This window comes from Quercus robur, chromosome 1 (assembly GCF_932294415.1).
Source record: "Quercus robur chromosome 1, dhQueRobu3.1, whole genome shotgun sequence".
Lineage (NCBI taxonomy): Eukaryota > Viridiplantae > Streptophyta > Magnoliopsida > Fagales > Fagaceae > Quercus > Quercus robur.
The window spans coordinates 22,834,332-22,906,420 of NC_065534.1; the positions used below are offsets into that span (position 1 = coordinate 22,834,332).

The following is a 72,089-nucleotide window of genomic DNA, read 5'->3' on the forward strand; positions in this document are numbered from 1 at the left end:
ATTACAATTAGTGACGTATATAATGGAACATAATATTCAAGTGAGATTGTATTAGGTATGCTTTGTTCCCTCAAGGCGAAGCAAACTTGTGCACAATAAATTAGAGGTATTTTATCATTCTCAACGAGCTGAGTCGTTAGTAAAATACCACTCCAAAGGATAGTTTCAGGTAAACAGTTTCTATGAAATGTAGGCCTCCCAAAAAGTAACAGAATCATGCAAAGTTTTTATCGACTTAGATGGAGATTGACTCTCGAGTGTAAAGGCAAAATGAAGCTTTAACTGCAAGACCCACTTGTCAAGTAGGGAAGAAAGTTAGTATTAGCGATCCGATGGTACTAAGTGGAAGGGCCACGCTCAACGGATTGATTAATATTAATGCAAACAAAAAAATGTTAGGAGATTAAATTATATATAAAAATAATTTAATTATGTATACAAGGGTGAGATGAACTGAACTGAACTATGAAATGGAATAGTATATTATTTTTCAAAAAAGAATATTACTTTTTTTTCGGATAAAAAGAAAAAAGAAAAAAGAAAAAAGAATATTACTGGTCACATTCTTACCTCAAAAGAAGGAAAATGAACATTTTTATTTTAGTTTTTCAAAAAAAAGGAAAAAGAAAAATAGAGATGTGCGGTGATTAAAGAGAGCTCACATGAACCCTAATGTAACCTCCTCCATCAAAACTTTACTCTGTCTAGTCTCTTCAAAAACAAAAAAAAAATAAAAACCTAAAAATTCCCAATCTCTCAGACACAGACACAGGCACACACATAGGTAGATAGATAGATTCATTCAGAATCATATCCCCATTTTCTCTTTCACACTCTCTCACCGCCACTTCATCAAATGCTTTCTCCTTCTTCATCTTCATCTTCATCTTCGTCTCTTTGACCCACATTTCCAGTCACTGAAGTTCTCAGCTCCCTCATTTTCATGGATTCGCTTCCGATTTAGGGTTTTCACCAGGTTTCATTCCCTTTCTCTTCACACCCATTTGCGCTCTCTCTCTCTCTCTCTCTCTCTTTTCTTCTTAATTTAAATTTTAGTTTTGCTTTTTTACTTTAAAAAAAAAAAAAAAAAGGAAAATGGCCCAGAAAAAAACTAGAACAGTTGAAGTGGTTTCAAAAAATTGAAACTTCTTCCTGCATTTTCTCACTAACCAAACGGCCACTTTAGGATTTTAATTTATTATTTATTTTGAAATAATAAAGTAATTGCAGTTATGAAGTTTATTATTATGAGTTATAACCGTTAATTAGCGTAGGTAACGTCCATTGGTTTTTAGAATGGGAAGTTTAGTCAAACCCGAAACCATGTTTGAGAACGACGACTTAACTGATTTTCCGGAACACCACGTGAATTTGTGTTTGTTTTTGTCGTCGTTTTCTTAACTTGTTCGTTTTATTACCAACTTTAAACCATTACAAGAATATTCTCTCACTTTTATTTTTTTTAAATAATTCAAGAGTCATTTTCTTATTCTGGGTAAATCTCTGAATTTTTTTCCTTTAAAATTTTTTTTACCAGATTTTTGTTACTGCATTGCGTGTTATACCATGATTTTGATTGCATAATCCATAAGGTAACTTTGTGCTCATCCAATCTATTGGATATAACCCACATTCCCTTTTTACTCGTATTGGGTTCTTTCTCCTGTTGTTTTTGTATGTGTATATATATGTAAGTGTTTTCATGGTGGAGATTATTATGTGTATGAAAATTGAAGTGACATTGTTGTTTTATTTTGTTGTTGATTTGGTCTAAGATGTTATGAAGAAAAGCTGAGAATTATAAATAAAAATGGCCGGTTCTTCCCTATTCGACGACAATATCAATGGCGTTCTGGATGAAAATTTCGATGACATTTTTAGGATTTTTGATTTCCCTTTAGAAGATGTGGAAGGAAATGTGGGTGTCGAGGACTGGAATGTGAAATTTCAAGGGCTCGAGCAGCCATCGTTAGATTTTTTGACAAGTTACTCATATGGGCCTTCCCCTAAAAACGGCAATGATGCTTTAAAATTTCCCAACGGCAATGATGCTGTAAAATTTCCCGAGGTTGTGAATATCTCCACTCTGGTCAGTTCTCTTGTTTCTTTTTTTAAAATTACTATTTAATTGATGCCCTGCAATATTGGCTGTTATATGATGTACAATACTATCTTGCTTTTGCAATATGATTTTAATTTGATGTTCAGACACCGAAGTTACTCCTTAATCTCTTGCATTAATTTATAATATGTGGTTCAAGTTGCACTCCACTGTAAAATATTAACTGTGCTTAATGAAAATGGTGTACATGGAAGGCTTCTTACGTTTTTTTGATGCAAAAATATGCGCAATTATGCTCCATGCCACACTATCAAAGTGTGCATTGTACATATATATGAGTAGGTTAGGTTTTATCTTCCTCAAGGGCTCAATTCATAAATGGATGACTAAAAGACAGATATTCATTTTCTTACAATGAGCAAATATCAAAGGAGATGACAATTTTGAATTGAATGATTTTGGAATAGTGAATATGCCCATGAATTATGAAAAACTATTTACACATTCTAGTATGAGAAAGTATGAAAAACTATTTACACATTTTAGGATGAGAAAGTATGAGAAAACTGATGACTTTTTAGGTTTTTGGTATTGAAAACTGGATCAACATAAGATTTCCTTCCATATTCCTTTTTTTTTTGGGTCCAAAGACTGTGCTAGACAATGGGGTAGCCCTTCCCCTAACCATGCATCTAGTTCTCAAGGTTCTGTGAAATTTAATTCCTCCTTCAAGGTGGAAGTGAACGTATTTTTTTTGAAGTACAGGAATGTTCTGAAGAAGCCGAATATGGTTACTGACAAGGGTTTCACTAAAATGCGGGTGTTATTAACCAATGTCCTTTGGGCCAACTGGCACATCCACCTCCACTAGTGGGGCACATCTAGGGGTTGAACCCTCAAAACCTTCACTTAGTCCAAAAAAAAAGAGTTGGGTGTTATTGTTTTTGAATGTGGGTGGGGTAGAGAATGAAAGTACATACCGGGGTTGAGGTACGGTTCCGTTGCTCACTTTAAAACTTTATGCACTTTCACATATACAATGGGCCTAGTGTATACTTTTGAATTTGTAGGCCTGCATCATGCTTGTATTTCCAGAAAAATTGTTGCCTGAAATTGAAGATGTGCTTGACAGCAGAAGCATGTGTTGTTTCTGAAAAAGTAGAAGGCCTTGCAAGCATGTTATCTTTGTTTATATGATTCTCGTTTTCACAATCCTTGAGAAGAATATATAATACAAAAGACAAATCACAAAAACATGATGAATTACATCAGCCTAGCAAATAGGTAATGTAGTGATCAAATGAAGCTTAGGAGTGTGTCCAAGACTATCTGAGACTTCATAGACACAGTGCAAGATACAAAGCAGTGTACAGTTTCCTCTCTACTGTGAGTTATTGAATGTAGAGGCTTTCTTTTACACATAATTCTTAGATATTTGGCACTTAAAAGGAATTAGATACTAGTGAAAACTGATTTTATGATGAACCAATTAAAAAATCATGCTTCAATAATTGTATCAATGATCTGAATGAAGGTAGAAGCTTTGTACACCCTTCTTCATATGTTTGATAAAACTGCGTAGTGTGAATCTGGATTCCTTTGAATTTAGTTGTAGTATTGCATTGATGGTTGATGAAGATTATGTAGCTGCATATACACACCACCATATAATTGAATCTGTGTGCATTTGTCTTTTGTGCTTTTATTTATTCCTTTTAAATTAATGAGTGGATAGTTAACATTTGATCAAGTCTTCTATTGACAAATGCAACAAACATTTCTTTCTTGTTATCTGATCTTTGTTTGGTATTTTGCCTCTAGCATGATGAAACTTCTCCACTAAAAGGACTGCCAGTTACTGTAGAAGCCACCTCCAGTAGAAGTGCTCTCCTTCACAAATCTTCGGATGTCAAAGGTTTGCGTCTCTTCCAAACCTCCAGTCCAGTCTCTGTTCTTGAAAGCAGCAGCTCTTGCTCAGTTGAAAATCCCACAACTGTTGACACCAAAACTACCATCCCTGTGAAGCGTGCAAGAAACAAGCGTCCACGTCCATCAAAGTCTAACAGTCAATTCAGGGTTCCTTTCTTTTGCTCCACTTCCTCTGCTTCCAAAATATCCCATCCTTCAGCTGCTTTTGAATCAGGTTCAGAAACTTCTGATCTCTCTGAGACAGCATCAAACCCTTCGAAGAAAAAAATGAGGAAGAAAAAGAACCTCTCAGTGCTCTCAGGTGCAACAGAGATGGGGAACTTTTCCTCGGAGGAACCAGTTGCAACTAGGAAATGCATGCACTGTGAGGTAACAAAGACTCCACAATGGAGAGAGGGTCCAATGGGGCCGAAGACCCTTTGCAATGCATGTGGAGTTCGTTTCAGGTCTGGCCGCCTCTTTCCTGAATACCGTCCTGCTGCTAGTCCTACCTTTGTTTCATCGTTGCACTCCAACTCTCACAAGAAGGTTGTTGAGATGAGAAAGAAGGGTAGTTTTGGGGCAAGAATGGCTGACATGGACACTTTATCATCGTCCATGCCGACAGTATCTACCGGCTAGCTATTTGTTAGACCTTTTGTTAGACTTTCTGAAATGAGAACAATACTTGTAGTTGGGAGCTCCTTTGGTTCTGTGTTTCTCTTTCGTAGTTAATATTTGTTAAATTTGTTTTATGTACATTAATGGAATAAGAGGTAGGAGTTTTTGATTGCTGTATGTTTTCAAATGGGGAAAAGGTAAGTAAACAGAAATTTTGTAACAGGTGGATAATTGGAGGTCTGTGTTCAATCAAACTAGGATTAGTGATGCTTCAGCCATTGGAGATGCTGGACATGGTTTCTATATTTCAAACTGAGGGTTCTCTTAAGTGTTTGTTTCAGTAACGCATAATTCCCACGCGTGGTTTCGGCCATGGCATTGCCTAGAGCTCATCAATTCAAAGGGAGCATTGCCAGAACACAATGCATTGCTCCTCCCCTCTCCCAATTCTGTTTTTCTCCTGAAGTGAAAAGACAAAGCGAAATTTGAGAATCCAAATGAGTCAAAACAATTACAGATTTGCTTGGAAAATTTTTGGTCACATTATGGTCAATTACCAACTGAATTTGGAAATTATTATTTCTATAAGCTTTAATTACATACCTCTTCCGATCAATGCCCACTTTTGCTTAGTACCAATCTATCTTTCTCTAACATGCAAGCTTTTTTTTCGTTTGAAGTTACATGCCTTTCCAGTGCTATGCCTGAGCTCACTTTTCTCCAGCTCAATTTCATGACTTTTAAACAAAATTTTTATCAGTTACTACTTACTAGACTATTTACGTCAATGGATGATAATATATATATTTTTTACTCTTTAATTAATAAAGAAAACGTAGAACTTTAACTAGTTTACAAATGGAGTTCAATGCACTCACCCTTTCCTGATGGCCCTCTCCGTGTCTCCTACAACTAGAATTTCAGCTTATTCATCAATATAATGACATTTTATATCAAGAGTTTCAATTTTGGAAGGTCACGCCTCGCATGTATGGGTAATTATATTTATAATAATTTGTGTACAAGGAAAAATATGATGATTTTTACTTTATTTATTTTATTAAATGAAAAATAAAAATAATTGATGAGACTTGGTGTTAGTCCTAAACTGTTTTTAAAATGATGTGATTATTTTCTAATAAAGTATAATCGATACAATATATTGTATTTTCTAAAAAATTAAGCTATCTATATTTGTTACTTTAAAATGTTTTAAATTTTAAAAAAAGAAACATAATACATTTTATATTCAATTATTATATAAAATGAAATGCTTTGTAAACATAATACTATGTTTCAGCTGTTCATAAAAAAAATACAATGTTTCAGCTTAGATATTATATAAATCAATTACAAACTTTTCGATAAATTTCAAGAAAATTAAAGATCAATAACTATGTTATCAATAATTTTTAAATTGCAAGTTTTTGTAATTTAAAATTATACATGAAATATAAGATTATAGATTATATAGTAAATAATATCCGATTGACACAAAAATTGACATGTGTATTAAAAGCGTAAAGAACATGTAATTCAACGGTTAGATTTTCAAAATATGCAGTAATATTTATTTTATTGAGTGAATTTGTAGTTTAAGACTACAACCAATTTTGTAGCTAAACTTTGTCCATAATATAATCACAAGTTATACATACTAAGAGAACAAGAAAGAGAACGGAAAAGAAGAAGGTTGTATCGTGATAAAGATAAACTACAGTAAATATGGAATTGACTAATAAGAAAATACGTGTTCTTCTAGTAATAAATGGATGTTTGCCATATCTCACCTAATGTTACTAATAAGTCAAAGAATACATGAATGGATATTTACAATTAATTATGAAAGTACACGTGTATATACAACTTTTTGACAAAAGATATATATTTCTTTCTTCTCTTCGTGCAATTATTTAGTATACAACTGTCTTTTTATTGTCTCTTTGCTATATATGAAGAATTCATAAAAATTTTACATGCTTATCTTATTCCTCCATATGGTTGATGGGATTATAATAATATTCTATATCCTATATCCTAGGCAAAGAGATAGGGTTAATATGGCTTTGACTTTTGTTAATTTGACATAATACTTCAATGCCACATTTGTACTCATATGGTACATTAAGATTATTATTATTATTATTATTATATATATATATATATTTTTTTTTTTTTGAGGCAATTTTTTTTAGCAAATCTTCTATCTGTCTGACTTGATCTGTTGACGGTGCATAGCCAATTGATAATAGAGTAACAAATAGTTTTTCACCTCTAGGTTTGCTCCTTTAATTCTTTTATCTATCAAACAAGTAAAAATGGCTTTGTGCCACATAAGATCCGTTTGTTACAATTGTTTAAATAACATTACACGTATTTTCATACATTTTTTCATTCATACATATTTCCAAAAAATACAAACAACGTTACTAAAAATCTCTAACCAAATGGGCTTATAATTTGCTTCATCAACTTAGGCTAATTCATGTGAATTAACTATTTCCAACCCAAAGAAGAAGCTAGTTTTAAGGCTGCAAATTTTTGCGAGGCAGCCCATGGCCTACCTTGCACACAATAAAACTTGGGCCAATATTGCCTTTTGCAAAATATGGGCTTGTGCGAGGCCCGAGCTGGACCATTTATTTGCACTGGACAACAAGGCTGTTGGATTTGGACCTACTTGTAATAAGAATGGGGTAGAGAAAATCATAGAACCCCGTAAAGATTAACAACATACTTTTTACCACGGATTGTTAGTCTAGTGGTCATGAATTTACTCCTAATGATTTGAGAGGTGAAGGTCTCAAATTTGAATTCTGCAATAAAAAGTACCTAAGTAAATTGCTTCATGTTCCCGGCTTATGTTTTACTTCCACAGGTCCGGGCCCAATAGATAAAGTGTTGCTACGAGATTGAAGCCGTCAAAAGTAAAAGAGTATACTTTTTTTTTTTTTTTTTTTTTTTAGGTTTTACCAAGTATGGAGTATCATATACAAAAGAATCACGTGAAATCCGAGAGTACCCACACCGACTGAATACGTACATAAATACATTAATTAATGCATACATACATACGCTACTTTTTGAAACAAATTAATAAATGATGTCGTAACCAAAATACCATAACCAAACCAACAAATTAAGGAGAGAGAAAGAGAGAGTCGGGCAAGCAAGGCCGACGGATCGGCGCCTGAGCCGCATCCGCATACGTGTCTTCACCGATGACCACGCACGTACGCATGCACGAACGATTTTCCATTAATGAATGAACCAAGAATGAAGATGGTGACCCACATTGCACGCTGATGATAGATGAAGTTGCAGCTGCATGCTTTTTTTTTTTTCTTTCCTGTCGAATAGGTGAGCTTTAATTTGTTTGTCACATTAATTTGTCCTCTTGGCAGTTATATCTGTATCTGTATCCATTGTATGTTCACGTGCACTACAGTACTAAAACTAAACTATTGGTTGCTTCGTTGACCACTCGAGTCCCGATCGATGATACTTCTTTTGGAACACTCTCTCTATGGTCCAGCCATGAGCCACCAGCCACCTTATTAGCTCGCTATACATGTGTGACCACTATGCTCTAGAATCGGCCTAGTATATATGTACTTGTGATTCTGTGTGCTGTATGGGCTCACCTAGCTTTGAGAAATAATTTTGATTCAGATCTCCCTCACCATTTATCGTCAAGAAAAAGAAAAAGAAAATACCGGAGAATTGAATTATGAATACATGTTCTACTTCTTCTCTTCTCCTATGGTTATGGCTAGTAGATTCAATAAAGTTAATACCACTAAGGATGTGTTTGTGTTCGGATGAAAAATTAAAATTATTTCACTATTCAGCTTATTTTTGTTACTATTCATGACCCACTATACTTTTTGGTACTATTCATAGGCTCCATTGTACTATTTCAACTAATTTTTACATTTATCTACAGTACTTTCAATAATAATTTTCAGTTTCAACAAAATAAGTGGTATCCAAACACATCTTAACTATTTCGGGAGCTCACAAAGTCAGTAATTGAGCTTCTAAAATATCTATGCACTCTGGGTCTGTGATATATCAGCCCATGCTGTTTCCTAATGACGAGGCTCTAGATTTTTGGTCTTGATATTAAATTCTCATTAAGCCCTGCATCAAAACCCATTTAGTATTTTTCACAATTAGTGATTAGGTTGTGAATTCAAATCCCCACATGGAGGAAAAATAAAAAATTTGAGTAATTTTTTTAAAAGGATCACATAACTGGGCTCAAATTTAGAATTTTTTTTTTTTTTTTTTAAGTAGTATCTTTATATATTATATTAAGACTTCAATTATTGTTTCTCCAGGGTACTACCTTCCCAAAACTAAAAAAATAATATATATATATATATATATATGTGGGGCCAGAGAGTTTGTGACCCCAGCCCATTTCATGTTAAGGCCCAAGGCCTGCGCCGAGGAGATACAGGGCCGAGGACGCATCATGAGAGTCATGGACGGCCTAAGGAAATGGCCGAGGACGAGCTCCTGCTCGGCATGCCATAAATGCCCCTAAAAGGAAAAGTAATCACAGTGCGGGAACAGCACAAGTAAAAGGCTGCCAGAACTGCAATAAAGCATTCTGCACCTGACAGAGCCATGCTCTTCAACTTTCCCAACCACTTTGGATATGGGCTGATGGGACAAGTATCAGTCTTGGAAAAGTCGATCCTACACGTGGACGAAGGATAAAGAATACAGGCTAATATAAAAGGAGGGACAAGCAATCCGGGAGAGGGGGCTGAGAAAAATGGCCAAAAACCAGAGCCTCCCAGCCTACCTCCAGGAAAAAGACTCCTAGATCGAACACGATTTAATTATGTATGAACACCACGAAAAACCACCGTTCGGTGACCAAGGCCTAGCCTTTCAAACCCACGCTCTATAAATGATATTGTTTGGGCCTCTTTACGTACGAGTCCAATATTATTTTGGGGTCGTTACAAATTATGTCCTTACAATATATATTGAACTAATTAAATTTTATAAATTCCACACGTTAATTGAGACATTTGGTAACAATTTCTGCAGACAATATATATACAAAGAATTACCCAAAGTTTTCACATGATATAGTGATTCTTGTGACCCAATTTTCTATATAATTTTCGTTCATTATGCCTAGACTTGTCCATGAGTCGGGCCGGGTCGGTTTTGGACCCAACCCAGACTCGACCCACCTCCGTCGAGTGGAGGAATCCGAAACCAACTGGTACTTTGGTGTAGGCTAAAATTGGGTCAATGTCGGGTGAATTGGTCAGTTTTTCAGGCTCCAGTCCAGTCTGGACACCCCTAATTGTGCCACTCAATTCATTACTCTTAAATAAAGTAAAATGTGACTTACTTTAAAAATAAGAAAAGCCATTTTAAACTTTAAAGTTCCACATACTGACTTGTACGGCTGTTAGGCTAACTAGTCGCTAACCCGTGCAATGCATGGGAATAGCTACTGAATGAGTTTCAAGAAGAAGAAAAAAAAAACCATTATTTTTGAGTTGGAGTAGTAAGTAAAAATGCATGAAATTAAAAAAAAAAAAATGATATTGAAAGAAATAGCATAAAGTTTTATTTGTTAGGTAGAAGAAAGTAATGTTGTTTTATTTATTAGTTTTTTTGTGGGAAGGAATAAGAGACAGAATGTTGCGTCTCTAGTTTAGTTTGTGTTGTATATATAGGTATATAAAAGATAGGTTGTAATATATATTTCAAAAAGTGTCTATTGGCTGAAAATATGCTTGTTAACCGAAGAAGTGTCTATTGGCCGAAAATGTGCCTATTGAATGAAAATGTGTTTATTGAATAAAAAGGTGCCTACCAAAAGATTCTTATTGAAATGCCATAACTCTTCATATTAGATATATCAAAAGGTACCTTTTGACCAAAAATGTGCCTATTGAAAAATGAAACATCATCTAAATTTCCAACAGTTTGGGCAGTTTTTTTTTTTTTTGGTTAAATAGTGAAAATGTCTAGAAATTAAGCCATACCAAATTCAAGTAATTGTAAAAAAAAAAAAAAAAAATTTGAGATAAAAGATTAAAAAAAAACAAAAACAAAAACACTAAATAGAATCACACTGAGGGTTAGAGTTGTTGTTGGAGAAAAAAAAAAAAAAAACTAAACAGAGTCACGTTGGGGTTATAGTTATTGTTGGAGTAGAAGTTATAAATAAATAAATAACACATATTTTATTAAGACTATTGGGAGACAATTGGAATGGTATTTACATATACATTGCCAGGAAGTTTCTCTCTAGCTGTCACTCCGTATCGCTCTCCTATCTTTTCCCTTTTCTTAATTTTTCTTTTCTTTTCCCTACAATAGAGCCACATCGGACTGACCGAGTCAGACTCAACGATGAAAACCCATCAGACCCATTTGGGTTTGAAGAAGCTAGAACATGAAAATTGGGTCTGTGGTGGAAATTTTTGGACCTGGGGTTCATAGGAAGCTTGAGAAGAATGAGAGTTTGAGAGTTGTGTGTGGTGGAGCTGAAGAAAATAAAAGTGGGTTTGGTTTGTATAGGACTGTAAGCTCCATTGGTGGGTTTTGATTGAGGAATCCGTGGCCATGGGCTAGATGAGACCCAAGGCAAATAGGGCGTCGTTTCTGGGTACTAGAAGTTGGATGTGGGTGGTTTGTGGCAAATGGGTGGTTTGAAGAAGGAGATCGACCTCTATTCTGAGGAAGAAGATGGCTGTTGGTTTGTGGATATGGTGGGTATGGGGTTATGGTGGGTTTTGATTGAGGAATCTGTGGGTCTTTATGCGATGCAATGCTTTGCTGTTGGTTTGCTATGGGTCTGATTGAGGAGGAGCTGGTAGAGGAAGGCAGAGAAGAGAAGGCAGAGTATCGGGAGGCAGAGCATCGAGTTTAGAAATGTTTTATTAAGTTTTATTTATTTATTTAATATTGTGTTGACGTGGAAAATTGTGAGAGTTTCAGAGTTTTAGGTTATATATATATATATATATATATATAGATTAAGTAGGGTCATAGGTTAGGAGCAATATAAGTTAGGTGTGTATGATTTGACATTCTAAGAAAAAGAAAGTGTTACAAAAAATGAAAATGAAATGATGCATGTCACATCAGTGTTGCATATATGTCCTTTTGGTTCTCCCATTTCAACCTCCCTTTCACACTTTTACTTTGTCCTAAGTCCCAACACAAATCGATTGGATCCATGTTAGTGGCCAGGCCAGCTTGTTAACATCCTAAAGTGCATTATTGGCTACGACATAGGTTGTGGATTTGCAATGCCAATCTAAGGTTACTTGATATTTCGAGTGGAGTTCAGGGCCCTAGCCTAACATCATTGGGAATGAAAAAATCTTGGGTGAGACGCATGCGCCCATCTCACAAGATAACATCTCCATTGGGAATATACAATAACCTTCATGTGCTTGTGTGTGCAATTTTCGATCTTAATTTAAAAGAAACCTTATGACTACGGCCATTAGGTACTTGACATGAGCTTGGGGAGTACACCACCAATAGTGAGTTTTGGTTCAATTTTTTCAAACAGTGCTTTTTGAAAAAGTGGCTATTTTAAAAAGTACAGTATGAAATTCTGCTTTTTCTTAAAAATTAGAGTGTTTGGTAAAAATTGTCAAAAAGTAATTTTTGAAAAAATTGGATGTTTGGATAGTATTTATAAAAGTTGCGATTTGAGTTGTAAATTGCCAAAAAGGATAATATATATATAAAGAGAATTCTTTGTTTTAACTACCTCTCTTAATGCAAGTTATGGACATAATGTTTTTATAAAAATTTTACAATAAAGTCTATATGACAAATTGTTAATTGTAGATAAAATAATAATAATATCACTAGTAGGTTCAGATGAGAACCAATAACAACTTACTACTTAAACTATATTATGAAATTGTTATGAAACTATTGTGTCAATAGCACTATTTTTTTCTAAAGAAAAATAACACTAATTTAAAAAGTTTAGAGATACAATAAAATGTGACAATATTTTCACAATACTCTTTGTTTTTAGTTGTGGTCAATCCTAGTCTAATATTTTATTGTTTTGTTTTGTTTTATTTTGACATATGAAAGATTTGATAACTCAATTGTTATGAAAATTTTATAATTATTTGTAGTGTCCTAACACAATTGTAATTTTTATTTTGTAAATTTCCTTGCATGATGGACACATATCCCACACTCGATCAAACCACCTTTACTTTTGTTTAATTTTTTTTTTTTTTTTTACTTCTCTTTTTTTTCTCAGCCACATGTTTCTTTCACTCTTATCTTCTTTCACCTTCATCTTCTCTCATCCACCATTATCTCCTTTTCTCTAATTTCACCAAACCGAACTCCTCTCAAATTTGTCATCCAACCTCATGCATGCCAATTAAAAATCATTAAGATTGAGTTAACTTTTCATGTCCTTCTTTGTCTATTTTGTGGTTGGTTGGTTAAATTTAAAGGAAAGGAAAAGAAAGAAGAACCACTACTACCGGCATGGTGGGATTCTTCTTTTGGGCTTCTTGCAATTGATGAGGAGGAAGCATAAAGTGTAGAGAAATTCTTCTCTGGCTTCATGACGGTATTTTTTTTTTCGTTTTTTGGGTAGAGATTTGGGTAAAATTGGGATTTCAAAATAAAAATAAGAGTAGTTTAGGTATAATACTTAAAATGAGCAACAATAACATTACAAATCAATTTGCGTTTTTGCATCACAGCTCCAAGGTCCAATATGAAAACGCAAGAAATCCTACGTATTTGAAAAAGCCACTTTTGGACAACACGAGATGACAATAATTTATCAAACACGCATTTTGGGTTTTTGGCTTGGAAACACGCATTTTGGGCTCTAAAAGTGGAACCAAATGTACCCTAACTCAAAGGTTAGGCTAAAGAATAGGAGTTATCACCTAATTTAAGTCCAAGAACCATTTTGACCCTATATAGAGACCTAACGAAAACAAATTTTGAGTTTGGAGTTATAGTATGAACTAAAAAATGTGTTAGGCACCCAATTTTGCTTAATTGAATGGATAAAACTCCACTTCATACCTCCCCATCATATTTTAGTAAGGATTCCCTTTAGCAGGATATTTCATAAGGATGCACATTATCTTGAGAAAGCATCAATCAAACCAAGCATACATGAGCACCATTCATTCCATGCATGAGGTGGGTATCCTATCTCTATGATTTAGCCTAAACACATGTTTTCTAAAATATACTAGAAAGAAAGAACAATCAAATATTAATTGAAGAAAAAAAAGGGAAAGAAAATAAGAAGTTTTATGGTTTTTGGAAGATACTAGACATGCATGACTAAGACTGTGTATGTAGAACTTTGGGATGCGTATGCATGCTCGATGTTGCATACACACCTTAGAGGTAAAAACCCTAATATAGACAACATTTCTACCATAGGAATGTTTCTACCCTATAAATAATTAAAGACATAAATAAAAAGCTCAAAAATTAAAAGGCAAATTTAAAAATGCATAAAAGGACAAAAACCACCAGAAAGAAATGAAAAGCTACCTAGAATGAAGACATAATTCTTGAAACTTGATTTATCCCCCTCAAATCTTTAGGCAAAATGATTCTACCATAAAAAATATAACAGCTAGCGCTGGCAACAATTTTGACTAAAGTGATCAACAGCTCCTAAATAGTTATTTATTTAGGATAAATTATAATGACACTATCAAGGTATAGCAAAATTAGACTTATTATATCCAATTATCAAGAAATGACACTCTATCCCCGAATGATCAAAATAATTCAGTATTTTGAGATACATGCAGGAAAATTTAATCTCAATTGGGTATTTTTGAACTTCGATTCCCTACGCCGATTGATCATTTTGTCAAAATATCCATTGCCCACCGAGTTAAGTCAGATTGGGTTGGTGATTTGGGTTTACTTTACCCATTCGTTGCATAGCCCTAATCATGGTTTTTGAAGAAAGGTCGGCAAGGCAAGCTGAAGAGTGAAGAGTACTGATTCCTTCGCTTCCGTTAGCTTCACTCTAACAATAACTTAAAGAGACTTGCTTTGTTTTAATCTCTACCGCTTGTAAGCATGCGTGATAACATGTCAACATCTTATTATATGAAAAAAGGAGAAATGCCTTGTTAGATACTAATAGGATATTAGCAGCTATCATGGTTGATGGTTGTGAAACTCCATCTTATGTATATTTCTCATTTATGAATCAATGATAGGTACAAGTTCTTGATGAGGACCCGAATTATCAATTCAATTAGTTAGCTGGCATTGTGCTTGTTTAATTAGTTTCATTTTAATAATTAATTCAATAATTACAATGTGAGAGAAAAGATTTGAATCCTGAATATTTTTGCTGGAAATATCTATTGAGTTAGAAAGCTTTTGAATACCTATTTAGTTTCTTTAGGGATGAAAAAAGACACTTGATTAGTTGGTCTGCAGAAGAACTTAAGATCTTTTCTATTGAAAATAAAATGGGGTTTAAAGAAAATCATTCTTTTAATTGGTTTCATTCATAGATTATTGCAATGGTTGGTGGTGCTCGTGGTTCTCGTTAAATCTCCTCGTGCTTTACAGAAATAACATTGGCACGTGTTAGTACTATCAGTTTCCTAAAGAACAGTACATTCATCCTAAAATTAAATAGAAGTGTAAAATAATTGCTGCCACTTCCAAACACAAAATTGTCAAAAATAGTAGCACCCCTTAACATTAGTTGTGTTACTTATGTATGCAAGTACAAAAAAGCTGAGTGAGTGGACGAAACTTAAGTATAATTTTATAATTTTTGCACATTTTAAATTTTCAATTAAATTTAACAATAAGAACATTTTCCCACACGACCAAAAAAAAAAAAAAAAACTATGAGACTGTATTAATGATTACAACCCATCTTTTTTTTTTAAAGAAAATTATATTCAATCAAATGATTTAAGTCTATTTGGATACCGCTTATTGTTGAAAATACTGTTGCAAAATAATTTTTAAATTATGAATAGTGCCTCTAGGACTCAGATTTATTTCTTCTTATTGCATTTTCTGTACTTACGGGTCTTGTAAACAATATACGAGACCTACGAAAAAACGGGTGTTTGCTATGCAAACGCCACACTTATTGTTTTTTTTTTTTTTTTTTTTTTTTTGAGAAACATAAAATATAATACTACCTAAGTTTTATCCTATCAGCTTGATTGAATTAATTAAAGATCGAAGAAGCCAAATGCAGATGACATCAATTCCGTATGACAATAGAAAACCGTCGGCCATCAAAGTTACATTCATTCAAAAGAGTCAAATTTTGAAGGACCACTTGTTAAAAGCAAGGACAAGCCAACAATTAATCCACCATTTAAGACCCTATTCATGGGGTTCTATGGCTTCGCTATGGGACGGCAAGGGGGACCTTTTCATTTTGATTGATCGAAATGCAGATATAGTTAGTTTGGACATAGCTTTAAGATAAGAATGGATAGGAAAACCTTACCTACATATACATTAGATGCTTGGTTGCACTGAATAAAATATTGCAGCAGGGACATGTCTGGATTGGCTCCACGTTGTATGTCGGTATCAATGTTGATTCTTAACCAACCATTCTCAATCTTTTGCCTAAGGCTTAGCTTGCAGTATATAAAAGCATGCTTAAGAGGGTCCCTTTCTTTTTGCACAATAATGGTAATCTAGCTCTTTGAATTGTCCATTTGGCTTGATGTTGTTTGTCAATGTTGATGAGAGAGGTAGCTTCACCAAAAGCTTCAAGCTTCTCCTTTATGAGCTTGCCCCCCCCCCCCCCCCCCCCCCCCCCCCGCAGTTATAAAGGTTGGTTCAAGAGCCTCTTTCTTTTTAGCTTGGTAGCTTTAATGGGATTCTCTGAAACTGTCAAATACTTATTCTTCTATAATGTTGACACTTGACAGATTGTTATAGACTTATAGTCCCAAACATGCAATGTTTCTTGTTGACTCTATTAACTAAAGCTTTTGCTTTCACTTTAAGCCTTGTTAATTCCAAATAGTATGCAGTTGGAAAGTTTCCGAAAATTAGAGATGTCATGCATCCATAATTGGAAGTTTTAGAAATTGTGACAGATTTATTTAAACTTTGTTGAGTATCTCCCTATTCCTTTGGGTGTATGCACTATGTAGTTTCTCCGTCCCGTACACACCAGGTTATTATAGAGAGGGATTCCTTAGAGGTAGCCCTAAGATGTTGGCAAAAGGTTTTGAACGAAGATCTCATAAATATCATGAGACCTTAAAAACCACTAAGCCAATTTCTTGAAGTTGACAAAAGTATTATTAATAGAGAGACGAATTTGGAAAATTGTTTACAATAATTTATTTTCTCCTCCTCTTTTCTTCTTTTTTCCCCCCTTGAATATGCTAATATCTTATGTAATATGGAAAAATTATTGAATACTCCGAAAGTACTATAAATGTGTAATCTTCCCTCTTACATGAATTGTAAATCCCACCACAAATTTAATTAGTGGGACCCACATTTATGCGAGATAAGGGAGTACGCATTTATGATACTCCAAGACTACCCAATAATTACCCATGTATATGAGTTGAGTTGTTGTGTAATAAATTACATAGAAAGAATTTTCATTCGAAAAATAAACATCAAAGCCCAAATAAATCAATTTTTTTTTCTTTATTTTTCTAATATATATTGTGTGCATGAAGAAATGAGCTCATAACTTTATCTGTCTTCTATTCTTTCTTTTTTTAATTTATTTATTTCGATATCTTTCTCAATTTTGACATATTATTTCAAACTAGGAATATTATTTGCTTTGGCATGATCTTTTACCGAGAGATGGAATCACATGAAATTAGTAGCACTTTGAAGTACAATTAAGTTAGCGTTAGAAATTAGAACATTGATTAAGAGTAATACAAAAACTAGACTCAACCTCTTTTTTTTTTTTCTTTTTTTCTTTTTTTTATTATTATAGGTGACTAAAGATTGGGAAATTAGAAACAAACATATTTTTATTATATTTTATTTTTTGTTGAGAGGATGTGTCCTTATCCATCCTCCAAGAGATGGCAGAAGTGATATCACTATTTTCTTGGGTTCTAGTCGAGACCAAATGTCTTAATACTTTAAATGAGTCAATTAAACTAACCCCACAAAGTTAAACCCTTTTACCACATAGGTGTGCACAAAATAGACTCAATTACCTCATGTTTAATTTCTCCGGCCGAGTCTCTTTGTGGCCCAACTTCCTTACTAATTGTTTTTTATTACTTAGTATTTTTTTAATTTGATAAGTTACACCTATTAATTGGATCTTGAATCTATTATTAAATGCTTAATCTTACAGTTACAAAAAGAGTTATATATATATATATATATATTTTTTTTTTTAAGAATCAAAAAGAGGTATAACGTTAATTGACTGTGACTACTTTGCTACTTGCCACTTGTTGTGGAAAAATTTAAACAAAATGAGATCATATAAGTTAAATCTTAGATGTACCCTTTTGCCACAAGCATAACAAGAGTTGCTAAGGTGGCGAAACCAATTAGTTGGCAAGTTTAAAATTTTGAAACGAGCCCCATAAGCAATTCTAAAAATAAAATAAAAAAGCTCCATAAAAATGGATCAAGATCCTTCAAAGATCTTTGGGTAATTTTATTGTGGGTTTTTTAAAATCTTAATCATTCATAGTTGAATGAATGCAAATCGAACTAAAAATTAACATAATAATAAGTGACAAATTTTGAACTATTAATTTAGCCATTAATACCACCGTGCACCCTTGGCATGATAGACACTCCACAAGTATAAGTACTTGTAGGGTGTGGGGGGTAAGAGCCGGCGTTCAAGTCTCAAAAAGTAGCTTTACATACATATACACTTAAATTAGGTTAGAGTATAATTTCTATCTTGTAAAAAAAAAAAAAAAGCCATTAATTGGCTTTAAGTGACAGCCCACCTCTCCCTCCCCATTATCTACCTATCGGGAAAAAAAATATTAACCATTAATTAATAAGAATTTAAGAATTTTATGTCAAATTTACTTAAAAATTAAAATGAATGATTCATATTTTGCCATATTATAATTCATGGCAAAATTTTTACAAATTAACTTAAAATTTATATATACATATATAGATATAGGTTTAAGTTACACCTGGTGTAACTCTTTAGAATTACACATTTTTTAAACCATTATATTTAAGTAGATCCAACGGTCAAAAAAAGACTCTCATTAATGCTAATATTCTAATTGATCTCATTTATTATCCCTTGTTTAACACATTTCATACTTATCTCTAAACCCAAAAAAAAAGTCTACATCTCTCTTTGTCCTCCATAATCATGTTTTTCTCTACTCTATCTCTTTCTCCTCCATTGCTTTTCTCCAACTCAATACCATTGCCTTTCTCTTAATTCCAATCTCGGCACCATGCTCCTTGCCTTATTAACATGAACACTCCAAATCTTGCACCATGAAATAAAATCTCAATAATAATTGCAACATAGTTCTTTCAAAAATATTCTAGACGTTTTTGTTGGTGTCTTTTTGTGAGTAGCACACATGTTTTTATACTTTAATAGTTAGATTCATTATTTTTCTACTACAAAAATGATTATTACTAAAGCCAAAAACTTTTTTTGTGCCATTATGAATGTAAGAAGAACTAAAGTAATGATTATTATTGAGATTTTCTTTTTCTTTTTAGAAATAAGTATGAAATGTATAAAATATGGGATAATTAATGAGATCAATTAGAATATTAGCATTAATGATAGTCTTTTTTTAACCATTGGATCTACTTAAATCTAATGGTTTAAAAAATGTGTAACTCTAAGGAACTCTAATAGCTCCTCAAAGGACTTTTTATCCATTTTGGAGAGTAGACCCACAAAACAACACTCCAGCCGCCTCTCCAAAATGCTAAAATTGCTTTAAAGAGTTACAAACTTACAATATCTCTCTTGGTGAGAAAATTCATTGTAGCTATGTAAACGAATTTAAGGGAATAAAAAAAATTTCAAACACTTAATAAAAATTTCAGATTTAATTTGTTGTAACTCTCTCACTCAAACGTTTCTCCCACAACCCTCAACCCAACTCCTCAATCTTAAACATCTCTAAAATCAAGAGGGAGACACACAATCAACACATAAAGCACAATCATCTTCTCATAAAATTAATCAGAACAACAAAATAAAAATAAATAAATAAAGAAAGAGGATAGAAGGACCAACATGAGTCATCTAACCTAATATGGGCTGCATGGCTTTGGCAGTAGGGGGGAGGACTGAGGCAAGGATGTTTGTTATAGAGAGAACGAATGTGGTAGAAGCATCAACGATTTGACAGATGGATGGCGTTGTGGACTTTGAGGTGTTACGAACGAGACCTCTCTCTCTCTCTCTCTCTCTCTCAATGTGTGTGTGGGGGGAGGAGTAAGTTGAAATGGGGTAGAGAAAAGGGTGGTGATCTCAAAAATTAAAATTAGAAAGACTTTTTAAAATTAAAAAGATAGAAATAAGAAAGGGGTGGATTTAATGATTCCCAAAACAAAACAAAAACTTATGAATTTTGAGTTAATAAGGATAACTTGATTATAAATTACATAGTTTTGAGAAAATTCAAGAGTATAACATAGATTTGATAAAATGATTGTTTGGGATTGACCATTGGGAAATTTGAAAAATATAGTTGTGGAGAAGTAATAAAGAAAGATTAAAAAACAAATAAAATTAAAAGGGATAGAGAAAGAATAAGTATTAGTCTGTTGAAGAATGTGTTCTTTTATGGACACAGCCAAATCTTGCTATATTTCACAATGAATGAGGTTTTGAACCACCTTGAAACAAAGGTACCAAATATTATGAGATTTTGTTGTATTTTAGACTTTTTTGTATATGAAAAAAAAGAAAAAAGAAGAAGTAAGTAGTAAATTTGAAAGATGTTGTTAATGGATGTCTTAAGAGCACTTTTTTATATTATATTTTTAGAAAAACTTTTTATGGGAAAAAAAATTGATTTTTTTTACTATTTTTATATTTCTCATAAAAGTATTATCAATATTTTAAAAAAATTATTTATTAACAAATATCCTGATGGCATTTGTTAACTAGACCCAAAATATAAAAGCTACTATTTTTCTTCTTTATTCGATGTACAACTACTTTTTATTTTTCATTTGAGAATATTGTGGAAATGCTCCCCACCTAGACCTATTTGGATACTGTTTGTTGCTAAAAATTGAAAACTAGAAACTGAAACACTGTAGTAAAATAATTTTTAAATGTGTGAATAGTGTCGTGCAACCCAATTTTAAGGAAAAAGTTGCAGAATATAGTACTTGTAAGTCCTGTGAACAGTGCACAGGATCCATAGAAAAAAACGCTTCCACTAAGAAATGTGCAAAACGCTCTTCCCAAACGGAGGTCTAGAGTGGATTTGGACAGCAACGTGTTTGCGTTGCTATCCGCGTCTGCGTTTCCTTAGGTGGGTCCCATGAACGCGTTGTTATCCGCGTCTATGTTTCCTTAGGTGGGTCTCATGCACTATTCACGAGACCCACAAATTCTTCTTTCAGCAAATATAACTTCTAACTTGGGTCCCACTGCACTATTCACACATTTAAAAATTATTTTGCTGCAGTATTTTTAGTTTTCAGCCGCAAACGGTATTCAAACAAACCCCTAATGTACATTTGGCAACTGATTAAAAGAGTAATTTTTTGCTGAAATTATTTACTGTTTGTGAGTCCTATACTATCTTTTGTCTTAGCTTATATTTCAAATAATTTAACTTTAAGTTCTTTTTTTAAATAAGCTAACTTTTAACCTTTTTTTTTTTTTTTTTATGCAAATAAGTTACTGTAATAAGCATTTCTCATTTTCAAACAGCCACTTAATAAATTTTAAGAATTTCATAGTCGATTTACTTGAAACAATGTTTGGTTCACAAATATTTATACAATTTTTTTCATACTTCCTGTACGACAAGTTTATAAGTGATAAATGTGTAATCCTGCATATACACGCAACTTTTTTTCACCACTAATACCTGAACAAGTAGTGACAAAAATTTAATGAACTTTGACACGATTCTGGCATTTTTCATTTACTCAAAAGAGAGAATCCAATAGAATTTCAAATCCCCAAAATCTTGAGGACCCAACATGGCATCATGCTAGGGTAGTTACTAGTTATCCCAAAAATTATAGCCCAAGAAGAGGCTATAGAGCCTAAAAGCCTAAGCTCTCGCAGTAAAAAGTCACAAAAGGCACCACTCCCACATTAGGCAATAACAAGTCCACGTCACCACTACATCATAGTCGTACCTTCACTCCTCGCCAACCCCGACCAAAAAGATCGCCGACCCCTCCTCCTCCTCACAACACATCCCCCACTCTCCTCGACGCGCGTACATCCCACGCTCCAACCACGCTTCCTCCCCATTAAAACCGCACGCGCCACGCGCCATTAACATTTGTCAAGCAACGTCATGTAAACTAGTTGTGTAGTTAACTTAACCCATATCCGAGATTAAAAGAAAAAAAAAGAATTAACCAGGGTTAGTTTGTCCACTAGTAATGTGGTAATGGGGTTTTGCTCTGATTTCAGAGCAGTACTTATTATTATTAATAATAGTGATGCGTTTCCGTGCTCTCGCTTGGTTTTTTGATTTGCATGAAAAAATCGCGATAATTCATCGCATTCTATTTGTACCACGATATTTATATATGATAGTGATGAGTGATGACTAAGGACCATGTTTTTATTTTTCAACACAGCAATAATATTAGTATGTTCCAAAAATTTATTCATTCATTATTATTTTGTTGATTTAAGATTTTCTTTGTTTTGTTTTGTTTCTGTTCCACAAAGAGAGAGAGAGAGAGAGAGTCTATCTTTGAGATCTGAAAGAAAAGAAAAAGAAAACATATTAAGATAACAACAAAAAGCAGGCAAGAGAGAGAGAGAGTGTGTGAAAGAAATGTTTTGTTTAAGCATTTGTTTTTTTTTGGATGAGAAAAAAAGCATAGCTTAAAAGAGTGATATAAATCCGTGTGCCCGTGCTGCTTTTTATTTACCGAGTAGTAGCTGTTGCTACAGTCTCTCATTTTCTCTCTCTCTTTCTCTGTCTGTCTTTCTCTGCATGAAAACTCTTTAAATCAAAATTCTGCAGATTTTTTTTTTTTTTGGTTGAGTTGTGACTGACTGTAATCTGGGGTTAGAGTTGAAGATCTAGCTGGGGTTGTTCTCAAAGTTGTTTCTTTTCCTGGTGGGTATTTCTGAATCCGAACCACTTTCAAGCTCTTGAATCTGCATTTTTGATTAGTACTGTAAAAAGGTATAACTTTGGTTCTGTGATTGTTAGCAGCTATAAGGTGAAATTGATCAGAAAAACGAAGAAAGAAATGTGCGGAACTTGATCTGTAAAAACTCTCCAGAATCTTCAAAAAGGCTATTTTGGATTTAGGAGACAAAACTAGTAATTTTTTACTTTTCCACTACTTTGGGGGCTGCAGAAAGTGCATAGTGACAAGCCTCTCTGAGCCCAAGCATATCTTTGATTTTAATGCAAAGAAAGAAGGGTAAGAGATTTTAATTTCTTCTCTACCCCTGACTCTATTATGTGAATTTAATGAACTGGTTCACTTTATTCACTTCTTAACGCATGTTTAACTTGTTTTGGAATCAACTCTTTTTTTCCTTTTGTTGTTGTTGTTGCTCACAGCATTTACTGAAGCTTCTTGAAGAGCTATGAAGTAGAAGTAGAACCCTTTATTGCTTTCAAAAAGAAGTAATTAAAAATAAAAGAAAAAACCACTGTTTGATCAGTGATTTTGGTTGTGGGTTTTATTTCTTGTGTACTAAATATGAAGGAGGCAGAGAAGAGCTTGGATCCTCAGCTATGGCATGCCTGCGCTGGAGGCATGGTTCAGATGCCTCAGGTTAACTCCAAGGTCTTCTATTTCCCTCAGGGCCACGCAGAGCACGCTCAGGTTCACGTAGATTTCAGCTCTTTACCCAGAATTCCTGCTCTCATTCCTTGCAGAGTTGGGGATGTGAAGTTCTTAGCTGACCCTGAAACTGATGAGGTTTTCTCAAAGATCAGATTGGTTCCACTTGGAAACAGAAACATTGGTGAGCTTGATTTTGAGGATGATGGGGTTGTGGGGGCTAATGGGTCTGAAAATCCAGAGAAACCGGCTTCGTTTGCTAAGACATTGACTCAATCTGATGCTAACAACGGTGGGGGTTTCTCGGTTCCGAGGTACTGCGCTGAGACGATCTTTCCACGGTTGGATTACACGGCAGATCCGCCTGTGCAAACTGTGATTGCCAAGGATGTTCATGGCGAGGTTTGGAAATTCAGGCATATTTATAGAGGTACACCACGGCGGCATTTGTTGACAACTGGGTGGAGCACATTTGTGAACCAGAAGAAGCTGGTTGCAGGGGATTCAATCGTGTTCCTCAGAGCCGAAAATGGCGATCTTTGTGTTGGTATTCGACGTGCCAAGCGTGGAATTGGTGGTGCACTTGAATCTCCATCTGGGTGGAACCCTGGTCCAGGAAATTCTGTTTCTTCTTATGGTGGATTTTCCATGTTTTTGAGGGAGCAGGAGAACAAAGTAATGAGAAATTCAAGCCCAGCTGGTGGCAATTTGAGTGGAAAGGGAAAGGTGAGGCCTGAATCAGTTATAGAAGCTGCGGCTCTTGCTGCTAGTGGGCAGCCATTTGAGGTTGCTTATTATCCGAGGGCCAGCACGCCGGAGTTTTGTGTTAAGGCCTCAGCTGTGAAGGCGACTATGAGGACGCAATGGTGCTCCGGGATGAGGTTTAAGATGGCATTTGAAACTGAGGATTCTTCCAGGATAAGCTGGTTCATGGGAACCATTGCATCTGTTCAGGTTGCTGACCCTCTCCGTTGGCCAAATTCCCCATGGCGGCTTCTTCAGGTATCATGTTCCTCTGTAATTTGTATACCCTCGTGCAAGAATTTGGACTCTGTTGGTTGCTTAATATGTATTTTATTAAATATTTTGTTAAATTTTCAGAGGTAGTGTTTTCTCACTGAGATTCTGGTCATTTATTTTAGTAGGGGTAGTGGCATTTATCTTCGGGGATATTCTCTGATGGCATGCTTTATATTATTTGGACTGTATCTAGCATTTGGGGTCTTTTGAAATTTATTCCAGAGTTTGTAGATAGATTAAGGAGAGTACATGTCAGCTTTCTACACTTATTTTTTCTTTTGTCAACACTGCATCAGATTCATAACATTCCCATAGGTTTTCTCAGCTTAACAGAAACCACAGATTTGTCTTATGGTTGTAATGTGAACAACTGAACACTGCTTTAAAATGATTTATGACACTGCATATACAGTAAATATTGCCCCAATTATGACGTTAGACAGTTATTTTAACAGTTATGTGACCCAAAATTCAACATAGGGCTTAGTTGAGGAGTACATCCACTATTAAGGTGCTGTTTTAAGCTGAATTGTAATTTAAGATGGTTGAATTTTCATACATACATCAAACTTTTCAGATATTATTTATGAATTGGTATAAATACTTGTCTCCATACTGTATGAAACATGTTATGCAAAGCCTATCCTCAATCATCAGTTTCACAGTAAATCTACTTACAAACAACATTTCAGGTGACTTGGGATGAGCCAGATTTGCTACAAAATGTGAAGCGCGTAAGCCCATGGTTGGTTGAGTTGGTATCAAATATGCCCGTTATTCACATCTCGCCCTTCTCACCACCAAGAAAGAAGTTACGGTTTCCACAACACCCAGACTTTTCACATGACGGCCAATTTCCAATACCGTCATTTTCAGGCAACCCCCTTGGGTCCAGCAGCCCCTTGTGTTTTCTATCTGATAACACTCCTGCAGGCATACAGGGAGCCAGGCATGCTCAATTTGGTATATCTTTATCAGATCTCCACTTTAACAACAAACTGCAGCCAGGGCTGTGTCCATCCAATTTTCAGCGATACAATATGAATCCTAGAACTTCCAATAGCATTATGACGAGCAATACAAACAGCAATGAAAATTTATCTTGCTTATTAACAATAGGAAATTCTAGTCAGAATTTGGAGAAATCTGATAGTGTGAAGAGACACCAGTTTTTACTCTTTGGTCAACCAATAATCACCGAGCAGCAGATATCTAGAAGCTGTTCTAGTGACACAGTCTCACAAGTTCTTACAGGGAAAAGTTCATCAGATGAGAATCAAGACAAAGTAAAGTTTCTTTCTGATGGATCAGGATCCACTCTTGATCAGCAAGTTTCACCAGAAAAGTCATCAAGTACTGGATTTTCATGGCACCAGGGTTTCCAAACCACTGAACTTGGCCTGGATACAGGTCACTGCAAGGTTTTCATGGAGTCAGAGGATGTGGGACGCACACTTGACCTTTCAGTTCTTGGCTCTTATGAAGAGCTTCACAGGAGGCTGGCCAACATGTTTGGAATAGAAAGATCAGACATGCTGAACCATGTTGTCTACCGAGATGCAACAGGTGCTGTCAAGCAAACTGGAGATGAACCATTCAGGTATGTTCTCCCCCCCCCACCCCCTTTAATTTTCTTTTGTTTATTTATAACATCTTAATGCCTTTGTGGATGTATAGTTTTGCCTTTGACAAACATTCTTGAAATCTTAATACGCAGTTTTTAGAGCATTTCTATTTGTCAGTGTATGATTGATGGATTTTCTCTTTTATCCTCGGTTGGAATTGCAGTGATTTTATGAAAACAGCAAAAAGACTCACTATCTTTAATGTTTCGAGCAGCAACAATATTGGAAGGTAAGAGAGGAAAATAGATTTTTGCGTTATGTTGTGTAGATCTTCATTTCCAATCAATCCCTTTCTCATTTTCAAGTTACAGGAATAAGTATATTGCGGCATTTAAGATTAACTTCCTGACTGAGTACATAAATTTCATACTGCAAATTTTTTTGTATATCATTCTTCATTGTTGTTTTATTAAATGTTTTGCAGGACATGGATTACAGGGATGAGGAATGCTGAAAATGGACTTGATGCATCTAACAAGACAGGTCCCCTGAGCATATTTGCCTAATTATGTGGAACTTGACACTTGATGTTGAAAAAACTGAATGAATGTTGAAGACTGCTTAATTGTTAAAGTAAATTTTAGTTTGGAGAAACAGGAAATGAAACTCCATCTTCTAATTATGCTGATGCCTTGATATGTTTCTTGGTTAAAGTGACTGTATTTGCTGAAAATCGATCTCAACATTATGGTGGATTTTTCTTGTCTATGTTGATGCTTAATGTTATTGTGAATTTTTCATGTCTATGTTTTCCATGAATCCATCTTTGAGAGTGAGTTTTCTTATCTTCCAAGACACACTAATGCGTGTCTCCAAATTGAGTGCATATGGCTATGCAAGAAAATTTATTTCAAGCACGTCGATAGTGTCATTGGGTGTTGAGAACCAATGCCAGTCAATATATGAACATTCCCATTTCTTCAGCTCTTTTCACAGATTTTCCCATGAGAATTTAGAGAATGTCGAGTGTCAAATTTGAGAAAGAGAGAGTCCAAAGTGGATGACCATTTCAAGCTTCTTATCATAAGCAAAGTTGAAAAGTTACATATTTATAACAAATGAGGCAGACTTGATCAAAATGTGAGAAATGTGTCGGTATTATAATTCCACCATGAATTTCACTTCAAAGTTCAAACCATCTGAAAACTTAAAAAAAATCTTTTGCTGCTCAAACCATATATGTATGTGTATATATATATATGTATATGTGTGTATGTTCGTGCATGCGCACCATTACGGTTGTTTCATCTCTTGTTAGGATGACAAACATTTTCTAATCTATGTCATGAAACTGGCTAATACTAAGTGATAAGTATTACACCTAGTTCAGCTCTAAAAATATCAACTGCTTTCTTGTTATGTTGAATGAAGCTGAGTTTCAAGTCGATTGAAGATTTCAATAATGTTTTTGACTTCACTAATGGGACAGCAGTTAAGGGCCTCACAACTTTCAACCATCAATTAATTGAGATTAAATTACATAAGATGAGACAGGATTGTGATGTGTGTAGTAATCTACGTTTTAATTGAATTAAATACAAACCTCAATGTGGATTGATATAGGTATAGCTATTGAACTAATATCATTTTTTAATCTTAAAGAGTATGGACCATATAGCTCTATTTGAAAAAAAATTGATGCGACACTATTTTATTTTATTGAATGGTATAGATGGGGGTTTAAGAGCTAATCCTTAGAAAAAAAATTTATCTCCAGGTAATTTCCCATCAACACAGTAATATTCCATCAAAAAAAAAAAAAAAAAAAAAAAAAAAAAAAAAAAAAACACAGTAATATCACACATTGAAAAGGTAGCTTTTGGCTTTCTGAATTGGCCCTCCGTCTTTGACTTTGTTGAGTTGGCCTTTGCTGATGTTTGATGTCAATGATCTACCAAACCCTCATGGTTTTCTTTTCTCAGTGTCCTGACTCCAAATCTTTATGCCTCCTACCAAATTTTTAAAACCCAAAAAAAAAAAAAAAAAAAAAAAAATAGAAAGACTATTGCCTCTTTATTTTGTACTTTAATAAAAGTAGAATTTTATGAAAACGAAAGTGAAAAGTCATGCAGAACGGTTTGTATTTGGAGCAACTTTTAGCATCTATACACCAAGGAATATCTGAACGTCATCTATCATATGTTCATAATCCACCAAACCTTAAACTTGACTTTGGTTATAAATTTTTTTTACAAATTAACCCCACAAAGCTTAGAAAGGGAATTTTGGTTATGTTATCAAAAACAGTATATACAAATTAATATATATTAACTAATATTGGAAAGTCATATTGATGTAGCAATTCGACCAATTTGGCTATGTGTTGTCTAAATGTCATTCCAATCAGTGTCAGGTTTTTTTTAAGCTCCCAGCTTGCTCCTAATTGAAGTTTCTATAAGCTTACATATATCCTTCTCTATACCAAAACCCCATTGGCTCAAAGTGACAAATCAATAAGTCTAATTTGAAAACCCAAAAAAAAAAAAAATATATATATATATATATATATATGTCATGAATAGGTCACTGTATAGTGATCCTGTTCAATAATTCTAATTCTATGGACCAGACCGACCATGAGAGAGAGGGTTCAGCTCTTCAGGACTTTGGGATCTTAAAAAATGCCAGAAAACATGAGCTGGGTCCCTTGGGGGGGCTTTGACTGTTCCGGCAGTTTGACAGCCAATGCTGGGTCTGGTCCCTGGTCCAGGTTTGAATTTTTAAGACACTAGACCACATTTTTGATAATCCCCATAGCCAGGGTCATTAAAAAATTGTTTATTCCAAAGCAACATGCACGTGTGAGTGGGACCAAATGTCAATTTCTTTGATTTTTAATTTTTTGTGATAAAACCAATTATGAAAAAAAAAAAATTGGGTTGGAGTTGGCAAATTATGGTCAAAATTTCATGTTCACGTGTGCTCTCCCAATTGCGTCGCCGTTTTGGTGGCCGGGCCTTTCGTTCTTTGATGGGATTTGACTCTACTCCATTATATACTTAGCATCTTTTTATGGTTAAAACTTGCAATTATTCATTTTTCTATTTTTTCTTCTTTATTATTCCAGGGATATATATATATATATATATATATTTTTTTTTTTTTTTTGATGGGATATTCCATAGTATTTTGTATATGCATTTATATCTCAAATATGTGATTCTTTACCTATATGGTTTTGTTGTTTGTATGTCCGGAAGAGCATGCTCGTCCCTTATAATTATTAAAGTTGCCGTCCAATATAAAAAGCTAAGAATTTAATTGAAAGTGACAGAAATTACATAAAAATTGTTATGGACACAGTTTTAAATTTCAATATAAAAATAATTTAGTTTTAAATGGACAAAATTAACGAGTTATTATGCCATACGTGTTAAACAATTACATTCATCAAAGATTTGACTTATAATACAAATTTGATACTCAGTACAATCGCTAGATATAACACATGATATCATATCATTCCATAATCTATATAATTAAGTGGTAAAAGAAATTTATGATAAAATATTAAAATTTGTAATCACGAAACATTACTTATTTAAAATCACAAGGAGGCTAGCTTAATGTAATACAGTAATACTCTTGAAATGGATGAGCAAAAAAAAAAAAAAATCATTAACCTTAGAAAGAGAGAGAGAGAGAGAGAGAGAGTTATAATTGAAATAGTCAAATGGTTGAGTCCGATAATTTGAGGAGAGAGAGAGAGATTAGAGTGAAGAAATGCATAGACAAATACATCTTTCAATGCATTTATCTCTCCAACTTCCCCCGTTTTCAGTTCCAACCCATTTGCCACGGGATCTGGTTTCTTTGCTTTGGGATAGAGAGGTATCTTTTATGAGAAATGCCAAGTGATGTTAAGAACACTCTAATTCAATTATTCTAAGAACATACATTTTGTCACAATTTTCTACAACTTGATGATATGATCAATAATGATGAGTGAATAATCATTATATAAATTTACAATTTGATGTGTCAATTTTTAAACATAGCACAAAATTGTAGCCATTAAGAAATGTTTATATATGTTTCTCAAAAAAAAAAAGAAATGTTTATATGTTTTTTTTGGGGCCTGTTAACGTGTGTCTTTAAGGTAATTGTTATTAAATCATTTTAGGAAAATTTTGACACAACTTTTATGAGAAATATAAAAAGCTGTCAAAAAAAATTAATTATTTTTTTTCCCAAAAAAAGTTTCCAAAAATATTTCCTAATTTAGTGCCCTTAGGACATCCTTTAACTTTTCCCATATTGTTTATGTGATATTAGTTACAAATCATTATGCGAATTTACTTGTGATATACGAATTTACTTGTGATATATACATATATCACAAGTAAATTCAACATAATGATTTGATTAAAGTGCTTGAAGATCACAGTAATTAAGGTAATTATAAAAGGTAATTCAACATTTATTTCTTATACTATTGAAGTGACACCAAATTTTTTTTTTTTTTTTTGAAACCACACCAAATTTATTCATTGTTGCGTCAATTTATAAACATTTTATATTATCTTTTTTTATCTTTCAAAAAGATAATCACCATTAATCCAAGAAAAAGTAAAGGAGAATAATAATAACCATTAATTTCAACTTTTTTTTTCTTATAAGAAATTAAGTTTAATGATTTTGGGGAAAGAAATTAAAAATATAAAGTAGCTAAATTTTCAAAAAGATAATCATCATTAATCCAAGAAAATGTAAAGGAGAAGAATAATCGCCATTAAGTTTAACTTTTTTTTCTTATAAGAAATTAAGTTTATAATGATTTTGAAGAAATAAATTAAAATCATTAAGTAGTTAGATTTTTCTGACAGTATCATCTTTATCTAAGATTTGGATCCGATACAATAATTAGGAATATTATAACACATAATTACCACTTAGTTATGAAATGTAAAAATTAAAATGGTAAAAAAAAAAAAAAAAAAAAAAAGTAGATAATTAAAGAATAAAAATGTTAATTTTTACATGCAGTAAATGCATGCACTTCTAGTTCTACCAGCGTGATTTGATTTGTGGAAGTTTGTCGTTTTGATGGCAAAATAGTCTTTTAAGCACAATCGACAGAGATTTTGGTGACGTGGCCAGAATGCCCAGCTCGTGCGGTGGATCCCATAGGATTTTCTCTTGCGTCTCCATCAAAATTAACCAACGAATTACGTGTACGGCTCAGATTTCTTTGCTTTTGTTTGTTAGGTGGTCGGGGATTCTTATTACTGGTTTTTTACAATATGTGAATTTCACTTCTCACGAGAAATTACTATCTTTTCCTCTCTCTCTTTTTTTCTTTCTTTTTTTTTTTTTAAATTTGTTCTTCACTCTACTTATTTACCTTTCTAACTCAAAAAGTAAACTAAATTTTATAAATTATAACCTGAAAATAAATAAGATATGTGTCACTGCAACAATATAATATAAAAAAAATTTGAATTACTTTTTTTTTAATTAAGGATACATTAATTTATAAAATTTATATAGTAAAATTTGTAATATTTTTGGTTGCATGTCCAATATCAAGACCATAATATTTTTTCTACACTATCTTATTGTAAGTGCACCACATTCACATGTACAAACGAGGAAATTGAGAAAAAAAATTTTAAAATTACCTTATTAAAATTGAATTAAACTAACAACGTGAGATTATTTGCATATTTTTCCAAGTAATATTCTCTCTCATTGATTGATAATATATAAATAACCTCATGCTGTTAAATTGTTTTCCTTAATTCAAATTTAATAATCGAATCTCTCTTTTCCTTAGTTTTCATGCTTACCAAATTTTCAAAATCCCTAATTCATCCTCATGTTTAGGAGGGGTGAAATAAATTTTAATTTTTTTAAAAAAGGAAGAATTAACAATCATTAAACAATAAACACTAGGGTTGATCCTCCTTTTGATGGTGGAAACTCACTTTTACTTTTTTGCGGTAATCCAGTCGTGTATTCCCATGAACAAAGAGTAATAGGATAAGAGATTGAACATCAAAGTTTAGTTGAAAATCAAGTTAGAGACACAAAATTTCAATGCACCCATTTTTGAGCGTTGATCGGCACTTTAACACAAGTTTTCATATTTTCACATTTTCAATTATACTTGATTTTCTAATAATTTTTAGAATGTTTATGGGTTTTAGGAATGATTCTCAACCACTTTAAGGTCAAATAATACTAATGGAGATATAGAAATTTTCAATTTCAATTAATCATCTTATTTTTCAAGATAATTAGTAGATTATCTAAAAATACTTATTAATTATTATTATGTGTATTTATTATGCATGGTCGGCCAATAATACCCTAGTCAAGTAAAGCTTATACATCAGAGAGAATGAGATGGGGACATAACACCCCTAATCTAACCTTGTCCCATCCCATTATCACCCTATTAATAGTACATCCCTAATCAATCACCCATATATGCTAACCAAGTATTTTGTTGGTATCACATATTTTAAGTCATAGAAGATTATTTATTTATTTATCATAAACACGTTAGTTAGGCATATTTTTTAAAGAAGGTTGGTTAGGCATTTAATGGGGGAAAAATAAAGTCTAAATTATTGGTGGGACAAAATGACACTTGTATTGAATAAATTGATAAACACAGATGCCACATTTTTTTTTATATGGATGATATAACGTTGGCGAACCGAAACCTCAAACCGTGAACTGCATGCAATGGCATCGTTGGTTGTGAGACAAGTGGCACAAAAGTGATGTGACTATACCCACTTGGAAAAATTATCCAACTGGGACGACAAAATCAATGTTTACTGGAACAAGTCATATGTAAATGTCCAAGGCCCATTATTAAATTTTATAAGAAAATTTTTTGGTACTCTGTCTTTTCAGTTTTCACAACCTTTTGGGCCCATCTGTTAACAAATCAACTTGTCAACTGACAACATTCCCAACCTATCCTGATTCCATTTAGGGTGACTTTTTTTCTTTTTCTTTTTTTTTTTTTTTTGAAGTGACTTTAGAGTTTAGACATATTAACTTTCAATAACTTCTTTCTCCCCAAAAAAAAAAAAAAAAAAGTCTTTCAATACCTTATTACAAAAGAATAAAGATGATATAAAATTATAGTACATTAAACTTATAAACGTGGGTTTCAGTTAACTCAATTAGTAAAAATTTTTATGGTTGTATAAGAAATTTGAGGTTCAATCCTCACCTACATCATAAACTGATTAGTGTCTTAGTCTGCTGATAAAGAGCTATCATCAGAAGCGGATGCCATAAGTTGAAACTCTCTAAAAAAAAAAAACTTATAAATTAATATTATCAATTATGAAAAGGCAATTCAAATATTCAGTAATGAATGGTTAAAGTTCACTTATCATATTCATTGTCACATTATTTTATAAATTTCATGTAGTAAAATTTATAGTACCTTTAGCATTTTTCAGAAAAATAAGAAGGGATAATGGAGAATGTTTATATGTATGATACAATTTTTTTTTACAGAGTTTCAACTTATGTTGTCTACTCCTAATGATAGATCTTTATCATTAGATCAAGATACCAATCAGTTTTTTGTGTAAGCGAGGATTGAACCCTAGATCTCTTATACAACTATCAGAGATTTTACCAGTTGAGTTAACTGGAACCCACATATGTATGATACAATTGAGTTTAAGAATCTTGCTCAAGTGAAATGGCCTAGTACATTACCCCAAAATTGTGTACATTTAATCAAATTAGATTATATAAGTATATAAATGACTATAAAAATTTTCGATAGAAGTTGATTAATCATATTAAAAGATTTATCCCAACATAAGTGATCTTTCAAATATGTATTTTCGTTGTTAATAAATTGCTGGGTAATCTGGAAAAATCAACTATCGTTCAAAGACAAGATTTGGTCGTCTAAAGAAAGATAAACACTTAGCAAATTCCAAGAACTCCCACCAGCTAAGAAGTCAGTTACACCACAATCAGCTATTCTAAGACGTGGGATAAATTCATCGAAATTTGCTCCACTCTCTTCACTAAGTCCACCCATCTCCCAAGATGATAGTGGCACCTAATAAGTAGACCTACTCCAAGTTCTCTGTAAAAAGGACCAAAGCTCACCAAGCAAAGATATGCACAACTAAGATCCTATCATCTTCTATACTTGAGTCTTTGTGAGAAATTCTAACTTGATCATCGAAGGGTTCTTGGCCGGCACCACACTGGTGCACTCCAATAGTCCCTTTTGTTCTTTTCAAATCGTTGATTCACCGTCAAGTTTAGAGCATATAGCCTACTAATATCGCACCTCATCCTAAATAAAAATCCACATTCAATTTTTTTTTCTTTTTTCTTTTTAAATGAACACCATAAAGAGAAATTAACAAAATTCTCTAAGTTTTTTACTTGTAACTCATTAGCAAACTCAAAAAAAAAAAAAAAATGATTCTCAAAAAAAAAAAAACTCATTAGCAAACTCATTCATGTGAGGGCAAATATCATGATAAAGGAAGGAAAAAAAAAACTATTTTTTCGTGCCTCTCATCCTCTTTGTTCTTTCTCTATTTCTATTAATTTCCTCTAAATTTTCTAACGTGAAGGACAAATTAAACCAGTGAAAAGACAGTGAACTCTTTATTTATTTTTTTATGTCTGAATGAAAGACAAAAAATCAAGCACAACAAGAAAAAAAACAAGCAGTTATCTCCCTAACTCATTTATCTTTTACAGAATGAAATATCGGAAAAACAGATAATTGAAACGAAACATGAAGACAGGCATGAGCACAGGGCATTACTCAATCTAAGCAAGAAAGCAAAAGTTAAATCAAAATCAGAAAGCAAGCAAGCAACTTTTCTTATTTTCTTGCTAGCGGCCCCAGCTCTCTCTTAGAAGTGGAAAATGCTTACGTGATACTACCATTAAGTGTGTCTAAAAAGAAGGCAAACACCATTATTCTAGACTGGACACTAGTTGTTGCTCATTCGAATGTCTAATCAACTCTAGAGAAAAAGAGAAATCCTAGGTGGAAAGAGGATTTTCGGTCTCAGCTACACTGAGTTGCATCATGAAAACAACATAATTGGAAAAAGGAAAAGACGCAAGTGAAAAAAAAACAAATGTGGAGATAGAGATCGATCATGGATTTCGAGGATATTTCACAATCTAGATATAAATCGAAATATGAAGATTCTCTTGCCTACGAAATTCAATATTCATATGCAACATCATTAGAGAGACATGAAATGTTGGTGTTTTGATGTTGAACACTCCCAAGACTAAAAAAGACGTTTCCACAAAATGTAGAAAAATGGACACAAGAGTCACCTTTCCACGTCTATACTCATTTTCAGGTCTTTCTTAAAAAAAAAAAAAAAAAAAAAAATGATTTTTTGGAATTTGTTAATACGTATATATATCTCACTGTTTTAAAAACCGGACCGGACCGGCCGGTCCGACCGGTTCAACCGGGAACCGGAGGCCAATCCGGTCCGGTTAAAAGGTCAATAACCGGAAAACCGGCCAAAAACCGGGGTTGAACCGGAAATTTAAAAAAAAACGGTTCTTTGACCGGTTCGGTTTTTAAAACCATGATATATCTATCTATATATATCTAAAAACTGAAACGTAGTATTTATTATTACTACACTCCTATTGAGCCACATCAACGATCATATCATTTACCTATTTCCAACTATTTCTCTTCACTATTTCAAACCATAACGTCCCTTTTACTTTTACATTTTTCCACTACTTTCAACCTTAATGTCACTCTTCATCTATCCCTTTATCTTCCTTTTATTTTGACTTTTCTTATCCTCATTCTATTACTATAAATATGTGATTCTTTCTTCCATTCTATACATCTTTTCCCACATGAAGTAACTCTCTCTCTCTCTCTCTCTCTCTCTCTCTCTCATGTTTTATTTTTGTGTGAATTTTTATTTTTTGTATCTCTGCTTTAGATTGATAAATTTATGTGTTCTTTAGAATTCTACTTTGGGTTGATACAATTTGGTTTTGTGTTTTGAGTTTTTAAGTTATTATCTTTTTTTCTTTTCTATGACGGTTAAATGTTATCCTATTGCATATAAAGATAGTTTACAAGAATATAATATTTTTCTATTATATAGTATAACTTGGATAATTTGGTGTTTGACTCATAACTATATTTTTTATTTTAACGCTTCTTCTTCTCATTTTATTTTCTATTTATCTCCCAAAAAAGGTAATTACTCTCTCTCTCTCTCTCTCTCTCTCTCTCTCTCTATATATATATATATATATATATAATTTATTCTTTTTTGCAACTTTACTTTAGGTCGATGAATTATTGTACTTTTTTTAATGCTATTTTGGGTCAATATGATTTGGTAGTGTGTGTGTGTGTGTGTGTTTTTTTTTTTTTAGTTTTCCATCACAAGTCTACTCTCTTCCTCTAATAACTTTTCTTTGATTTTTTTTTACATAATACTTAGTTATTTTGTAAGTGAGATTTTGAATTTATATCAAAATACAATCTTGGCTATGTATTTGAACGTGTCTATCAACTATTAAAACTGCCCAAAATGAATATATATAGACAATATTTTTGTTTTAATTTTTCATTGATTTATTATTTAGTTATAACAATAAATTAAAATAGATGAATATGTAAAGTTAAAACTGCCTAAAATGAATTTGTAAAGCCAATATATTTATATCTTTAATATTGTCAAAAAATGATTTTCCACATAATTTAAAGAACAAATTATATATTATAAACTACAAAATAATTATCAATTCCCACACATCGCGTGGATTTGCGACTAGTTAAGAAATAATAAATATTCAATTATCAGTTATAATTTATGAAATGGGTAATTTATGTTTCACCCGTGTGTACGTATACATTGTATGCAACAATCACTACCGAAGAAACTAGCATATATCTTTGTTGCAAGTGGAGTATTAGCTCGATTAGTTCATGTATTGACTCCTTGAACCCACATCAACTTTTTGTCCTCGTGTGCTTGCGTCACCCAGCTTTTGGGCAAAAGCTAATCGGAGTTGGCCAACAGATACCGATACTATGGGCTGTTTTGAGGGATATGGATGGAGGAATTCGGGATAGGCCCCTACGGATCCCTTAGATTTCATGCTATGGAGCTCCCCCCACTTACCACTGTGTCCTATGATCACAAAATCAGCTAAGGATTGGCATTCATCACTCATGTCATAGATCAATATATTTCTTAGCCTTTGTTGGCATTCATGACCTATAATATATTCGCATGTTCCTTTCTTCCTCATTCATTCATGTTGTAGTCAGAGAAAGTGTGAAACCATTCATTCTTTATACAGTTGTGGTTTTGTTGTCACCAGTATCGCTTGTTTTGGAGGCAGCCTGACATTCATATATTGTGTATACAACATGATTCATCAAGCCACTAACATTAAGCCTCCCTTTTTAAGAATGAAGGGTGGTTGGTATAAAAAGTTAAAAACATGTAGGATTTTGTATGTAGATGAGTGACCCTGAAGAATAAGATAGTGGTATCTTAGGTGGGAGGCTATTACATAGTGCAATTCATTCTATTATCTCTAATTATCTCTCATTATTTGGTAAAGCTTATATCCAGTGCTCCAATGCATTAGACGTAATATGATGCGTACACATGTTCAAATTGTGTTGGGTCCAATGCTATATGGCCAAACCCCCTATTATTAGGGATGCTGGGTGTACAAGTCAGTACCCAAGATAGCAATTCAACAATTTAGACATCGACAAACTATCCCTTTCCTAAGGGATGTAAGCAAGCTGATCTTTGAGAATTTATCAATGGCAAACATGGAGAAAAGAATGGAGATTATCAAGAATTAGTGGGAAGTAAAGACCTTTAAGATTGAGTACGTGGACGGTATTCCACACCTTGGCTTAGTTTAAGGAGTAGCAATTAGCTCTCATTGGTGATTCTTTACCATATGCTCCGATTTTGTATGCCTTAAGGCCAAGAGTTGGCTAAGGTACTTCTCGAGGTATGGAAAGGGACCATAAAAAAGATACTGAAGCTCTTCACAAGCAAGTAGATGAGATCATTACTAAGCATGATGTGGTAAGAGTTGAGGTTGAGGGCTTATGGGCTAACCTGAGGACACATGACTCAATCGGGCTAGGCAACTTAAGAAAGAGCTAGATGGTTGAAGATTGAACTTAGACAAATGCAGCGAGATGCTTTAGACGGAGAAGAGCTGACAACTCTACATCCAAGACCATGAGTCAGGATTACCTTGGACTTTGTGAGCAGATTGATTCTCTTAGCTCTCTTCTTGTTAGGCTGAGGTAGAAAGGGTTGCCAAACTCACTAGGGAGATTAGATTCAGGCTGAGTGAGGGGTAAAATGCAGGATTTATTAGAGGCCATGGAAGAAATTAGAGATCTACAAGCCAAGCTTGACTTAGCTGAAGAAAGGTTCCGAGAAGCTTTCCAAAGCTATCAATGCTTCACTATTCCATGTTACTCACATTGCACATGCCTGATGACTCAATTCTTGCCTCTGCAATAGGCAAGCTGTATAGGCTGGTTGTTGCTAGAGACTGAAATTTTGGAAAGAAGAAATTTGAAATTTTCATGCTCAAGAATTTTTCAATATACATATAAAAAAAATCACACTACTCCACTCCAAATGACCATCCTTTTACAAAAAGTCTAGAACCACTCACTTTAAATTCCAGATGACCATCCTTTTACAAAAAGTCCAAGACCACACATTTGCCCACACACTTTAACACAACTTAGACAACTAGACAGGCAATGATTAGTTTACTTTTCACTAAATTCCAATGGTAAATCCATATATAAATGATGTAATTCAATCACACATCGACAACTATGCAAATTGTGTCAATTGCGTGAGCAATTGTGTCCATAGAAGAACCGATCCTTTTATTTCTTCATGAAGTTATGGGCAAAATAGGGTGACAAACTTCACACTGAGCTTCTTAAGCCAACAACATCATCACCCATTTCTGAACCAATTAACGACCAACCATGCAACCAAACTCCAACCCACATATTTCCACAAGCACCCCATGTGCAACATCAGGTCGCCCGTGACCATACTTGGACAAAGCTTCCACGACAATCAACTGTACATGCTACCCACAGCACACACATAAGCCTGAAACGCGTCAGGTTATATTCGAGAAACAACTTAAAAGTGCGAGACCATGACACGTGTAGCTCCACAAATTCATTTACAGTGAGCTGACACAGTGACACCCAATAGAAAATGCTACCAAGGGCATCCACACCTGTTTGCCACCACAAACATCAACTCAAGCTCATGACATACCCTCCACATGAGCACGAATGTCTGACTAACAAGCATGTTGCATACAAGTGGAAATTCTGATTTTTACGCTACATCTAATGACAAAAATCAAAATTGTTGAGAAGTTTGATGAACCAACTAAAAATCATTCTCTATGTAAGAACAAACAAAAAACATTCTCAGATTCTTGGATTCCAACTGGGGCTGCCAAATGTAAACCCTACAGATATCATAGCAGGCCTTAACATTAAAAGCAGCCCAGCCATGACATAGAAATGATCGAATTATCAACCAATCAATATATATTTCACAACCAATCCAGTAACCCAGGTTTTTAAGATTTTGGTAATGCGCCACCAAAGAATACATCTGGCCATTAATTCCGCAAGAATCAAAAACAAAATTTCCATTTAAATTTTGGCCATAGAATGTGTAGAAGTGTTGTTTTAAAACGAAATGACATCATTAGTACTCAACAAGCAGGTTTTTTCTTTTCTTTTTTTGAGAAGGAAAAAATTTTAGAAAAAAGGAATGTGAGAAGTTCGGTAAGCAGATTAGTTGACAGAGATCAAAGAGATCTCACAACAACCGGCCAGTTAACTTCTCTGAGCCATTTGATTTAGCTACAGCCAGTTTGGCAAATTCAAGATCAAGGGTATTGACCGAAGTTTCTCACCCTTCCCTTGGTACATGTAGCCTCACCCAATAAATCAATATTGCACATTGAAAAAAATAAATAAATAAAAGATCGAACGGAGTTTACATAACTTGGAACAAAAGGTGCTTAAAAAGCAGATTTGAAATTCGCACACAGCTAAAACAAAGTTCAGCAGACGGAATACAACATATAGAAGTGAACTGGGCTCCAAAACCAAAAAAGCAATTGCCATATAGCAGTTAAATCCATAGATGATATGGTATATATAGCAAAGCATCAAACATACATCGCTTAACAAGTAAATGGTGTTCAAATATTTAGTTTACATATCTGCCCATTAAGATGTTACATGACAGGGGACACATCAGTACTTTGCAACTTCATTGTCTCTTACATAACACAAAATATATATCCCTACTGACCTACAGATCAAAGACATTTCCGATTGCAATGCATTTTTTGATACGAATGCCAACCCTGTGAACAGAAAAAACACACCACATCAGCATTAGCCCAAGAAAACCAAGCTAATGACGCAAGTAACTCTATTGCAGTGAGTTGCAAATATTGCCTAACTATAGTTGGCAACTTATTTTCAAATAAGAAGAGAAATTTTAACACACAAGCCAATCGTACAAAATAAGGTAAGACTACCACTCAGAAGCTTAAATTGGTACTTCAGTAATAGTATCACACCTTTCATATCAAGCAAAGCAAGTAAAAATACCCACTTCCCATTATGAAGAGAAAACTGTGAAGATAGCAAAAAACGAATGGTTTCTAATTTTCAAAGAAAAGAAAATGTAACTAATCCATGGTCACAACAGTCTTCATCTGGAAGTTATTTGCAAACAATGGATCAAATTTTCAGAATATTCATATTTACAATAGTCTTAAACTGGGAGTTATAAGAGCCTGCAAACAATCTCTAATTAGACTAGAGACATAATTATTCAAGATAGCCAAAACTTTAGCTCCACACCTCCTCCACTTCCACCAAAGTCTCACAAAAGCTAGGTTCAGCCATTTTAAACACAACTTTCGCTAGATGCAAGCATATTGCTGCTAGCAATATTCAGTAGAGGTGGCAATTCGTGTTCGTGTGTCGGGTTCGAGTCGTGTCAATTCATGAATATCCGACTATATGAGTCAACACTAACCCAACATATTTATTAAACGGGTCAAGATTCCTCAACCCTATCACAACTCATTTATTAAACAGGCCAGTTGTGTCAACTTGTTTATCAAAATTTATCAAAAAAAAAAAAAAACAAGCAAATAAATATTATTTAACATAAAATCCAAAACTAACGAATAACTGCATCACAAATAATCATTCAAAACTAAAGTATATCTCAATATCACTAATAATCAATTATGTCAAAAAAAAATAAACCATAACAACTAATAAGTTTATATACCTAGGGCTTAAAGGGTATATTGGTAAAATGTCATTGAATTAAACGGGTCAAACAAGTCAAACAGGTTCCATGGGTTGAACTCTAACCCAACTCGTTTATTAAACAAGCCAATTGTGTCAACCCAAATATGACACGAACTCATTTAGCCTCAACCCATAACCTATTAATTTTGAGTCGTGTCCAATTTTGCCACCCCTAGTATTCAGTCATCAATTCAAATTCTAAAGGACTAATACAACCAGATCATCTTGTGCAGGTAAATAATCTAGAATAGAGAAAGTATAAAGTTAAAGCAGTCAATGGCAATGAATTATGGATATGCATGAGAGAATCTGTAAACAAACGAACATAGAACCAGTTTAATTTCTACGAAATGCTACATCATATCAAGTTTCTCAAAGCCTGCAGTGATGTCAACCTGGCAGATGCCTATCAATGTAAAAGAATTTAAACCCAGAGGAAAAAGACCCATAATTCATTCTCTTTTATTTCTCTATGTTATGTTAAATTTATTATGATGTCTTTAGTATTTTAAAAGGTCATATGATTAGCAGGGTTCGAGGGATACCCCATTGGTTACCGCACCTCCTTCCTTCACTAGGCCAAAACTCCAACTTCTCTACTTAATCAACACTGAAATCAGAGCATAGTAACCATAGTTACCATATTACTTAATCAACACTGAAATCAGGGAGCTTTCTTTCAAAACTAAAATTGGCAGGAGGAAACAGCTAAAACAGTGAAAGAGAGACAAGACGAAAAAAGATGGAAGGGGTTATCTATAAGACTAGCCTGTTCGTATCTCTATCATTTTAAAGAGTTGGGACTAACACACTATTCGCATAGACGTTGAGTTCATAAACCACAAGAAAGCTGAATGATTACTAACACACACACACACTATCAGTTGTAAGTGTCAAACAAACTAAACTAAACTCTTGTAACTAACTATTTAGTTAGTTAGATGATTGTTTAAGAATTGACCAATCGGATTTAGACACATATAAAGGCTGCCAACGAGCAATTTTTGAAAAATTATAACATGATATGCACCCAAATGAAGTGTCCGTGCTTCCTAGGCTGCCAATACCAAAAACAAAAACTAATGTAAGCAAATTAGAGCTTTTCTTAATAAACTTTGGGTTCTTTCATTCTTTGTAGAGGTGCCTAACCACTATCAATTTGTTCCAAGCAAATTAGATCCCATTGGTGCGTTTGGATAAGCTGTTGCAAAACGGTGTTTTGGGTTTAAATTGAGCCTTTGGTAAAAAAACGCCATGAAGAGTTGCTGTTGCAAAACGGATTTTTGGGTGTTAAAAACGCGCTTTTAAGTGCCCGAAATACCTAACCCTAATAACTAACTAAAATTATCAGCATCAAACAAACTAAACCATGCAATCACAATCATATAAACATAGTAAAAAATTTCAAAAATAATCACAAAGAAAGAACCCTAATAATTGAATTACAGGCTGAAGCAATTAAATTAGGAATCACAAAATCACGAAAATTAACAAATAAGAATCCACAAAAAACCAAAGCAAATCAAATCAGAATTACCGATTGATTTAGTTGTAGTAAAGCTCGAGGCCCATGCCGTCGTGGATTTCATAGTCCTTAAGGGTGATATGGTCCTTGTAGATGTTGTACCACTTCTGGATCCGGATCTTCTCGGACCGGGTACCCGTCTGCGCCGCCACGAGTTTCTTCAGGTCTCCGATGGTGTCGTCCTCGTTGCACTTCACTCTCACCTTCTTTCCTAGCCGATCGTTCAGAACCACCTCAATCATCTTCGCTAGCTCAACCTCAACCTCAACCTCACGATTTCCAAACCCTAATTATTCTCTCTCACACGCTTTCACCAATTTCCTCAGAAACCCTCTTTTTGACTGAAAACCCACCCAAAATTTCTATATATATATACTGATTTTTCTTATCCGCCACCGAACTTCACCAGCTGAATTTCCATTTATGCCCATGAATAGTACGATACCCTCTGTGCCTTACGAGGGTACTTTAGTCATTGGCTGTTCTAAGTCGGTTGAAAAATATAAGGTTCGTGTTGGGCATGCAATACGTATGGAGTCTTATTATTTGTATTTTTCTTTTTTCTTTTTTCTTTTCTTTTTGGGGACAGGCAATAACTTCTTCTTCTTTTTTTAATATTTGATTGATATGTGCGGAAATATAATTTTATTACTGATGATTTTATATTTATATCTACAAAATTATAACATGAAAATCTTGTGAATCCAAAAGTCTTCATAAATTTTGTTTTTCATTTTTTAAATATGTGGTTGAATTTTTATTTTAAAACATAAATGAAATCTTCTTAAAATTTTAGAAATATGGTTTACTTTTTGCGATTCTAATTTTTATAAAATGATAAAACTTAAAATTTTGACCAAAATAAATTTTACGAAGAGTTTTAATCCCAAAACTTTGAAAAGTTCATTTTTTATTCTTAAACTATTAAAAATTTCGTCATTTGTCCTTAAATTATTTAAAATATTTTATTTTTTATCCTTAAACTTTACCATTTTTTTCGTCCCTAAAAATTATGGAAAAAAAAATTAACCCTTATTTTTGTCTCTAAACTATTAAAAAAATTTATTTACAAAAAATATACTTTTTAAAATTTAGGAACAAAAAGCAAACTTTTGGTATTAGAAACCAAAATAATATTTTACCCTCAAATTTTCAATGTCCCCCAAATTGAATTTTTTAGACATTTATCTTATGAAAGAAAACTATGTCACTTATATTATTATAATATTATTACGGGGGGAGGGGTCCAAGAGTATGACCCCTATTGGGCCGAGCCCAAGGAGTATACAGGCCTAATTGATAGTTACCTTGATCCAAGTAATCTAAGATGACTTAGAAGAAGAGCTTCGTGGCCAAAGAGCATGATGGCCCGAGGAAGACCCTCAAATGAAGATCACCTAAGGAGGATGAGATGAAGTCCACACCAAGCTAGAATACAGGAGCCAAGGGAAGTAACAGTAACAAGCATGGGTAAGGGGGAAGGAAAGCTTCCCATGGAAGCATTCATCACCTTCGCATTGAATGCATTGCAACCATAGTTATTAAACTTAGACCAGACATTGACCAGATCTATGAGCTGAGTCACTAGGTCATTGGTTCAACCAATAGATCATCAGTTGAACTATAGGATCAAATAAAAAAAAATTTTAATTTAAATATATATAAAATTAAGTTTAAGAAATCATAACATGAATATGTAAATTAAAAAAACAAACAGGCATATGCCTAAACTAAACTCGCTATTAAAATTCAAAATCAATGTTTTATAAGCAATAGCATTAGAAATTCTATCAAATTCACAAGGAAAATAAACGAATATCATAAGATTGCAACAAAGTCTACTAAATAAAATTTTGTTATGTCTTAAAATTATGTGTATTGTATAAATAAAAAGGAAAATCTCAAACTCTTGTTTAAATTACCATATTATCACACATTTAAATAATAAAAGAGTCAATAAAGTGAACCTATTTATGTAATTTTACACAATTCATAAACTTAGCTGAGTTAATAAAACCCAGTCGGGTCACACAGGTTACTTAAAACCCACCGGGTTACACCGGTTTTAACCAGGTCATGTACTGTTCCAATCCAATTGATCATCCAGCCCCGTCTCTGCGTCGAGTTACTGGTTCGGTTTTAATAACACTGACTGCAACAACCATTCCAGTCGCATTAATGGCTGAATGACACCTAAACAGTACCAATACAACCTGTATCTTACTCAGCTCATCCTCCAAAGGAGGGATGTTACAAGTATCTGGGGGAATATTGACTACCCTCCATGTGGAGGGTCAAGATGAGAGTTGGATCACTATAAAAAGGGAGGAGATGCCCATTGAACGGGGATCAAAACCCAGAAAGCAAATAGAGATAACAACACTCAAATTTGTAAAACACCAAGTGTAATAGGGCTCCTCAGCCACTCCGAGGAACGGTTAATTCAATATTTTATCCTTGTTTAGCCTTATTAAACTTAATCTTTCTATCTTGATGCATTTCTTTGCTTCGATTCATCAACTAAGAAGCCCAAGTGTTGGTTTGCACACTTGTCTCTATAAATTAATTATATTGGGCCATTGATCTAAGCCCAACAATCTATAGGACCCGAGATTTTTACCCCCCATAAAATTATTATAAAATAATTAAAGCAATTAGTATAAAAATAAATTATTTATTAATATTCAGTTTAAGGGTCTAAAGTGAAACTATAAATCATTCTTTTTAAATTTAAATATCATTTAGATAATATTTATTATAAATTTTATTTCAATTTCTATTAATACATAATGTTTTGGATTTTCTAATGAGGGAGTAAAAAGTATAAATTCATATATGTCTATTTAAATAAAAATATCATTTATCCCTCATACCTGGGCCTTTCTCTAGTAAGGGCCCTAGGCTATGCTTACGTAACCAAAAGCCTAGGGCCGACTCTATCATGTTGCTACTGCTACTGTGAGTCTTTTGGCTGAATATTGTTAAATTCGAAGTTAATTTGTGCTATAGGTACTGTTCCAACTTATTTAGGAATTTGAGGAAAGAGAGTGAATTTTGGCAATACCATTGCCGAAATTCAACAAAAGTAGGAGAGAGAAAGAGAAAAAGTAGGAGAGAAATTTTTTATTTTCGGCAACACCATCACCGAAATTCCTTCTGCCCATACCTGTTGCCCGAGTGGATGCTCGAAGTGTGAGTGCGCGCAAGGAAAACCAAACGTGGCTATGGCATTGCCAAAATAGGAGGGGAAATTTTTTTTTTCCCTCCTATTTCGGCAATGCCATTGCCACATTTCACTTCTTTTTTTTTTTTTTTTTTAAGAAATGATATGTGCACACAATTTTTACAATATTTTTACAACAAATTTTAAATGGCAGGTTGTTATTGTTGGATTAAAAAAGTAATCTCAGTGTTAAATTCAAATTTTAACTAATAATAACTAATTACCTGTGATTTGTTATGAAAATATTGTAAAAATATTGTAAAAATTATGTGCACATATCATTTCTTAAAAAAAAAAAAAAAAAAAAGTGAAATGTGGCAATGGCATTGCCGAAATAGGAGGGGAATTTTTTTTTCCCCTCCTATTTCGGCAATGCCATTGCCACATTTCACCTTTTTTTTTTTTTTTTTAAGAAATGATATGTGCACATAATTTTTACAATATTTTCACAACAAATCACAGGTAATTAGTTATTATTAGTTAAAATTTGAATTTAACACTGAGATTACTTTTTTAATCCAACAATAACAACCTGCCACTTAAAATTTGTTGTAAAAATTGTGTGCACATATCATTTCTTAAAAAAAAAAAAAAAAAAGTGAAATGTGGCAATGGCATTGCCGAAATAGGAGGGAAAAAAAATAATTTCCCCTCCTATTTCGGCAATGCCATTGCCACGTTTGGTTTTCCTTGCGCGCACTCACACTTCGAGCATCCACTCGGGCAGCAGGTATGAGCAGAAGGAATTTCGATGATGGTGTTGCCGAAAATCAAAAATTTCTCTCTCCCACTTTTTTTCTTTCTCTCTCCTATTTTTGTTGAATTTCGGCAACGGTATTGCCGAAATTCACTCTCTTTCCTCAAATTCCTAAATAAGTTGGAACAGTACCTATAACACAAATTAACTTCGAATTTAGCAATATTCAGCCAAAAGACTCGTGAAATATACTACGGACCGTAAAACACGAAAAATTCTTAGGTACTCTCGGAATATAGATAAATAATACTCCCTCTTCTCACATTCATGATAAATCTCACATTGAATTTAATGAATAGAACCCATCGTGAATGTAAAAAGAGAGAATTATTCTCCATACTCCAAGAATACCTAAGTATTACTCGTAACAAAACCTTCTCTATAATATAAGTGTAATACTTAACTCTATGATATTATTTTATTTATGACAGTTAGTTGTTCATATTTTGTAAAAAACACAAAACCGTCTTTAGTATTGTTTTATATTAAAATACAACTCTAAATATAGACACGTCCTCACATTTGCACCTCTTACCATTTATCTTTACTGATGTTTAATAATATGCACATAAAACAATACTATAAGAAAGTTGCGTAACTTCAAAGGCTTCGAATTACACACCATAAATCACAAATGGACAATGAGTACTTTTCCCACATTTTAATTATTTGCTGCAATATACGCACATCAACTATAATATATTATAATATATTAAGTAGTCTTAAGAACATCATTCACATCTACTTATGGCTTATTGACTGCTACATAACAATTGTGTCAAAAATAAAATAAATCAATGTTGCTCCAATCACAACCAGTCCTGTCAACAGTGCTCAATGTTGTGTCTAGCCTTACTCAATTATTAGCTCCATATACAACGATCATCTTAGAGATTGAGCTACAGTAGTAGCCAAGAATGACAGTCAAAACCAGGAAACAAAAGCAAAATAATAACTCCCCGGGCTCAAAAGGAAAAACGCAAAGCAGACCAATATCGATTATTGAACCCCGGTCTGTCTTCTAATAAGTGAGGTGACTTACAAGGTGAGAAAGTCTATATATTGGATGCATGAGAAGGAGACTACATATATTGGAAGCATAAAATAAGTATTGCTAATAAGGAAACAAGAGCTAAGAAAACAATCAAATTACCCAATGATAAAATATGCTCCGAACATCCCAAACTGCCCCTAAAGGAGAATGGGTAAATAAAAGTCCGACTGATATAAAAATAACAATAACGATTTTAGCAAGAATAAATATGATTATGATGGATCTGGGAAACCCCATAAATCAGTAACAAAGAGGAAACAAAACCTTGAATGATAAACAACAACAAAGTATAACAAATAACTAATAAAGATCAATAACCATGACACAGACTACTATCAAGTCCACTTAAGAAAACAAAATTATACTGTACATACATCTGCTGCATAGGACCATGTGCCAACCAAAAATGGGGTCCATTGCTGTCGGATCCTATTTTAAGGTTGAAACATAGCAGCGTCCACCCACAGTCACTCTAAAACAGCAACCTCTTGATCGACCCTCCAATAATTTGCATCATTGAACTCCTTCATTCCAGGTCCACCCTCGTCGGAACTCTCCTTCTCTGATACCTTTTGTACAATGTTTCGCTTCAATGGCCCTGCTTCCCCAACTATCCCCTCCTTAAGAGCCTGTTCCATAGCCTTCTCAGTACCTTCTAATTCAACACCTACAAACTCAACATCCTCTTCAAACAATGAGGGCACAGCAGCAGATCTCTGACTCGAATCACTACCTACTGAACCATCACCACTAGAAGCTGTAGTGGTTGAAGAGCCATTTGGAAGTATGGATTCTCCACTTGATGGGGAACTAGCATCAGAAGTCACTAACTGATCTTGACTAGAAGGATTTGCATCAGAGTTATCATGATCCACAAATGGATTCACGCTTGAACCACCAACTTGTTGCAGATCAGATGAATCGCCCCATCCCACCCAATCAGGTAAAGGCCTATCTCCAAACAACTCCTCATTGTCAGGTGTCTCAAACCTGAAGAATCCTAAATCATGGGAACCACTTGCCTTCTCATTTTCCTTGTTCAAAATCCCACCATTCACGGAACCACTCCCAGTAAACCCGTTCAGGAAGTTCACATTTGAACTAGATGTGCCATTGACAGAATCTTTGCTTTCAGCCAACTCCTCATCCTCTCCAACCACCACTTCATCATCACTACTGCTGTTACCACCATTTGCAGTTCCATTTAAGTTTATGTCATCCATCATCTCTGATGTACTCACAGGTGCATGACCAATTCTTTCGTCTTGGAATGCAAACCAGTTGGAATTTGTGAACAGACTACTGTTTTAAAGGAGAGAAAAATATTAACTTTCATCTTCATCTTAACATGATTTAGTTACACAAAAGAACAAATTATAATAATACACAATGCTGGCCAATACAAAGTTCTTACACTACTAAATACAATCATGTAATTTTATTTTATATATATATATATATAAGTAATGAAGTTTTATTGAAATTCAAATATACTTTACGTTCTTGATAATAAGAAAAGGACAGAATAGAATCATGTAATCTTTGATCTCATCCTTTATCTGACCTATTATTGTGGGAAGAGGAAATAATATTTCTTTCTTTCTTTCTTTTTTCTTCTTTTTTTTTAATAAGTTTTTGCCCCAAGGGTCAGTTCTTGGTTCCTTCTTAGAATGAAGTTTGTTCTCTGACACTCTCTCTTTTTCCACTAATACCAAATTCAGTAGCACAAACAATGATTGCATTTAGAGCACCAAAAATCAAAATCAGGAAGAGGTTGGACCAGCAAATAAGGAGCACTGTAGTGATACCATTTGGCATGTTCCCTTCTGAACCACATGCCAGTTAAGGAATCCTAAAATAAGTTCAATAGTACAAAATGCTATGCAAAGCTATTACGAGTCATCCTCGCTTGCAAACAATATCTTCCCAGTCAAAAATTCATTAGCATGTCCCGAGTTCTTCCTTGATATACTTTAAACAAAATCATTTACAAACATACCTCCCTTGGTCATCGCCTAGCCTCAAGGATGATATCACAACCTCAGCAGATTCATCATCAAAGTAGACATCCTGCATATTGGTTATCAAAGGAAGATATTTCAATATAAAATTCAATAACAACATATGAGTTCAAACTTCCTCTTTGCTTTGTTATTATTGTCTCACAACCCATGCATTCTAGATATTTTTTTTGGGATAACCTATGCATTCTTGATCCTTTTTACTTTTCCAAAAGTGATTCAAGCTGAATAAAACATAATCACGCATCAATGTTTAACAATCAAATCAGGAAAAGAATTCCAGTTATTCAGGAGTTCCCAAACAATTACCTCATCATCACGATCAAGGGTTCCGTGGTCCTGTAACCATGATGATACAAAAAATTAAACTGAAAAGTAAATTCAAACCCACTCACCCCCCAGGGGGAAAAGGGAAAAATATGACAGAAAAGGATGGAATGGCTATGATTAGAAAGCATCTAACTAATTACCTCTTCGGCATCTTCATTCCCGTAGATTTTGTAGCGGAAGGCCTGGCTCAAATTATTTGCTAGAGCTGCTACATCATAATCTCTATCATGAAGGTCATCGTCATCACTATCCCTTGTCCTATCTTGCAATGCAGTTGGACGGCTGAAAATAGTGAAAGAAAATAAAAAGGATCAAAGGAGTTGAAAAGAGATCGAGAACATGGTGGACAGACTAACATAGAGATCCAATCAAAAGGGAAAATATAAGTGATTAAATAGACGTGACCTTTTTGGTTTAACAGCAATGAATGCAACTGCACCGTAGCACAATGATTTAAAACCTCACTAATCCCAATATTGTTTTGAAAGGAAAAAATGAACAAACAATTTATCATACATTTTGTCAGATCCCTCATATATTAGAACAATTCAAATCTCACTTTTTTGGCAAGAATATCCTGTAAAACACAACTCCATTTACAACTTACACTATCTCCCCAAAAGTTGTCAACTAAAAATCTCCAAATCTCATATTTGCCAAAAAAAAAAAAATACACCTAGTTAGGCCAAGGGCTTGAAGAGAAAGCATAAGAATTTTTACTGACTCCAATCACAAAAAATAAATAAATAAAAAATACATGGCATGGCATATAAATGAGGCAAAATCATACCCACAAGCCCATCGATATACATTTTCAACTGCGTTGCGCTCCTGCAGAACAGTAGCTTGCCACTCATTCCATTCACTATTTTCCTATAAAGAACACAAGGAAATATCAAATATAAAACATTAGCCACTTAAGCATTCACAACGGTGGAGCTAAAGTTTTTAGCTTTTAGCATCTCAAAAACCCACTTTATCTATTTTAACACACTATTTTACAATACACCCAACATCAATAGTTCCATTTTTTTTAGCAATTCATTTAAATGTTCTTTCTTTATTTTTTTTATTCTTCATCTCTTTCCCTCTCTTCCTCTCTCTCTCTCTCTCTCTCTCTCTCTCTTCTTTGAAGCAAACGGGCAAGAACAACAATCACGCACTGGCCAGCAACAAAAGTGTCTACAGAAACAGAAGTTTCAAAGCTACTGACAAGAGGACAGCAAGACTTTATGCAATTAGAGAAGCACCATCAAAGGCAAAGGAGATAGGTCAAGCAAGGGTTATTTTGATGGTTCCAAACAAAGAGATACAAAATCTGCTACAAAAAAGAAGATACTGGCTTGGAGAATCTACCAGATATAAGACATTCTGGAGTTAGGGGATCTGATTTGGGAATAGAGGATGCTGGCCGTGCAGCCCTTGGTTGACGAACAGAGAGGGATGAGAGAGAGTGAGAATTCAGAGATGAGAGAGAGAGAGAGAGTGGGTCTGGCCTGAAATGGAGAGGGTGAGGAACGAGAGAGAGAGGAGCTGAATGATAGAAAAAGAATAAAAAAATCTTAATAGCAAGTTGTCAAATTTTTTTAAATATGGCACCATCAACGTAGCACAGATTTTGTAGTTTGTGGTGCTAAAAATAGCATTTTAGCAATTTAACACCATCATTGTGAATACCCTAAAAGATGTCACAAAAACTCATCCTTAAATGTACTCAAGACAGTTTCCGTTATTTTATTTTATCAATGATAGATACCAACAATCCACCAAATACCTCATACAGAGCCAGTAAGAGAAAATACTGATATTTTTATATGAATTGAAAAAAAAAAAAAAAAAAAAAAAAAAAAAAAAAAAAAAAAAAAAGAAGAAGAAGAAGAAGAAGAAAAGAGAGGAAATTTTTGGAGATTGTGCAACTTTTTTCAGGAGCACATAAAAGAGTGCTCTAAGGATAAGTAAAACTAATAATCATGTCTGCATTGAATACGAAAGATACACCAAATATCCAGGCTGTAAAGTGAAAAGGAGGTATTTTTCAGAACTCATCCAGTATTAGTCAGAGCACCCAAAAAATTATCTTATGAAAATTATACACACTTTTACTTTCTGGACAAACAATAGCTCCCAACGGAATTGCTTTATGAAAAAGGAAAATGTATTATCCACCTGTAGATATGCCTGAATGCGGCTTTGGCTGTTTCCGAACTGAATAAGCTTGTTAGAAATACGAGTGATGTGTCCAAGGTTTCCTGCCCGAGGTGCCCGTTTTCCAGCAGCAGGTATTGTTGGCTACAAAGTCAGGAAAATTTTATAATAATCAGAATTATAAGAACCACCAACAGCTAGGAGAATATAAATGACTATCTACGTAACTACGTGCTATTACAAAAATCGAAGCCCTAAGTACATTTCTCCCTCTCATACATATAATAAAAAAGGAAACCAGAGATGGATACACAACGCTATGTATTCCTTTTTTATTGGTTTGATCATTATGGGTTTTTCTTTTATGCTGCTTTGGCACTTTTGATTCAGCACAGCATTTATAGATGTACTATTATGGTATTTGAAAATCATAAAAGCCAGTCACCTGATCATTGTCACCAGAAAGAATTGGATTTTTATCCATTTGGAGAAACCTTCCAATCAAATTGCAATCTTGAAGTAGATGATTAACAATAGTATCACTCTTGCTTTCCAAACATGACAATATGATACTCTCCACATGATGATGTAATGAGTTATTGTATGGGTACCTGCATTAGTTAAAAGCACAGATAAGAATCTAAAAACCATACATCTTCAGTCAAACTAAAATAAAAGAAGCAACACATCTTGCAAGCACAATCAAGCTTTCTCTAGACACGAATAAAATTGCCTATCATGCATTCAAAACCACAAAATGAAAGCTTACTCAAAGAAAAGATCAATGACTCGTCGAATGGTTCCCGAGCTGACCAATTCATTCTCTGCAGCATCATTGCCCGTTCTCAATAGTACTGCAAGGAACTCCACAGTCTGGAACAAAGAGCAAAGTATTTAAAAATAAAAATAAAATTAGATGTCCAAAAGACATCAATATGATCAGTCTCGCACAGACAAGAGTTTTTTAAACTGAATTCTGAATGCTATACGGGCTTAGAATAGATGACAGCTGACTCTGTTTTTTTACTCCACTCAAGTTCAAATTTGTGATTAGGCTCAAATTTGTCTCTTGCATATTGAGTTCATAATAAATAAATAAGCCAACCTTTAAACGATGCTTCCCAAGTGGAGGCCTCAATTCTCCATATGTTGTAGGCAGTATCTTCTCATCAGAAGACACATTTAGAAGTGTAAGCAAGTCACCTGCAAAACAAAAGTGGTATAATTGACAGTTTGGCAGGCATAAAGACACCACTATTAGCGAGGCTATTAGGTTGTGTTTAATATGGCACGTATGGAATTACAGTAATAGATGCAAGTTTGTAACTTTTAGTTCAAAATTTAAGTAATTTTTTTTTGCTCTAGGTCTTTGAATGGGAGGCACTTTTTAGTATTTACTTTTCTCTCATTTCCTAGGACTTTCTAGATATTCAACGTTTGAGATTATTTTCATTTAGGGACTTCTGTAGTATTTACCAGTACACTAACTTGCTAATGTTGTTCCTCTTCCAATCAAGTTTAAGGCCCATTTAGTAGCAAAACTTGAAGACTGTTTTGTGTGATTTAAATGCTCAAACACGTGGACTTCACTTTTAAGTTATGTGTTTTGTAAGAGAACTCTCATAAATACTGGTATTTAGATAATAGTTCTCACATTAGGTGATTTAAGGCGTGTATTTAGATTTAGAGAGGTGTTTTCAGAACTCAAGTAACAATTTTGAATGGCATTGCTGTGAAAATCATGGGCCCCACACAAATCTGATGTGACAAAGATGGCACCTAACGGTGCATTTTTCTCTCTTTCACAAGCTCTTCAGCTCATATCTCTCTCCGTCTCTCTATAGCTCCATCTCTCACACCTCTCTTCAATTCTCTCTCTCTCTCTCTCTCTCTCTCTCTCTCTCTCTCTCTCTCTCTCTCTCTTCCAGCCACCATTCCTTGGTCTTCTGCCAGTGGTCTTAGCAACTGGTCCTCACTTCATTTTACTCTCCTCTCTTCATCATTGCCGTTGCTACGCAGCACGTCTCTAACCAACCATCAACCCAGTTTTGTATACTCTCTCTTAGGGTTTTTGTGGAGTAAACTTTGTGGATCTGATTTTTCTTGGGTTGATCTGATTTTGTGGCATGGGTTTCTCACTCTTTTGTCGTGTGGGTTATAGATGGTGATCTTCTTCTGCATATTTTTTATTGTGTTTTATTTTTGGCTGGGAGTTCTTTGTGGCTGGGTAAAATTTTACAAAGCTCCTCCAAACAATTAACCAGACCATGGGATCTGGTAAAATTTGTGGCTGGGATTCCTTTGTAAATTTTGAACAATTAAGCATACTGATAACGATCCCAAAATCATAATAGAAGGGGCACATTGACATTGTTGTAATAACAAGGGTGAAAATTGTAAATTTTCATAGTCAAGGGATCAATTTAGATGCAACCCCATGTAAATAGTATTTTAGCCTTAAAACTGACTTGAATATAATTCTATATTGAGAAGAGTAAATTCTGAATTGAAAGAACCTCTCTTCTTGCCAACAAAAAAACCTCTAGCAAGTAGCAAAATGAATAGTGACATGTAATAAGCATCATACGCATATGTAATTTAAACAGGAGCACATCAAACAGCACATTTTGCATTAAAAAAAAACACACACACACACACACACACACACACTAACTTTTTAAACAAATTTCACATCATAAAAAACCAAAGGCAGCAGATATTCACAAACTCACCAAGTTTGGGGAGCATTGCACCAATTGTCTCAGGGTTAATGGTGATTGGAGGCTCATACATATGTTGAGTTCGAAAAGAATGAAACATGGGAGAAGCTGCAACTGATCTTTTAGGATCTAGCAAAGAAATACAGACAGAGAGCGAGTGGACTAGGCCAGATTTTGAATGTGAATCTTCCAATGCATGACCAAATATCCTTGCAACAAAGCTGATATTGACAAAAAGATTTAAGTCTCTCTATAAAGGATGTACAAGTACATAACATGTGTTCAATACACAAAACTGCTCTCAATACAAACCTTGGACTAGAAAGTTTAATGGCTAGGGCTGACGAGGCATTTCGAGTTATAGCACATAGTGTTTCAGCCGCATTAGCATGAACCTCAGGAGTACTCTGGTCCATGTAAAATCAGATATTAGATAAATCATTACAGAAAACACCAGACCAGATTATAAGGGATAAGGGAATATTAAAATAAAATAAAAAACTCATTCCAAACTTCGAATAGACTTTTAAGCTCCATTATAAGCTTTTCTGTTCCAATTTGATCCTTAGATTATAAAAAATTCCAACGCCATCCCCAAAAAGTTTTAATCATTGAACAAATTCAGTACTGTCAATTCGACAAATGACGTCATCATGGAAATTGATGAAGAAGAACATATCAATGGTTACAATGCCATCAATTTTTGTGACAGTATCATCTTCAATATGTTTAGAAGGATTACATTGCTCAAAATAAAAATTTACAGAGATGAAATTGTAACTTCTTAAAATCCACCGAACCAAATTGAAACCTTCCCAATATATATATTACACATTCAGTGGGTTTTGAACCCACAAACTAATCCCCCATGACGCATGCATTTTTGTGCGAGAAGTGCCATTTAAGCCAGAGCTCATTGGCAACCAACCCAAATTTTAGGGACCAAAATATACTTTAGCTACAATTATAAAGCATTTCAATTTCAAAAAAGTTAAAAGCTTAGAGTGATAGCAATAAAATGAGGCAGCATGACCTTATCCACATTCTACATCATAGCTAAGATGGTAGAACCAAATATAAAGATAAAGCAGCTCTTTCAGAATTCCACAAGTGGGCCAATCAGGGATACATTCAACCACAACCAAACAGTATTAGAAAGAGAGTGAGAAAGACAACAAATACACACACACAAATTAAATTTGGCTTCTAAATTTGTAAAGTATGGCCTTGTTTAAGCCAGATTTATGAACCTTTGCCAAAGATTGGTAACCTTAACAAAAAACATTTCTCAACAAAACAAATCAAATATCTCTCCAGCCACCCAGACTCTAGCTTCCAATTAGTGCCAAATACAAGGAAGCCATGATTTCATATAATGCTAAAAACACACATTACATGAATTTTCATAGGCGAGACACACACAGAATACAAGAAAATTAAAAGTTAAATCATCCTTAATGGGTTTACTGGTCAACAAGTATAGAAATGAATATTAAAACATACAAAAATACAACATAGCAGACTCAGTGATGGAATTGTAACTTGACACAAAATTCCTATGGCTTCTAAATGAAGTGGAAACTCAACCAGTATGTAAATCCCTTACTATAAATGCAGTAATAAAAGCCCCAGCTGATCCTAAATTAGAAGTGCATTGTATCACTTACTGATGGACTTAGTTTATCCACTATCATTTCTAGCAGATTGCTCTCAGCCAACCATTGCATCACATCTATAAAATTGGGATACACATGGTCATCAGCGCCTACAAGTCGAACCAAAACCTGCATAACAAGCTCACCTCAGATCAACATTCAAACTAAAATATGAAATGCAATTCTTACAACTTGAGAATCAGAAATGAAATAGAAAGTCGTAGTTACTTACCTCCATGATAGATGTAATTCCTATCAAATCGACCAGCTGGCGAAAAACATCCTGATGAGCCTGTAAAGATCAACCAATCAAATATAGTTTTACAAGGACATAAAAGTAGATATAGACAGAAACTTCTATAGATTATAGACAGTACAGACAACTACCATGCCTGTTTCCTGCAGGAAATAGGTAACTGGCTTCAAAGACATTTGTACTCAAGGAACCAAGCCTAGAGGAGAGATCTGTTTTTTTCTTTTTTTGATAAATAATGAAATTTTATTGAACCCAAAAAAAGAATCGTGTCACCCAAGTATACAGGATGTATACAACCGGAGACCAATACAATCAAACACGCAAATTACAAGCATCCATCAAAGGAAAAACAGTAGAAATAGAATGACTGCCTACAACTGACATCCAATCCAGTAACATTTTTAAGAAAAAGTTAGGCAATACACTAACCATCAATCTAGAAAAAGGTTTTACATCCTGTCAAGATTCAAAAGACTAAATAGATATGTAACTTTCAAAATGATAGACCCAACAAAATCACTCTGGTCAGGATTTCATGGTTATATTATCCAAGGATTGGAATTTTCAAACACAAATTTTGCACCCAAAAAAATGCATTGATAGCTTCAAAGATTTCACTAAACAGGCATAAGAAAGCAAAGGGTGAGAGTTAAGTGTTACCAAAAAGACAAGACTCAACAAAGTCAGTCCAGTCAGGATTTCATGGTTATGTTATCCAAGATGCTATTAACACTAGAACAGCAGAATTTTGGCATAAAGGGGCCAACACGATAATACAAAACCCTGAAAAGTTGCTTAATATTAGCAAAGAACTTGAACCCTGCACTATGAGAGCACAAAAACATACTTGGGGGAAATAACATAAAGCCATTTAGGGCATAACTTCATGTACATGAGCAACAATCCCAAGTTATTCTGAGGGTGCAGTTGAGCCACAACCCAAAGCTTACATTAATTTCAGGCACATATAGTTTATGCTGACCATGGGCAAGATGCAATAGATTCAATTTTGTGCACATTGTTGTTTTCTCAACATTACAACGACTCAAATAAGAGGTAAAACTCGAGTTATATACACAATGCAAAAGTTAAGCAAATCACTTACTTGAACATAATTCATAAGTGGGACCGTCTTCCGTATCATAAGGCATACAACAACCTAAAACAATACCAAAAGTAGAAAATCATCAAGTGGTGTGACCGAAGCAAGAGTAGGACAAACATTGCCCAAGAAATTTCAAACAAACCAAGTTTCTTGTATATCAGGATACCTTGCTAAAATACCCGGCCAACAAGGTACTATGAGGACGAGTTGGTTCCAAGAATGAGAAGAGTATGTTCATCAGCTGCAATCACAAGAGAAGGAAACGAAATCATAATCAAAATTATCATATCAACTTCCATCTTCATAGATGACGTGCAATCTTTAATAACCCCAAGCCTGTACCTCCTCTTCCTCGACCAAAGTCTTCAAAATAACATCAATTTCACATGTGAAAACCTCACAGGCAATGAACGGAAACCTATTTCATGAAACAGGTTTTACAAATAACAATCAGTACCAAGTAAAAAAAAGAAAAAACAGTAGGAACTTTGGAAATTGGAAATTTCCTGAATTTTTTTTTTTTTTTTCCCTTTATCAAGTCAGAGAACTATACTTGAAGGCTCGTTTGCTTTCAGATTCCTCTGGGGGTTCTTCAACAATATAACGCAATAACTGCTCCACCTGAGCTCTATCTCGTAGACTGTAGACATAAATATCAAATAGTTACTTTCCCGGATCAACTTCTATGTCATCCAATAAACAGTCTAGAGCTCGAATCAATTACATTTACACCCATGCAACCCAAACATGAAATATGTACAAATAGGACGTAAAAATTAGGTAACAGATATTACAACGGAGAATAAACGTTACAAGTTAATAAGACGACTGTTTAATCCTTTGCATTCTTGAATTATTTCTTCTTCATCTAGCAGCTCTTCCAAAGTAAAATTCTCCTTGTCTAATATTGACTCCACCTGTATAAAAGGACAACACCCAACAAACTTTAATAGGTTAGAGAGTAAAAAGAGATATGGGGTAAAGGACAAAGATTATTTTTTTGATAAGTAACTTTATTAATGTGAAAGAAACCCAAGTTACACAAGGGGTACAAAACCTAAGCAGTAATAGATTACTATACTAAAAAATTCTATATAACTACCACTTAAACAGTCACACATCTTTACTGGTTCACTCTGAAAAAATCACTGATAGACTGATAGTGTTCCGAATTCGAACTCGCAAGGTTAAAAACTTTTCATTATCATCCTTCCCTCCATATCCTCCACAGGTAAATAGGGTTTGTAAAGCAAAATTCGAATTCTGCCGCTTAAAACTAAATTCATATTAATTAAAGACCAAACCAATAAAGCAAATTAAAAATCCAGAAAATTAGAGCCAAAAATGTAAGCATATATAACATCAATTCAGCAACCAAAACTACTAAACCACAGGTTGAATAGTCTAAAGCAAATTCAAATGAAAAAATTGAGTACTATGCTTAAACCCCCCAAAAAAAATTAACAAATTAAAATAAAATGAAATAAACAACAATTAATTGCCATTATATGAACAAAGAGGAAATCTGATGCAGAAAATTCAAAATAAACAGCCTCAACCAAGCTATTCTATTTCATTGAATTGCGGTGGCAGTGATTTAGCATTTTGAAGACTCTGCACAAAAAAAAAATCACATACAGGTGAAGAGGCAGAGAGAGATGTGAGCTTCCAAAACATGTCGAAGAAAGAGCGAGATTCGGCAGGGGTCGAAGCAAGAGCTGTGCAGATCTGTAAACCCTAGAACCGCGAGGAAATCTAGGTCACGGAAAGGGGAGCGGAGAGCTCGAGATTCGAGGGAGCTGTGAGAGATAGACAGAGTAAGGGTCGTTGGAGCTGAAAACCCTAATTTTCGTGAGAGAGATCGAAAAGTGGCCAGGGCCGTGAAGATCGAGATAGAGAGAGAGAGAGGGCAGGCCAAAAAAATCGCAGCTGACCAGTGCGTATTGCTGATGAACGAGAGGGGCAAAAGTACAAAATGTGGTAATCGGGAATTCCCACAAAACCAGTTTATTTTATTTTTGTTTATTGTGGACCTATATATATGCATGTATGTATCTATGTTATGCATGCATGATTGATATTCATAAAAATTATAAATAAATAAATAAGAAAAAGAAGAAGAAATATATCTCATATCTCCTCTTGAGGGTGGAGTTTGCTAGGGTTGTAGGTCACTTGTGATTGTTAGAAAAAATAATTCGGTGCTTTTGAAGCAATGCTCCCGAGGGAGGTCGGAGGCCAAGGCAATGCTCTCTACTTTCAATTGAATGGCACACGGGTCTTATTATACAAGTTTAATTAATGGTATGTACTGTTGTGTTAAATAAGATAACATTGATCCCGAATTATTGGATAATTACTCATTGTAGTATTAAATTATGTTATTATAAGTTCAATTAATTGAATGTGTTGTTATCTTAGATAAGATAATATTGCTCCCGAATTATTGAGTAAGTCATTACAAATCTATCTATAGTATTGTCGGTCCCTTTTATTCTTCTTTTACTTTCATCATCTCTTTTCCCTTCTTTTTTTTCCTTCTTTCATTGTGTGACCCCCCCCCCTCCCCCTCCCCCTCCCCCTCCCCCTCCACCCCCACAAGGTACATCTCGTGCCTATGGGCTGCTATAACTATCCAAGAAGACCACTCGAAAGTGGAAGGATAAAAAAACCCACCCAATGGACTGCTAAGTTACAAGTCTCGAGACACAGGAGTGGGATTCTCTAAAAAGCCAAGGTTGCAGGTGGCCAAGAAGGCCCCTTGGAGAGTTGGGTTCTTAGTAGGAAATGCGAAGGTTGCTTAAAGTCGTCCAATAGGTGAAAGAGAATCCACTAGTTTTGTTTTGATTTGAGTAGGGCTATAATAAGGAATACTTAAACCCTAGGAACCGAAGCCTGTCCATCCTTTGTTTGCGATCGACATTTTGGTAGCAGAGCTTTGAATTTTGTTCCATTCTAGCTGTTTTTACCACAATTCGTTGTTATGATACATACTAAACCCCATATTCCACTTTAGCCAAAAATTTGGCATGTAATGTTCATTTAGCGAAATTTAGGCATTTTCAAACAAAGCATGTTTTCCATACTAATTCTTATGGGGATTTTTCTTTTTCCTAAAGAAATAGGCTAAATTTTATGAGATCTTTTTATAAACTTTTTGATTATTTAATTAGAGTTTGACACACAAAACCTGTTTAAGTAATGGTCAATTCTAGCAATTTACCCTCCAAATTTTGGCTATTTTAATTTTTAGTGACTTTGTTTGAAATTTAGTTGTATATTTATACAAATTTACAATAAGAATTGTGTACAAGTTATTCGTGTAAGGTAAACATGTTAACCTAATTACGTGTCTATTTATCGAGAAATTATAAGATTTACATGGTGGACAAGCATTCTACTAAAAAACTTCCACTTGTTTAAAATTGTTAGTTATAAATTTTTTTAAAATAGGAATTAATTACTGACTCAGCAATTTTAAATAAGTGGAAGTTTTTTAGTGGAATGATAGACAAGTGACGTAGTCGACCAGAGGACTCTATAATTTCTCATATTTATCAAATGAGTTGTGTTAGGTCGTGTCAACCCTAACACAACTTGTTAATTAAATGGGTTATATGAGTCATGTCTTGTCAACCTAGTTTAATAAACAAGTCATCTTAAGGCTGAAGGATATTGAAATAATTATTAAACTTTTTATCTTCATGTCAATTTATATAGTCAAATACTCATGAGTTGACATAATATAAATACAACACATGAACATGATTTGCCACTTAACTTCTTTTTTGTTTTGTCATAATTAAATTTTATTATTTAATTTTATTTAAATTTTTAATTAGTTGATCAAGGGATAAAAAACATCACATCCTCAACAAATTCACAAATTAATAGTTATTGTCAAGATAAAGGATAATGTAATTCAATTATATATATATATATATATATATTGTTAGTTGGGAAGAGATATTTGAACCTTAATGCTCTGTTTGTTTCAATTAATAATTTGATGTAAATATAGTTTTCTGCAGTTTTATGTGTTTGTTAGTATAAAAAAAAAATTCCCATATTTAACTAGGTAGTAGGTAAAGGTATTTTTTATGAAAAACAACTCAATCTTATGTGAAGTTAAACAAGGAAAGTAACTTTATTTCACACAAAGCTAATAAGGAAAGTTAAAAAATAGTTTTCCAACTCATTTTAATATGACTATTAAATATAGAAAAATGAGATAGTTTTCTATAAAAAAAATTAGGAAATTACTATTTAAAAAAAATTAATATTAAAACAAATAAATCATTAAATATATTGGTTAGAAACATAAAATGTGCCAAGTGAACTACTCAACCGATAACTAATATAATTCAATCCAAAAATAGCATTATGAATGACAAAATGCGACCTTGCAACGACCATTTATGGCCACAATCCCCCGTGCAAGATTTGTGATCCGAGAGGCTGTGACGTATGACTCCTTCGGGAAAAAATACCTACGTTGTCGGAGTAGAATATGACTTTTGTTCAAACTTTTTGCGACAATCTCAATATTTAAGTCAACGATATAACACGTGGAGCTTGATGCGAACCATAACGTTTTGAATATTGGTGACAGTTCTGTGCACGTAGCATAACTAAAAACTCTTTTATTCCATCTTTTCTCATGAATCATGATGGTGATGGGTATGGTGACAGCATGGATTATGAGTGATTTGGCAAATAGGTATACGGATCGTGTGTGCGAAAACATTTTGTATTTTCCAATAATACCCTTCAGGACTTCCTTATAAAATAAAATAATAAAATGCCCTTACCTTGCAAAAAGGCCACTCGGACCAGTTTGGACACTTTGTTTTGGTGTCAGTGTCACACACACACACATTGTCACGTGTTTTCCTCTCAAATTCAATTTTTTTGAATTTAACGGTGCTGAGTTGAGTGCAGAGTGTGCACCACCATTAACCCTTTACAAAGTGACTTTCTAGGGGGTTGGGTTAGCACTACTACTAGTTCATCACAGCATTAACAAAAGCTGTGCACAAAAGGGGAGGGTTAAAATTAAAATAAAACAAAAGAGGTAAAGTTAGCAATAATTCAGTGTCATTTTACTCATTATTATGTCAAAGTTGGGTTAAGATAAGAGTGTCTTTATTTGCCATGAGCTCTACTTTTGTTTTTTTTTATTTCTGTTTTTTGGGGCAAATTTCAAAATGCTAAAGGCATGAGGCATGTTAGCATTTTGATCAAATCAAAATGGTTACACTATATGTAGGGGTCGAAAACACGAATAGCTAAGAACAATGCTTGCATTTTTTATCAACACAACTAATTTCTAAACTTAAAAGGGTGAAACTCCACAATGGAAAGATTAGACAGATGATTGAATGTAAGAAAGATAAAAATAGGAACTTTAATTAAGAAAAATTGGTTTCCCATGGTATAATGAATAAATATAAGGAAAATACAAGTTCTTGTTCTCTCTCTCTCTCTCTCTCACTCTCTCATTCATTTTTCTCTTCGATTTTTTTGGGATCCACTCTAGTGTTGGCTCTCTCCTCCTTTTGTCCTCCCTCCTCTCCTCCTTTCCAATTGTGTGTCTTTTAGTTGGATCTGTAGAGATACTTGTCTCATCACACACCCCTCCTGTCATTTCTTAATCATGAAGGTAAACTTTTGGGGTGTTTCTCCTGTTCAGACCAACCATTCAAAATTTAATGAGGCTGACATTAAGTAGGAACACCTAATTAATGTGAAGATGACTGTTATGTTAGGCTCTACATCGTCTTCTTTGTGTTCCTCAAGAATGTGGACCGAAGCTGCATCCTCGGTGAATCCGTTGACTTTAGATATGGTGTTTGTTAAGTAATTTTATTCATTCTATGACTATGTGCAAGTTTATTTAGGTATTAATATATAAATAATTTAGCTTATTATTTAGGTTGTACTTATGAAACAAAAAAAAATTTATTGGTTATTCAATTGGACAACATTAGGTTACAAATTTGATTGTACTCTAAAGCTACAACCAACAATAAGAAAATGGTTAAATATATCTCTCTTTACTTTGTTTATTTTCACATGAGCGACTTGTCAGCTACCCACCCTAATTCCCTAGGGTAAACAATATTTCATGCCCCTGTTCATTGTCCACATAAGCGACTTATCAACAATCCACCCTATTTATTAAGAGAAGAATTGTAGCCACCCAATTTAATGTCTTGCTCCTTGTAGTCTCTCCTCTCCACTACATATATGTATCTATATTCTCATTGTATGAGATTGGTAGAAATGGAGAAACACTAAGAAACAGAGAATAAAGAGATATATATGTATTTAGTGTTAGAAATAATATGATGTGATTGATGACCATTAAAGAATAAGTAATTCAAATATAATCTTACTCACTTTCTCAAAAAAAAAAAGAAAAAAAAGAAAAAGGTAAATTACACTAAACTACCCCAAGATTTGAGGAAATATCAAATACATTCACAACTTGTTAAAAATGGCCAATTTAATCCTTCAACACAAACGGTGTTAACATCTATCGTTAACAACAAAGTCTGACTCTCTCTCCTCTTTTCTTTTTCCTAATCTCACCGTACGCTCTCAATTTTCACTCTCTACAAATCTGACTTCTCACCGTACTCTCTCTCTCTCTTTTCTTTATCACAATCTCACCTAACACTCTCTTTCTCTCTCAAATTTCTTTGCTTTTGGTTATCTGAATCTTGCCGATGATGGATGATGGATTTGCTTTCTCTCTCATCTCTCTATTTTGGTGTGGAGATGTGGCGGGATTGGATTTGGGTTTAGCTAACATGGGTATCAGGAGTTTAATGTTTGCTTGGTGGTTGATGGCAATTTTTTTTTGTGGAGATGAAAATGACTTGTTTTTTAAGGATCTTTTTCTTTTGGCTTTCTCAGCTACCAAACACTCCATGGAGGAGATGAGGCTTTTTCTATAGCTTTTCTTTTTTATTTTCTCAGCTTTTCTCGGCTACCAAATGCAAAGTAGCAAAGTAATTACCTTTTTTGTTAATTTTTTTTGGGAAGAAAAAGAAAAAGAAAAAAAAAATTGCTGTGTTGTTGATTTTAAGAAGAAAAATGGAGGAAACGTCAGAGAATGAATCTTTGGTCCATAAATGGACTATTCAAAATTTGAAAATTTGAATAAGCAAAGAAAAAGAAAGTTGAGAGGGAGACCGTGAGATTAGGAAATAGAAAAGAAGAGAGATAGAGTCAGAGTCAGATCTGAGTTTCAAATTTTTTTTTTTTTTTTTTTTTTTTTATAGAAAATATTAACAGCAAATACTAAAATTGTTTGTGTTGAAGGATTAAGTTGGCCATTTTTAACAAGTTGTGGATGTGCTTGGTATTTCCTCAAGCCTCAGGATAGTTTAGTGTAATTCATATATATATATATATATATATAGTCTTACTCTCATATTTCATTTATTTTTTATTTTTTTATTTTTCCTTTATTTTATAACAAAAATGACATGTATGGTGAAACAATGTCCTTTTCAATTTATGATATATTGATATGCCATGTGTCTTAGTAGTTTGTATCAATCTTGATGCAAATCAAATTTGGGCTCGTTCATTAATATTGCTACGGCTGGTTTATGGTATATGATATGTCCAACTTCTCACTTATCAAAAAAAAAAAAAAAAAAAGATATATATATCCAACTTCTCCCATGCCCATGGGGCTCAGATTCAAAACCGGGTGGAGGCAAAAGCCGCAAAGGACCCCTTTAATATATGAAAAGAAGAAGAAAAAAAAATTAACCAAAAAAAAAAAAAAAAGAAGAAGAAAAAAACAAAAAAGTACCCTCTTAAAAGTTTTTATTAGCAAGGCAAGAAGCATATTCCGTTAATTTCAAAGCTACCCAGGCCGAAAGTAGAAAGCACGAGTAAAATGCATTTTTTTATTTTAAATAACTGATAAGGATTGCTGTCACTGGCATGAGTCACTTATGAATGAGCAATGCTTGTATTATGTGCTAACTTTTTATGTTCCATATTCTACACTCACGAATAAAAAAGTTCATTAAAACTTAAAACGCATATTCAAGAGAGTCATCTCATCATCAATTAAACAATTAGAATTATCAGACATATATGTCTTCAATTGGTGAACGCAAGCTAAAAAGCATGGATACTTTATTTAGAGTGCCGTATTCATATTGTATTTGTGTCCTATAATCATATTATGTTATAATTTTTAAAAATTAGGCGAAAATACCATTTTGGTCATTATATTTTGGTGTTATAATCAATTTGGTCTCTATATTTTGGTAACGGTCAATTTGGTCCCTGTTATTTTCAACTTGCAATCAATTTGGTCTCTACCGTTAACTCACTAATGAAAAATGCATACATGGCAAATGGTTTGCATAGTTGGCGCACACATGGCTTAAATAATAATATAAAATCAAACAATTAACATTAAAAAAGCCATGTAAGCATTTTAATAAAAAAATAAAAATCCACGTCAGCACAAAAAATTCTAAAAAAATTAATTGAAAGAAAACAAATAAAGAAAGTGAATTAAAAAAAAAAAAACTTCAATTTCTTTTATTTACTTTTGTATTCTTGCATTTTCTTAGTTACCAAACACAATACCCATCAAACACAGCAATCTGAAACCAAACACTAATCACACAATTATCTACACTCAAATTTTATTTTCTATTCTTTCTCTTTTCATATATTTCCCAGCAAACCCACTCAGACCTCTCTCTCACAGACTCGCTCTCTTTCTCTTTTTGTCTCTCTGTCTCTTTTCTACACTCAGTCCCTATTCTTCTTAAGACTGTGTTGTAAATTTTGGTATAAAAACCAGTAGAGCACTCTTGAATATAATCATCAAAAAATTATCCCAAATTTGTCCACAAAGTTCAGGATTTCCTTAATCAAATCTACACTTATCCATTGCTTACTTTTTCTTTTGTCCTCATTCATGCTAGCCACCATAGGGCCTAATAGGTAAGGATAATAATATCCTGCACGTACTAGCGAAGTGGAATTTGTTAGAGAGGTGAAAGGATTGATATGGCTTGGCTAGGTTGAGATCTTTTCAGTGTTTGTTCATGATTGGTGTTTGCTGGGTTCTATTTGTGTGTTTAATTTGGTAAAGGGTTTCATTATGTTGGGATTTTCAGATTGCTTTGTGTTTGGGAGGTAAGAAAGTACAAGAAGAATATAAAAGAAAATGAAAGAAATTGTGGAATTTTTTATTCAAAAAATCATTTTTTTTCTTTCAATTAATTTTATCAGAATTTTTTTTGTTTGATGTGGAATTTTCTTTTTTATTAAAATGCTTATGTGGCTTTTTAAATATTTAATTATTTGATTTTATATTATTACTTTAGCCATGTGTGCACCAACAATGTAAACCGTTTGTCACGTATATATTTTCCGTTAGTGAGTTAACGGTAGAGACCAAATTGATTGCAAGTTGAAAATAACAAGGACCAAATTGATTGTTACCAAAATGTAGGGACTAAATTGACTGTTATATTAAAATGTAGGGACCAAAATAGTGTTTTGACTTAAAAATTACTCATGTCACTATATCGTACACATACTCTTGTTCGTGCATCCTAGAAAGAAAGTGAAAATATCATAAAAAAGATGTGAACCTTTTCCCGTAGGTTTAATGTTTACACTATATATTAATCTAGCAAAAAAAAGAGAAACTATATATTGTGCTAGATATCCAAAACAAAAGAAATGGTTGAAGAACATGGACCGTGCATAGGCTTTTTGTTTGGTGTGAGGTGAGGGAAAGAAGACAAAATAACTTGCATTATCAAACGGTCAAAGTTATCTTCCTAAAGACTAATCAATAATTATATTTGATGGTATCACCATTACCTAATTGATATGAGCCTCCCATTCCTACTACTGGTGAGTCATTTTCAAGTTCAAAATATCTTATTCTTCTTTAATTATTTGGTCAGAAATCAATTGAACCAGAACTGAGTTTCAAAATCTGTCGTATCTCCTGAACGTGCCTGATGCAATGAATTCACTATTCCAATTCTCGCAGCCAATTAAATATCTGTCACATGTAAATGTTATTATAAAAGTGTCCGTTTGAAATCTGCTTATTTTGTTGAAATTAAATTTTTTTTTGCTAAAAGTACTATAAATAATACCAAAAAGTGCAGTGAGACTTATAAATAGTAGCAAAAATAAACTGAATAGTAAAATAAGTTGACAAAAATAATACATGCCAAACGCACAATTGATTTTTTTTTAGGATACTATTCTAATTGAGCTAGGAAGTAATTTCAAGTAGGTTAGGAGTAGCTTAGTGTATGCTTAAAGTGTTTTATATGAGTATAAAAGAAATTGTTACATACCTCTTGGAATTTGTGTGTTTGCATGTGATTATTTTATATTGTTTTTATTTTTATTTTTTTTGGTAAAAAAAAAAAAAAAAGATAGAGAGGGCAACCAATGTAGCTTTCTTACTTGGACGTGACCATAGTAGCACCCTACCGATTTTCGGGCAAAACCCTATACTTTCGATCCGTGTGAAGAACTCACTTATTTTGTAGGTCGATCGTTTGGAATGAAGATGTGATATAAAGAGCACAAATACACAACTAGTTGTTTGAGGCTCGAACTTAAGCCCTGAGACTTGTTAGTCCAGTATCTTACCAACTAGACCACCCAATGTTGGTATTGTTTTATACTGTGATCTTACCTCCATGTCACATAATCATGATGGTGGTTGCTACTAGAGCAAGGCATACAAGATCTACAACTAGAGCAAGGCACCTCTTTCGTAACTCACCAATCCATGTAAAGTTTTTGACGTTACATAGAAGCTAAAGGCACTAAGGCAGTAAGTTTCACGCCCACTAATGGACTATAGTTGATTTGGGAAACAATTAACAATTTAACATCCCCCACTCGCAAATAATGGGCATGACCTAATCACGCATTTTTTTCATGTCATTATATATGCACTCTGTTCTTATTTTTTAATAACCTTTGTGCCCATTGAGAACACTTGCGGAAAAATTTGAGAGCACTATACTATATATTATCAAAGTACTAACATAGCAACATCCTTAAAGTTTCTTGTTATGTTCCGACTTATTTGGCCACATTAGAATAATAAAGTATCTTTAATCCTCCCCACGTCTAACTCATAGTTTCTTGTTGTACCCGCAATTATGTTACAAATTTTGAGAAGCCACGTAAGTCTAGGGGCGGAGCTAAGGGTCAAGGTGGGGGGACCCAACCCCCCACTTAAATACCAAGATCTCTTTTCTCTTTTCTTTTTCTTTTCGCTTTTTTGTAATAATAATATATATCTTCTAAGATGTTGCAATATACTTTTTAAGATTTATTTGCAATATTCCCACCTTTTGATAGTTGGAAATGTAATCAAAGATAAAAAGAATAAGCATAGATTATTTTTAGTTAATTTAAAAATAAAACATCACAAGATCTCTTTAAAAAATAAAGCATACATAGAACATATTAGAAAGTTCAAGTATACCATCATACTTTTAATACTTGTACATTAATTTTTTTTTTATTCTATTGTTAAGTAATCAAATGACTTGTTTGAATATCCTGTATTTAAATTAATCGTTTATCTTCATATATTGTTAATTTGTATTTATATCGTTTGCTTGTTTGATATATATATATACACACACATATAGGGGCCTTACATTGTGAAGTATTTTAAGCATACTAATGATTATACTAACTCTAACACTAGAAAAAGAAAAAAAAAAAACCCCACAAAAGATTTATAAAAAAAATTATAACTTACATGTATATTATATTTACTATGTTAATAAAAAAAATTAATTGATTAAGTAGGTTTTATTTATTTTAATTAACATTATTGAAATTAATTGTTCCTTCAACCTTTTATTTTAATATTGCTCCCATTCAACCAAAATCATGGCTCCACCATTGTACATAATATCGAAGCAGTGAGTACAAATAAAATGCACGTGTTACCAAATAATCGTCCCTACGCTCTCATGCCACTAAATTCTAGCCCAATTGCTTTCCTAGCATTGGCCCAATAAACCGCATTATGGGTAACGTATACTAAGACATAAATAAGATTATTAACAAATGACCCAAAGGACTCACAAGGTGAGTGAGTATAGATCCATTCACTCACCTTCATTCTCATCGAATAAGCCCAAGTAATATAAAATATATAAGCTATGGTGGAGTTCTTTCTCCAATTAATCCAAAAGAGGGTATGCCTAAGCTCAATATAATATATAGTCTAGATGCTAAACTCGAGTCTTCTATTTGCTTGCCATCCTAGATGCCAAATTAAAGTATTGCATCTAGCTTACTAGAGGCTACATGAATTGTGGACTATTTATGCAAGTATGGAAGGTCTTAAAATAAAAAAAATCAGACTTATCCCAACTAAGGTAACATCCACTTTGTCAATAACCTGAATTTAATACATACACAAACATTATGTGATACAATGTTTTATTTCTGCTCATTACCTAATGGCTTGCTTTATTTTCGCTCCCCTTAATTGAAACAAACCCTAAACACCAACGACGATCCCTCAATAAGGAGTAATTCTTAGGTACTCTCGGAGTACGGAAAATTGTGCTCTCTCCTCTCACATTCAAGGTGTGATCTATTTATTAAATTCATGGTGGGATCTACCATGAATATAAGAGAAAAGAGTACTATTTCACTATACTCTGGAAGTACCTAAGAATTTTCCCGCAATAAAACCCTATCTAAGCTTGTTGCTATACATTTTTGCCATGATACCCAACGTATGGTAGATTGGTAATATGTACCCGCTCTCCAAAAATTAGTGGTAATGCTACCATGATTATAGAAGATGTCATGTATCATGTGCACGATACATATGATATGAATGGCCAATATCATCGTTAGAAAAAATGTGTCACACATCACAAGGTCAACTATAAACGCCAAGACAGTTTCGTTTAGGACCACGTCTCTCTATGCGCAACTGCATTGTAGCGACCTTCAATAATTATGCAACTACCATGACAAATCCGTGAAATGCTTAATCAAATACACCTACAATTTTTCTCAAAATAATAATAATAATAATACACCTACAATTAGTCAGCAATTTTAAAAGTGGCTTTGATTTTTTGGTCAACAAACTTTATGAAATGATCCTGGGTTTCAATCAGCAATTCACATGATGAAAGGCATTTAAGGAATCTCCTTAATTTAGTACAACATACAACAAGATAACCACTTTTTATTTCATTTATAGGGTAACGTGACCAATACTATGTTGAATGTTCCCAAAGAGAATCGTATACTAGGTTAGCCATTACTCTCTATAGGTTTGTCTAGATTGCACCAAAAAATCACTCCACAAAATTGAAAGAAATATCATTGTTATCCTTCTAATATATATATATATATATATATATATATATAAAACCGAAGCCTCTGCTAGCTCCACAATTTTTCACGTCAGCATTTTTTTTAATCTATATATTCTATATATAAAACCGAAACTTTTGAAACTCCCACAATTTTCCACATCAGCATTAATTAAATTTTTTAAAAAAATTAATTAAATTATAAAAAATAATAATAAGAAGCCCAAAATTTTTTCCAAAATCATAAAAAGCAAACCCGATACCCACAAACCCTACGCTAAATCCTCTCTCTCTCTCTCTCTTTCTCC

General features: G+C 33.7%; 4 protein-coding genes and 1 non-coding gene across 10 annotated transcripts; 2 read left to right on the forward strand and 3 right to left on the reverse strand.

The window, feature by feature from the left end:
* Window positions 1-728: 728 nt before the first annotated feature.
* On the forward strand, window positions 729-4,813 carry LOC126725824 (GATA transcription factor 11). 2 transcript variants are annotated; one of them, XM_050430799.1, is made up of 3 exons: window positions 729-976; window positions 1,776-2,089; window positions 3,884-4,762. In XM_050430799.1, exons 2-3 carry the CDS (start codon window positions 1,811-1,813, stop codon window positions 4,610-4,612), a joined length of 1,008 nt encoding a protein of 335 aa, XP_050286756.1. In that variant the 5' UTR covers window positions 729-976; window positions 1,776-1,810; the 3' UTR covers window positions 4,613-4,762. The 2 variants fall into 2 exon arrangements, with proteins under 2 accessions (XP_050286756.1, XP_050286763.1); XM_050430806.1 differs by lacking the exon at window positions 729-976 and having other exon boundaries at window positions 1,805-2,089; window positions 3,884-4,813.
* Window positions 4,814-22,459: 17,646 nt separating this feature from the next.
* Window positions 22,460-26,948, forward strand: LOC126725836 (auxin response factor 18). Of its 3 annotated transcripts, none has more exons than XM_050430823.1 (6): window positions 22,460-22,881; window positions 22,978-23,194; window positions 23,338-24,565; window positions 25,276-26,183; window positions 26,372-26,437; window positions 26,633-26,948. In XM_050430823.1, exons 3-6 carry the CDS (start codon window positions 23,480-23,482, stop codon window positions 26,712-26,714), a joined length of 2,142 nt encoding a protein of 713 aa, XP_050286780.1. In that variant the 5' UTR covers window positions 22,460-22,881; window positions 22,978-23,194; window positions 23,338-23,479; the 3' UTR covers window positions 26,715-26,948. The 3 variants fall into 3 exon arrangements, with proteins under 3 accessions (XP_050286780.1, XP_050286770.1, XP_050286787.1); XM_050430813.1 differs by having other exon boundaries at window positions 22,981-23,194; XM_050430830.1 differs by having other exon boundaries at window positions 22,460-23,194.
* Window positions 26,949-40,026: 13,078 nt separating this feature from the next.
* On the reverse strand, window positions 40,027-40,129 carry LOC126692811 (small nucleolar RNA snoR109). The gene has a single exon (XR_007645097.1). It is a non-coding gene; the product is annotated as a small nucleolar RNA snoR109 (small nucleolar RNA).
* A 259-nt stretch (window positions 40,130-40,388) lies between these two features.
* On the reverse strand, window positions 40,389-43,476 carry LOC126725854 (ubiquitin-like protein 5). 2 transcript variants are annotated; one of them, XR_007655621.1, is made up of 3 exons: window positions 43,137-43,476; window positions 42,145-42,209; window positions 40,389-40,632 (listed from the first exon to the last, which is right to left on the reverse strand). XR_007655621.1 is itself a non-coding variant. In XM_050430841.1 (2 exons), the coding sequence occupies exon 1, from the start codon at window positions 43,364-43,366 to the stop codon at window positions 43,145-43,147; it is 222 nt and encodes a 73-aa protein (XP_050286798.1). In that variant the 5' UTR covers window positions 43,367-43,473; the 3' UTR covers window positions 40,389-40,632; window positions 43,137-43,144. The 2 variants fall into 2 exon arrangements, 1 of the variants encoding a protein (XP_050286798.1); XM_050430841.1 differs by lacking the exon at window positions 42,145-42,209 and having other exon boundaries at window positions 43,137-43,473.
* Window positions 43,477-48,349: 4,873 nt separating this feature from the next.
* Window positions 48,350-60,399, reverse strand: LOC126725863 (uncharacterized). 2 transcript variants are annotated; one of them, XM_050430866.1, is made up of 19 exons: window positions 60,029-60,399; window positions 59,204-59,307; window positions 58,944-59,030; window positions 58,733-58,808; window positions 58,557-58,631; window positions 58,391-58,444; window positions 57,262-57,321; window positions 57,042-57,158; window positions 55,687-55,781; window positions 55,387-55,595; window positions 53,760-53,857; window positions 53,424-53,527; window positions 53,100-53,265; window positions 52,676-52,798; window positions 51,300-51,382; window positions 50,650-50,791; window positions 50,489-50,518; window positions 50,158-50,228; window positions 48,350-49,457 (listed from the first exon to the last, which is right to left on the reverse strand). In XM_050430866.1, exons 1-19 carry the CDS (start codon window positions 60,065-60,067, stop codon window positions 48,626-48,628), a joined length of 2,565 nt encoding a protein of 854 aa, XP_050286823.1. In that variant the 5' UTR covers window positions 60,068-60,399; the 3' UTR covers window positions 48,350-48,625. The 2 variants fall into 2 exon arrangements, with proteins under 2 accessions (XP_050286823.1, XP_050286813.1); XM_050430856.1 differs by having other exon boundaries at window positions 48,350-49,460.
* Between the last annotated feature and the right edge of the window lie 11,690 nt (window positions 60,400-72,089).

Bases quoted from the DNA above. Each gene is read 5' to 3' on its own strand.
- LOC126725824 (XM_050430799.1), top strand. From the start codon at position 1,811: ATGGCCGGTTCTTCCCTATTCGACGACAATATCAATGGCGTTCTGGAT. The intron at 2,090-3,883 runs GTCAGTTCTCTT...TTTTGCCTCTAG, and splicing joins TTGTGAATATCTCCACTCTG to CATGATGAAACTTCTCCACT.
- LOC126725836 (XM_050430830.1), top strand. From the start codon at position 23,480: ATGAAGGAGGCAGAGAAGAGCTTGGATCCTCAGCTATGGCATGCCTGC. The intron at 26,184-26,371 runs GTATGTTCTCCC...TTGGAATTGCAG, and splicing joins ACTGGAGATGAACCATTCAG to TGATTTTATGAAAACAGCAA. The intron at 26,438-26,632 runs GTAAGAGAGGAA...AATGTTTTGCAG, and splicing joins AGCAGCAACAATATTGGAAG to GACATGGATTACAGGGATGA.
- LOC126725854 (XM_050430841.1), bottom strand. From the start codon at position 43,366: ATGATTGAGGTGGTTCTGAACGATCGGCTAGGAAAGAAGGTGAGAGTG.
- LOC126725863 (XM_050430856.1), bottom strand. From the start codon at position 60,067: ATGTTTTGGAAGCTCACATCTCTCTCTGCCTCTTCACCT. The intron at 58,632-58,732 runs GTACAGGCTTGG...TTGTGATTGCAG, and splicing joins CTTTGGTCGAGGAAGAGGAG to CTGATGAACATACTCTTCTC. The intron at 55,782-57,041 runs GTAAGTGATACA...TACATGGACCAG, and splicing joins TGGATAAACTAAGTCCATCA to AGTACTCCTGAGGTTCATGC.